Source organism: Magallana gigas, chromosome 9 (assembly GCF_963853765.1).
Source record: "Magallana gigas chromosome 9, xbMagGiga1.1, whole genome shotgun sequence".
NCBI classification, from domain to species: domain Eukaryota; kingdom Metazoa; phylum Mollusca; class Bivalvia; order Ostreida; family Ostreidae; genus Magallana; species Magallana gigas.
In genome coordinates, this window is record NC_088861.1 from 25,602,786 (window position 1) to 25,662,695 (window position 59,910).

The window sequence follows — 59,910 nt, forward strand, 5'->3', positions numbered from 1 at the left end:
TAATTTCAGTACACTCTGTTGAGTTGGAATAATCTAACTGCCTTCATCACAGTCAAAATGCCTCCATCGTCGGAACCCACGGGTTTTCTATCCGTTACACTGCAGTGTAACGGATAGAAAACCCGTGGGTTCTGACGATGAAATGCCTCCCATATACCCGTTAAGTAGCAGAAAATTGCTGAATCGCTCCAAAACGATTTTGGAGAAAATTATGTTGCATTGAATACAACAGTCAAATTGTTTACAAAAACCATTTTGAAGCTGTAAATACCTTTCCTCGAAAAGTTTAAATCTATAATTGCAGGATCCAACATATTTCAACAACGTTTTTTACACATCTTGTTGACATTCAAAACTCTCGGGATTTTTTCTAGTAAATGCACTGTCTTAAAGTTATCTCCCGTATTTTCTTTGATGAACATAAAAAAAAATTTCCAATGAAAATTAACACACATTTGTTTTATCGTTTCCAAGTTTATTCATGTAAATATGATATTGTGGAAACATAAAATAAAGAGCCTATAGTGATTTAGCGTGAATGTAATGCGCATGCGCAAGATTATAAAATCCAAAAAATTCAGATGATTTCCGGAATTTTTTGAGGAATTTTCGTTGATTATTCATTAAAGAAGCTTGATTGAGAAAAAATAAAAACAAATTGGTAATCTTCAAGCACCAATGATGTTTAAAATATATTAAAAAAAAGACAGCACTCTTCCGATTTATCGGTATTAAAGCTAAAAATGTCGAGTCTATTATTTTAATATAGTAGTATAGATATTATAATAGATAGCTTACTTTATCTTAAATTCCTTCAAGCTCGGAAAACAACTTTGGATATGTTTTCCGAGCTTGCCGGAAAGGCCCGAAAAGATACGATTGCTACAAAACATTACCAATGGTTCTTGAAAATGTTCATCTCGAAATTGAAATTACATTAACTACATAATGATTAAGGCAATAAGCTATGCCATTGCCGATGTGACGTCCACTCTAGATTCACAATTCTAAATTGAGACTCCACTCCAGCACAATTCCAGCACTACACCACTGTGCCTTCTTATTGTTAATTAATCGATTCGGAAATATAAACCAATGTTTTAGAAATCTGCTTCTGTGTTTTACGATGGCTACAGCGCTATCTCACCAATCTTTTTAAAAGATAAGCTTGTATTAACTTACCTTATCAGTGTAAAATTAATTAAGGTAGCTGTTTTACAGTAAAAATAAAACAAGACACTTAAACAACGTTCTTAGTTTTAATACACACCGCTATAAGATGTTCACCTGTTGTACAGGTATAAACACACGTCTCTCAGAGAAAAAAAAATGATGTCGGCACGTGGAGCTGTGCTTTAAATACCACTGACCACAGGTGTGTTTACGTCACACAGGTCATTTTTAACTTCTTTAATTGAGTAACGCCTCGCTGCACTCGGAGATAATGCTACATGATACCCTCGTAGAGCCGAAAGGCGATATGTAGTAGAATAAACAGTAAAGAATAAACAATTGATGCATAAAGATAGGCAATATTCTTTTTTTTTTATTTTAAAACAAAATATAACTCTTTTCCTTTACGCTGATTATGACGTTGAAGCAGCTTTGCGTTATTTTCCGTTGTTTTTTTCCCGCGGCGCACCTGCGATAACATGAAGAAAAAACCTAATTAATAAAATGCAGTGCGTGCGTCACGTGTTGCGTTGAAAAATAAGTCGTTTTTAAGAATATTGAATTCGTAGATTTTGTGACAGCGCAGAACTTGAATTTGGGGTTTTCCGGTTAATTACTGTCCATTAGAAAAGTTAATTTTAAGAGTTAATTTTATTAAAACATACATAATATTTCAGATACAGCATTTGTTTAACTGCGTATTTAACACCAACTATTTTTATTTAGTACCATGCATAAAGATTCCCTAGATAAATTGCTTGTATACGTTTATTGTAATCATTGTGTTTACATGGTTTTTTCTGTAAATCGAGTTGAAAAGAGTGAAACATATACATTTATAATCATTAAAATTGTATTGTTTTACAAAAAATTATTGGAATTCCAAACCACTTTTCTTCTCAAAGATTTCATATAATGTGAACAGTATTTTTTTTTTTTACTTATTTATCTTACATTCTTATCATTCAAATTGTAATAAACAATACTAATTCCGACTGCTTTAAAGTCAATTCGTTTCGATTGTTGACATAAAATAGGCGCGTTATATGAACCATCCGATGAAATCAAATACGCAAACTTTGATGACAAGTTTAGCCAGTTAGCCGATATCCGATGTAAGGTGTGATAATTGTACACAATCTTAACGTGTAAAAACTGCATGCTAATTACAATGTCACAGTGTCACTTACAGTTCTTTTATTTTCTATACAAGTCAACTGTATAATGATGCTGATGTATTGTATATTTGAATATTGTAACGGTACAGAAAAACCATATACATAATTTTTACTAGGCAGTCTCTGTTTAATACTGACTTTATTCTCTTTTTTTTGGTTGAAAAAGAGTACAATTTTAATAAAAGATAATACAATAAATATAGTTTTCTTTGAGTTAAAGGTTCGGAAGAATTCTCATGAAAAATTTCACACGGTTCTCGCACGCATTGCTTGTAACACTAAACAGTAAAATTACCGGGTAACGGAAATATGTATTAGATTATGATTGCGATTGCCTATGAAGAGGGTAAAAATCGCCTGACATCGTTATGGTCATTGTAAAATTCTCAAAAATAAAAAAAAAGAATGTTGATAAAGTAAAAAATTAATATCCTAATTTCATTATTATTAAAATATGTTGGCAATTTTTATTTATAAAAAAATTGATCACGTTTACAAATATCTTCGTCAAAGAAAAATAGCAATTAACCATGCATGAATTGCAGCGCTAGAATTACTTCCCCATTGTGATTTGGCGGGGAAAAATCTACATACTCAAACCTATCAAAGGAGTATCTAGAATATATACCCCATCAGACATCGTTTTTGGTCCATTGTACATCTGATACCTGAAAAAAATTCCATTGAAAATTCGATTTATAATCTATTTATGGTCCTAAACATATCGTAGTTCTACAGATTGTCGTATTTTTGTTGCAAAAAGTTATGGTGGTAAAGAGAAAATGTTTTAGAAAGGGTTTGCGTGGTTTTATTTTAAACAACGATTTCACCTAATCCTACCTCCGCAGAACTTACGGTAAACATAGAATTACCATTGGACAGCCTTATGAACGGTTCACAAGTTACAAAGTATTTTATGCTAAAGGCTTAATTGCACAAAGGTCAAATGAGCACCGTGTGCGTCTTTTACTCCAATGAACCTCAATGATTACAATAACACACAATCAATAGTGATGTTTTTGGACGATACATTATGTGTATAAAATTTAAAACAATAACTTGAAAGAACTTTATGCAGCCAAATCTCAACAATGATATTATCATTAAATTATATACTAGTAGTTAAGATTAAATTCTGACATTAATTTTGGCCTTTTTCATAAACCTATATATAATATGTATCATGAAATTCCATCAATCAAACGAAAATGCATGTATATCTAATGTTAATTGTTCAAAGTGCAAGTGAATTTCAATGATTTTTCAAAGATTTTTTTAATAAGTGTCTTATAAGAGCAAAAACGGTTATAGCTTTGTATAACAATAACAATAAAAACTAATATTGATTTATTTCAAGTACGTGCAATAGGTACCATTAGTTTACAGCTGTTCATTTTGAATAAAAATTCGCAAAATCCCTTTCCGCCCCTTATTTTCTCTAATTCTATATAGAACCGGTAAAACAAGAGCGTGGAGTCTCGGTGGAATGTCACTATATAGTTTTCTTTTCTAAACAAGCCGTAAAATATTGACCTTCTTTTCTCTTATTTGCCATGAAAAGCTCATATTCCCAAATCCCCCCTTCATTAAATTGCAGTTTGACACGTACTGCCCAGAGACCAAGCTCTTGTTAAAACGCCTCTTATTGCAAGATACTAATTCAATTATAAAGAGATTTTTTTAAATCAAAAACTACACAAAAACAATATAACGTTAAATTCAATACATATAACAATAATGATGTACATTATTCTAAATATTAATGTTAGAAAAAATACGTGTTCTCTGAAGGTACACAAACGACAAAAAAAAGTTCAATGTTTTCACATTGATATCGTACAGTAAACAATATTCAGAAAATTGATATAAGGGATACACAATTAAAATCACATACACCTTCTTGAGAAGCGGCAGTCGAGGCCCTTCGGAGATCTAACCATAATGAACAGTATTCAAGAAAATACAATTTTAAAATTATGAATCTAAAGGAAACAGAGAAGGAAAACACAAGGGAAAAGGTGAAAACGTTTATAAAGGAAAACGCGGGAGTCGCTCTAAACGACCAAGAAATCGTAGCAGCGCATAGAATTCCAGGGGAAAAAGGAAAAGGTAGACCGATTTTGGTTAAAGTGATCAACATCGATGTCAAGTCCAGGGTAATGAGAAAAAGGTCCGCGGTCAAAGATAACGGATTCCGACTGGTGGACGATGTCACAAAAGCAAACGTGAGTCTGATTAAGCGTCTCTCAGAGCACCAAAATATCGAAAGTGCCTGGTATTTTAATGGTTCGGTCTACGGAAAAGTCGGAGACAAGAGAATGAAGTTTGACATCACTGATGATATTGATAATAAAGTGAAAAAAGCAGCGCGATAAACCGTACAATGTTCTCCGGAAAAATATCTTCCATTTAAGTTCTATGTTTACTGTGATCAATCAAACTTCCGGTTTAGAGGCAGCATGTAAACCATCCCCATGGACTCCCATCCCTGCCCATAAACTGTGGTAAGACCAACACAGACTGTCATGAAGTCTAAAAACTTTTTAGTTACACTTTATTTTGTTAGTATGTGTGTGTGTATGAAAGAACTGTATGGATGTAAATATTTAGTTTACTTACAAAGCACAGGTGATGGCTGATGGTATTAAAATCGCAACGGTGAACTGTCAAGGGTTAGCAACTCTTTCAAAACGACAAGATGTCCTTAATTTTTACAAAACAAAAAATTATTCTATACTCTGTCTGCAAGATACACATTTTGTTTTAGATACTGAACCATATGTTGAAGCACAATGGGGTTACAAGTGTGTTTTTAATTCCTTTACTTCAAATTCAAGAGGAGTATGCATTCTTTTTAATAATAATTTTGAATTTAAGATTCTCAGAGAAAAAAAAGATAATGATGGAAACATGTTGGCTTTGGATCTTGTTATTGAGGAAAATAAAATAACTCTCATTAATGTCTATGGACCGAACACAGATACTCCTGGTTTTTATGAAAAAGTCCGAGAGACTTTTCTTGAATTTGATAATGATTACTTTGTTCTCTGTGGTGATTTGAACATTGCACTTAATGCTTCAATGGATACGTACAACTATTTACATGTTAACAATCCCAAAGCAAGGGACAAAGTGCTAGAAATTATGGAAGATTTACAAATGGTTGACTACTACAGAATCTTGTACCCAGAAAATAAAATTTATACTTGGAAGAAAAAAAATCCAGTGAGACTAGCTCGCCTTGACTACATACTAATTTCTGAAAGTTTATCAAATGTTATTAACAACATTTCTATAAAGCCAGGTTATAGATCAGATCACTCAGCTGTGATTATGGAAATAAAATTTAATTCGTTTACTAAAGGGCATGGTCTTTGGAAGTTTAATAATAGTTTACTACATGATGAAGTATATGTAGAAAAAGTAAAACAAACTATACAACTAGTAAAGGAAACTTTTCTTAAAAATCCAACAAATTATGCTGATAATCTTTATTACTTTGATACCATTGATGATAGCACATTCCTTGAAGTTCTTCTCATGGAAATAAGGGGAATAACTATCTCTTATGCATCTTACAAAAAAAAGGAAAGGGAAAAAGAAGAAAAATTATTATATGAAGAAATAGAACAGTTGGAATCGGAACAGCCTTTAAATACATCTACGCTTGAGGAAAAAAGGTTATCTTTAGAGAAAATAAGAAAAACAAAAATGCAAGGTCACATAATAAGATCACGTACAAGATGGGTGGAAGAAGGGGAGAAACCCACTAAATACTTTTGTAACCTAGAATCACGTAATTTTATTAATAAAACAATAAAAAGGGTTGATGTCGGGAACGATATGATTATATATGATCAATTTGAAATACTCAAGCAAATAAAATCCTTCTATGAGACTTTGTACACTGACTATGATACAGATCTGATTGATATTGACTTAAATGATATTATAGATAATACTTATGTAAAGAAATTAGATGACCATACTTCTAAACTACTTGAAAAAAAAATATCAGAAAGTGAAATTCTCGATGTGTTAAAAAACATGAAAAATAATAAGTCTCCCGGAAGCGACGGATTTACTGCTGAGTTTTTCAAATTTTTTTGGAATGACTTAAAGTGTTTTATTTTACAAGCAATCAACTGTATTTTTACAAAAAAACAATTACCTATTACCCAAAGACTTGGTATAATATCTTGTTTACCCAAAGGGGATAAACCTAGGCAGTTTCTAAAAAATTGGAGGCCAATTACATTATTAAATGTTTTCTATAAGCTTATATCTGGCTGTTTGAGTCATAGATTAAAACCTATACTTGATTTAATTATCTCTGACACACAGTCGGGATTCATGAAAGGTAGATATATTGGTGAAAACACAAGATTTGTTTATGACTTAATGGCATACACGGAATCAGAACATATACCTGGGTTATTAGTTTTAATCGACTTTGAGAAAGCTTTTGATTCAATTTCTTGGTCCTTTATATACAAGGTTTTAAATTACTTTGGTTTTGGGAAAAACTATATAGACTGGATTAAGATTTTAAATACAAAATTTAAAGCATCTGTTTTACAATGCGGACATCTGTCTGAACAAATCAATATACAAAGAGGTTGTAGACAGGGTGATCCTATTGCCCCATATCTTTTCCTGCTCTGCGCAGAAATTCTATCTATTCTAATTAAACAAAACAATAATATTAAAGGCATTATTGTTAATGACAAAGAACATAAAATTTCACAATATGCAGATGATACTTTGCTAACTCTTGATGGCTCACCAACTTCTTTATTTGCTGCTCTTGATAACCTAGATTTTTTCTCAAAATTTTCTGGTTTAAAGGTAAATTGTTCAAAAACTAAAATTATTTGGATTGGCTCTAAAAAATTCTCAAAAGAGGTCTTCCATCATACTAGATGGAAACTAGACTGGGGTTCAACAACTTTTGTTTTGCTTGGAATTCATTTTTCAGTTGATTTAGAAAACATCACTGAATTAAATTATAATATTACTTTACCAAAAATTAAATCACTGATACAACAATGGAATAGACGAATACTCACGCCAATTGGCCGAGTAACAATTGTTAAAACTCTTATTTTGCCAAAACTCAATCATTTATTTATTTCTCTTCCCTCACCAAAATGTGAAAAAATAACTTTACTTTGTAAAGATTTATTTGAATTTATATGGAAATCAAAATGTGATAAAGTAAAAAGAGTTGTTGTATCTCAAGATTACTTATCTGGGGGCTTAAAAATGGTTAATGTAGACTTTTTCATCAAGTCATTAAAATGTTCTTGGATTAAGAAATTAACCAAAAACAACAAGCCATGGTTAGATATATTCTTAACAATTAATGGTAGAGACATTGTAAATGAATTATTTGATTTTGGTGATGCATTTATCTCAGATATTTTGATACCTAAAAATAATGATTTTTGGAATGATGTTTTTACCTCATGGCTATATGTCATGAAGAATACTGAAAATGAAATGTATGCAAAAAACAATTTTTTAAATGTTCCAGTATGGTTTAATTCCAATATAAGGATTAATAACAACAGTGTTTTCTACAAAAAATGGTATCAAAATGGTGTTAAAAATGTTGGTGATTTTTTATCAAACGAAGGTAATTTTTTAACGAAAAACATGTTTCAGCAAAAGTTCAATATCTCAAGAATATGTATAATGCAATACAATAGTATTATTACTGCTATTTCCAGTTTTTTAAAATGTATGTCATTGAACAAAAATGTTGTTGAAAGTAGATATGGTCCATATCTACCTTTTTATTTTGAAAATATTTTACTAAATGAGAAATGTACAAAGGTGATTTATAATTGTATAAACAAGAACAATATTGTTCCCACTTCAATATACAAATGGAATGAAGAGTTGTCTCCACATGGACTTGAAAATATATGTATACAAGATGTGTTTAAAATTTGTTTTAAAATTACTATGGATTCCTCATTACAATGGTTACAATACAGAATCCTTCATAGGATTCTTCCTGTATGTTACTACCTTAAAAAAATCAAAATTAAAACCGATGACTGTTGTAGATTTTGTGGCAATGAAATAGAAACTATATTGCATATGTTTGTTATGTGTGAAAAAATATTACCTCTGTGGAGAAATTTTAGCATGCATATATACACAACAACCTCTAATAGAGTCGGTTTTAATATTACTAATATTATTTTAGGTGAGACTCCATTAAATGTAAATAACAAAGTAATAAATTTTATTATATTATGTTGCAAACAGTATATTTTTTCATGCTTGTTGCAAAGTAGAATTCCAAATATGTGTGGCCTTCTTAGTCATTTAAGAATGAAATATTACATTGAAAGGTGTGTAGCAATACACAATTCAAAATTATTAATTTTTGATAACCAGTGGTTGCTCTGGAAAAATATTTTTGAACAAAACTAGTTGTGTTATATTTTATATATATTTTTTTTAGTATCAAGAGCAGTAATTGATTAATTTATTTCATTTACCTGTGTAAATTTTAAAGCATATTACTTTACTTATGTGAATGTGTGTGCATGTATGAATGGGTGGTGAAAGGAAAAAAAAATTCATTGTAAAACCTGTATATATCTTAAAAGTGTTTATGAAAATACAATGAATAAATGTTAATTAAAAAAAAAAAAAATCACATACACCTCATATTAAAGAATATAAAGTCAGGGGAATCATTTTTTTTCATTTCATGATAAATTATGCAATACTAATATCAATGATATGTATGGTTTTTTTTTTAAATTAAAATTCTTTATAGAAACGATATATGTCGGATCTTTTTAAAAGCTACATGAAATTTATGTATTTTTAATTGATTTATTATCTCTTTGTTACCTTAATGATTTATGTTTTAATATCAAATGTCGATTATATTTATCAAAAGTATTTGTATAAAATGGGACAAGTCATTGTTTTTTTTCACGAAATTAAAACTTGTCACTTATCATAATGTAAGTAGAGAGGACCCCGTTTGATTGTATTTAAGTTTCTGTTTGCAAAAAAAAACGTGTTTCGGGTAGAATGGTATTAGCAAAGTTTAATTGATCATGCATTTGCCAAAAAATAAAAAATAAAGAGAGCGAACAAATCTTAACAAAAGACGTGTTCATATGAAGTGTCAGTGAATTACACTGTAATAATATGCCTTTTTTCAAACCTATTGCCAATTGTATTTTGCTTCATTTTTGTTATTGCTAAAACTCACCAAACACATGACACATAAAAGGAAAATACAGAAATTGGAGTTCAAAAAGGTTATCGACTTCTGCTAATTTTCTATTTACCTGAAGCAAAAATGTCTGTTTTTACATGTAAACTTCTTCCTTCTAAAATGTCATTAAGATACACGTTGCCTAAAAAACCTTATGCCGCGAACTATGTGTATGGTAATGATAAATGAATTCAACGGTTGTTCATATAAGTACGAAACCTGACGTATTTTGAATTTTTGTTTTTCATTTACGGTTTGGGAAAAATGCAGTCCAAAATCGTTTTACAACATTGAATTTTATAAAATAAATCAGTGGGTTTACGCTGTGAACTATAGCATTAACTACTACCAAAACACTATAAAGCATAAATATGTTTGTCATATCCAGATTAGCAAAAAAGTTACGCAAATTGGTAATTAAAGAACTCAAGAGGCTTAGGACATGTAATGCCAAAATAACGATTGTGACTACAGTCATGGGCAGTTTCGTATTTCTTGCTGCTGCAGATGTTTGTGCAGTCTTGAATCTGTGATAAAATAAGATCAGTAAAATGCTTGTCACAAGAATAAGTACTGATGCGTCGGCTATAACACCAATGATCACATATTGTGTTCCTTTGCTTATATAAGTAAAATAAGCTGTTATACATCCGTAGCCTACACTTATAAGAAAACAGAAAAAGAAACTTAAAAATACGCGTCTTTTGGTGAGGTATATACGACTTCTGAAGGGATGAACAAACAAAAGATACCTTACATATCCTAAGAGAAGCACTCCCAGTGCTGACAATAGGTTGCTAGATTGTTTAACTATCTCAAAAACGAAATAAAAAGTGAAATATTGACATTTTAAAACACTTAATTCATTCCGTGCCAGTTGCAAGAAGTAAGGGCTGCAAAATAAAGCAAGAGTATCTCCAACAGCAAGATTAATAATACAGTAGTAGAAAGGTTTTCGTAGTTTTCGTTTAAAAGGGATATACAAAATCGTTAGGATATTACCAAGGATACCAAATGTTATTATAATAAGTTGTGTGTCGTCTGCAGTATAGGAATCAAGTAAAGTAATCATAGTCGAATTTTCCATTTCCTCATTAGTTAAGTTCATGAATATCGGATTTGGTAGATGAGTATTATTGGTTTTGACATTTTTCTGGACAATGTCATCATTTTCCGGATTACATATGAGGTCACTGAGCTGATTATTGGTTAGATCCACGTGTGCTGTAAACACCTGGTGGTTAGTGAATTCTTTCCACCAATCATCGAAGTCCAATGAAACGTTTTTGGCTCCGATTTGGGAATAAAAACTTGCTTGCATTAAAATCTGTGCCAAAAGGAATGGAACCATTATATCTGTATAAAAAGGAGATAAAATGTTATTCATTAATTTCAATACATGTAGGTTTAAGATTCTATTCTTAAGAGTCAAACTTTTTTTTATAGTCTGACGATCAAATTAATTTACACAAAATACAAAGTAAATTTGTAAACTAAATAAGAAAAAAAAATCCTAAATTTTTGTAAACTTGCTGATGTTGAAAAATTTCATTTTTTTTTTTGCATCTCGAATTTACTAAGAACGACGTGATATAAAAACAAAACCCCTTTTCTGTTAGAACTGTGATGTTTACCTTACTTAAGGTGTCTAACTTACTTAAGTTTTGCACAATAGCGTGGCGGTCAAAGTCAGATTGACGAAAATATGCAATTTTGGATAATGAAATATGATTTTTTTTTAAAATTCAATATAATAGTAAATATAAACACAAACTCCTACAGCCGGATTGGAATAATCCGTAAAACATTTTTGTATCATTTTATCAGGAACTTTTAAATATAATTGAAAATGCTCCAAATTTGAAGGTAGTCCATCCATAACTACGGCAAATTTAACAATTTTGATTGATTTATACTACATCAAATTCGAACTTCGGAAAAAATAGTTGAAAAATTTGATGTTAAAATTATTTCATTTAATACAAACCTATACTTGAATTTATTTACTGTAAAAGACTTTCATATCTTGGCGACGTTTTTATTTTGTGACTGTTTTAGGGTGATATTTTATAGTAATTAAGTCATAATTTCATATTAATATACGTTTATGGTATTTACTCTAAAAGTTGTCAATATAAACAATTTTATGTAAAACCTAACAGTATGTAAATAGCTTCATTGTTATTCATATAGCATGACATCACAATGGTCATTATGGTCAGTGTTGAACCTGTTTTAGTTAATTATATTTCAGATGGTAAATTCTATTTTTGAATTCTCAATTTCATTGGTCCTTTAAATTCCCTCTCTTTGCTTTGTCCATTTTTATCTGATCTTCACACTGACCAGATGTATCTAACATAAGACCAGAAGATATCTATAAACTGTAAGTAATTCTTATATATTTTATGCTATTTATATTACTGCTTATTAATAAAGCATATTATATTTGCTAGATAAGTAAATGATATATAGTGAAATGTAAATCTATTTAAATGTAAATTATCGTGAGTGAAAACGCAGTGTTTGAGCAACACTTATTATAGTTATTTTAACAATCTTAAGCTAGTTAACCTAAACGTAGTTTTAAGAGAATTGATTATATGTATATAGTTTCCATACCTGACGAATATATAAGGATCATACAGATCAAGGCTTTGTGTCACACAGAGGTATGCATATATAATTATATAAATATCAGATTTGATACTTATTGCCTAAGTTGAGTTTAAAGGGTACCTGCAGCCAAGCCGATGTGAAACATGTGTCAAAGAGTTTAATTACCAAAATTTAATGCAAAAAACCGCTTCAAAGTGGCTATTTTTACCTGCTCTGGGAAATCTAATCAAGAGAAAACAGAATTAGGCGATAACGAGGCTTCAGCGGAAGTGACGTCACGAGGTCAACAGGAGGGAAATTTCTTTACAAAGATATACAAATTAAATTCGATTTTTCAGCCAAAATGATTGATATAGGTCTGATGTTTTGACGTATCTAGTTATTGTAAGTATTGTAGATTTAGAAATTTGTATCCGTAATTATTTTAATACAGTCAGATTTATTTTTAAAGGATTTTAAAATTTGCTATTCTCGTCGCCCTTTTACCGATGAATACGATATCTTAAAACGCTTGCATGGGCAGATTTATGTTCATTATTCATTCTTTGATTACATAATATCCTTTCACACATGAGTGATCCGAGACAATGACACTGGTAAACAGGTAAATTAACGAAGCCACTGCTCCAGACACACGTGTATCTGGGGTATGTATACACATGGTACACGAGTCTGTTGAACAAAGAGAGGGTTTCACACTTCTGAACTGGTAAATTGAATTGTGTATGATTAGCTACTCAATTGTTAAACAATAAAAAAGAAAAATAAATTAGACTCTGTGAATCAAGCATTCGTGAGCTAATACATGTATATAGTCAGTCAATCAGTGATTAACAGATTAAAGACTATCAAATGGTAAAACTAATGTTCGAAGTAAATGCCTTTATTGTTACTTATCTAATCACTGAAATAATGACCAAATTTACAATTCGGCAATTTAAACCTTTTTTATGTGATCAAGTAATTATTTCGGAAGTAATTACATTAACGTTGGTCTTAATTTCTTATTTAATCAAGTGCTTAGACTTTCTTTCGAGCGCTATGGTCAGCAATTTGATTGACGCTTTAACTCCACATTACTTAAATTGTTATACTGACAGCAAATCATTATGAAATCTGAATAAACTTGAACATTTTGACAAAGGATGTAAATAAATGTAAAATGAAATTCCATTATCGTATTTTTAAAAGAATACGAGACAGACTTAATCATGCAGCCATCTTGGACTTTCAACTTCATCCGTTTATAATCCCGTGTTTGTTTGTTAAATAATGCATACCATTTTGATTGTTATTAGTCCTATATCATTATTATTGAATAATCGGGCGAAATCATTTGTAATTTAATGCCTTATACAAGGAATAGACCCCGCGTTACCTTTTACGAAATATGTATTATCAATATTATTAATCAGTTATTAATGTTACGGAAAAATCTTTCGAAAGAATGACGATATTAACAAAATATGTTTCTTAAAACAAAAGTTTGATTAATTGCCATTTTGCTACATATGCTGTGCATTTATATGCAAAATGTGTTACACATTTGACTAAATTCATCAAGCAAACAATTTTTCGAATTCGGCATTTTTGTTCGATAAAAAACGGGTTTAAACTCAAACAACAGTATATTTAGTCATCCAGGGTTGATAAGGAAATAAAACAACAGAAAAAAATGTTCATATATCGATAAAACAATGCAAGAAAACGAACAGTTTTCATACGATATTCCTGTTTCTCATACAGTCGCGTTGACCCCGTGACGTCACAGTTCATCTCGCGCCAAATCGGCTTGATTCAAAACTCGTTCAGGTGTGAAATCGGGTTTCCCCCAAATATCTTGAAAACTATTTATGCGATCGCTGTAAAATTTTCAGGATGATGTTTTTGCACATAGATCTTTATCATATCAAAAATTGACCGGCACTGCAGGTACCCTTTAATATGTTTTAATTATTAAACACTGATAACTATCTAAATCATTAATTACATAGGATAAATATTATTGGACTCTTTAGATATCAGTTAGCACTGTGATAAGGGGAATAACTCTTGCTTGTAAACTGTGCTTGGCAAAATCATGAAATGGATGTTTTGATTCTTATACAATGCAATGATTTATGATGATGTGATATTGATAAATTACTTATTGTGATACATGTATTGTTAAATATTTCATAGCTTATGTAAAATAAAGTAATAGTCAAGGATCCTACGTTGGAGTTGTTGTCTTTATCTATCTACAATAACATCATCACTAAATGACCACACATTTTTATTTTGTGGGAACGATTTTTATTTTGTGGGAACGATTTTCATTTCCTAGGAACGACTTTTATTTCATGGCAACGAATTTTATTTAGTGGGGACGACTTTAATTTCGTAACCACTATTTTTTGCTATAGCAGCCACCGTAGCATATCATATTGTGAGAATCAAATTTAAATAAGTTCGCTGTCAACGTCCTCTTAAAGATCGATTTTGCTTATTTCGGATTTTCATATCAAAGAGGGGATTTTACTTGTAAACAAAGAACACAAATAATTTGTTTACAAATATTTAGTATTCTTTTTAAATCCTGCATTTAATAATAAACCATTATGAAATACGCCTAGGCTCTCTACTAAAATTGTTAACCTCAAGACCCCTTAGTAAGGAGTATGATCCCTTTTGTAGGTCGAGTACTATAGTGAAATAATAAAATATCAAAGTGAAAGTGTACAAAATGTTAACGATGTTTTCTTATGTATTTTCACAACCGTTGGAGGCAAACTGAATGCATTTCTAATATGTCCACAATGTCCTTTTACATTGTGAAATTTCTGTCCATGTTGCTGAGGTTCAGGCGTTTTAAAGAAGGGCGAGGGGAGGGTGGATGGCAAATATAGGTAAACAGTGAATATGCATTTTATTTTAAGGTTTCTTTCGTCATTTAAATATTGCATCCACCTCCAACCAACGAATTGATGTTTGGAAACAGTAAATGATAGAAACGGATTTGACAAACATAATATGAGGAGTCTCTGATAAGGTTTGGAATTAGATTGAGTAAAAACACGAGACTCCTTTACTCATTGAGTCTATTTAGAGTTTTGTTTCTCGGGTACGTCAAGGCTTATGGGTTCCTTTTTCTGTATTTCTTTCCCTAACACCGAAGAAAAATTAAAAATCAAATTCATTAAGATCAACCGTGATTGTCTTTCTTTAGGAACGCTTTTGAAAAGTCTTTGTGGGTTACAAGGTAAAAATAAATCCCGCCCAGGCAGTTTGTTGAATCTGCAAACATCTTTAAGTCAACATTCAAGAATTTGAACCTTTTTTTCATTTTTTTTCACATTTTGTTGTCGATTATTTCATTTTGGAAAAAATAATGCCATTTTTTCTATCGAATTTAAATGACCTTCTTAATAAAAAACAACAAAATATTTATATTTAAATGATCAATATTTCGTAATTTGTATAAAAAATTATTTATACAGAAATTGAAATTACAAAACGTATGCTTGAAGTTCCTTACCTCTTTTTATGATGTTCCTGTGGATATATTTATTCGAACAATTTTGATCCTATTTATACTTTTCGTTTTGTTCCATAAAATACTTCATTATATCTTATATCAATAAAATAATGCCCTCTAGTTTTGTATACAATTTCAAAAGAGAAAATTGAAATGGAGAAGTTTTATCTAGAATTAATTTCATCAATGATGTTGTATAATGTTACTTTGAAAGAAAAGAAAAAAAATATGTGCCGTTTGTTTATCAACTTCTCGGCATTATGATATTATATTTCTTTTCATGAAATAGAGAATATGATCAATGCTTAATTCAGCTAAATAATGTCTGTGTAAAGCAGAATAATGACCCCCGTTAAATGATGATTGGCGTCATTATTCGACCTAGATTTACAATTCCCGGTCGTTATTCTATGTAGAAAAATGATCCGTTTGCCTGAAGTGTCTTTTTCATAAAAAAAGAGTACACCCTACGTGAAGAATTTATTACCCCCGAAAAATAATGTCCCCCTCAAACATTTAAGTCTTCAGTATCATTCTCAGTTATATGTAAAATAGTATCATCACTATTGTCAATTAATTATTGCAATAAACAGAAAGCAATTTGAAAAAAAAATATATCCAAATAACCATAAAGAGGGGTATATTTAAGGAAATAAAAATCCTTTCGTTAATGCCTTCTTTGGTGATTCATGCAGGATATGAAGGGGGCGACTTCCCCGGAAATTCTACTCAACGGGGCTGGTGGGGACTTTAAAGAAATAATCACAGGCACACAAAGTCGTAATATATAGGTTAACGTAAAATGCTTTATCATATCCAAAATCAAACTTGACCTAGGTATTATTTAGATAAACCTGTATACCAAATATATTTTCAATATGTTCATCTTCTATGAAGAAAATGAACGGAAAACTGCAATTAACTGGAATTTTTCTACGTCAAAGGGCCATAACTGTCGAAAATTGCTCGAACGTACCCAGTATCGAATTCAATACTATCATGATAAATCTGTATACCAAATTTCATTTCAATATGTTCATCCTCTGCGAAGAAAATGAACGGAAACTGTTCGTGGACCGACCGACCGACAGACAATATCAAAGCAATATGGCTTTCCTTCTTCGAAGGGGGCATACATATACAGTTGTTTTTCTATGAGAAGAACTGCAGTTCTACGCATCACCATTCCCATTTTTTCGTACAGCGACAAGCTCAGTTCTGCTACAAATGCTGACAATATTAATGGCCACCTGGCCCCGAGGTTAAAACTATTCTTCATACTCGCATCCGTATTCGTATTCTGTACTACGAGTGTGTGAACCACTGAGTATGGCTTTAAAATACGATGTTATAAAGTTTTTGGAGTACGTTCTCCGCTAAGTGCTTTTTGGAGTATACGTCATAAAGTATAAAAATTAAAAATAAAAATAAAAAAAAAGATATATATATATATATATATATATATATATATATATATCTATATATATTTATATTATATATTTTATATATATCACAAGGCGAAAAACAATCTTAAAGCAAGTCCTTAAAGGTGGATTAAAGGATATACAAACAGCCACCTTTAAGTCACCTTTAAGCTGAGCTTATTGGTCCTTAATGTCCAAACTTCTTTTAGTCACCTTCAAACCATCTTTAAGCCACCTTTAAGCATCTTTAAGTGGCATTTACGCTCCCTTTAAGTTGTCTTTAAACCATTTTTAAGTTCCCTTTAAGTCAAGTTTGATCAATCTGAACAATAAAAACATATATCAAATGCAAAAGCTCTTTAATAGGGATGGGTGATCCAAGTGATGATACAATTTCCAAGGAAGGGGGGGGGGTGTTACAGGCGGACTTAATTGTCGCTCCATTAAACACAGATCGCTATCATCAACACCGCTCCGATGGACACAGATTGCCGTTATAAAATTCTTTTTTTGGTATCAAAATTATTGTAGGGGCGGGTGCAGTTTGAAATTATATTAAAGTATGTTTGTTTCCTATTATAAATTAATCGGTGAAATCACTTTCTCTCTCTCTCTCTCTCTCTCAGTTCATCCGGTTATTAAACAAAATAAAATAATGAACCAACAATGCATGATTTAATAATCGGTTTAAGTTAATTAGGGCCCCGCAAGAATTTGCGGGTGCCCTATAGTAATCACTCTGTCCGTCCGTCCTTCTGTCCGTCCGTCCGTCTGTCACTCTTCTGTCCACAAATTTCCTGTTTTTTTCTAATAACTTTTTTTACGGTCGCCCAATCAAGTTCAAATTTGGTATGGTAGTTCAGTAGGCAGAAATACATATTTTGATGCTAAGTTTGGTTCTCTATGTCTTCTGGGTTGGAGCTGGGGTGGTGGGGTAGATTCCTTAACTATGCATAAGAATGAATGAGCAAAGAGAGATAACTGCATAAGAATGAATGGGCAAACTTAAGAGAGATAACTTGTCATTTCTAAAAAAAAAAAATCTTATTGTAAAATTATTAATGACACTTTACAACCTGATCACTGCATGATTACCTGATAATAACATAGATCTGTAATTTTTTAAAATAAAATTGTATTATACTTTTTGAACTTAAATACATGTATAGTTTGAAAAGAATCTGATAAACAAACAAACAAAGCCCCCAAAAAAGAAAGATAGAAAGAAAACAAGAACCCCAACACATTGCCTTTTTTTTTAATGTTTTAAGTTTTCTTTTTAAAATCCCTCTCAGATTTAAAGTAGCAATATTTGTCCCATTTTTTATTTTATTTAATTAGGAAACTTAAAATTAAGAACAATTCTCAATGAATCAATGGGTCTTAAAAATGGTACCCCTGTGATTAATTATCATTTATCTTAAAGCATTCAACATCAGCATCAAAGGAAATGGAAAAGACACTTATTTGTCCCTGGGGATAAAGTGAATGGAGATTAAATGAATAAAGCAATTCAGTTTATTCAAAAATCTTTTTATAAAAAGGAATTTGTAAACCTTTCATTATCTTCCATATCTTCTGATGGATTATCAAAAAAGATTAAGTACTTAATATTGTGAATGAAATTATCAGATGATGTTTTTGTAAAAAAAAAAAAAAAAAAAAGCAGTTGAAGACATTTACTGAATGGTAAACCTACTTGACATGTTATGATTGTGTAAAACAGCTGCAAATGAAATAAATGGAAGACAACAGAAGAAACCAGATTGTGACGTGGTAAGTTTTTAAATATTTCATGTTTGTTAATTTTCTTTAACTGCATTTTAATATTTACTGATGTTGAGATATTTATCTGTACAATTATGTTTATTGAGGCTCCGTGCATTTTTTTTTTTTAGAAAACTAAGTAAGGAGACAAGTAATAGGCTACTTTCAAAATGGTCATACATGTAACACTAATTACAATTGATCTGACATTTCCAATAAGATATTATTCTGTAGCCTATAATTTGTACTTTGGGGAGTTCAAATAAATTAAATATTTCCCTTCAGATATGATCAATATCAACATGTATACAGCCTGACCAGCTGGAACCAAAAGGTAGAAGCTGATTTATTTAATTAATGTTCAATATTTCAGTGTGATTTTTCATGCTTCTATTGATGCAAGATTGATTTTTTTTTTCAAACTATTTGTAATTAATGCTAAGATGATACTGGAGGAAATCCGAATCTGTAAACTTCTAACATGAAAGAAAATGGGCCGGCACCATTTGCTGTTAATGTGATAAAGGTTGGGATGTAATTGAGAGAACCGGTAAAAACTTTGGAAGTCCTTGGTCATACTTAGCTCTTTTGACTTTTTTGTAGCTTCACATATGCCACATTTTGAATACAATATAAAGAAGAGGTACATACAGTGGTTGTGCAGCATATCATTGACAAATCATACAAGTGTTGCATGCACGTTTATTCTCACTGAATGATTTTGTAAAACAAATTTCATATCAAGTATATCAATAAAGAGTGCACCCACAAACTTTCATTTATATAAAACAAACTAAAAACAATAAATATTTTTTTGAGTCTACCTCCTTTAAAAATTATTTTGTGCATTATGTTACAAGCGTTTGGGCTCGTGCAAATGTGCAAAGGGGCATAACTCTAAAGTTAAAATGTAATATTTTGTATATTTGCTTTATTAATTTAGAGCTATTTTTATCCTTTGTACTATGAAATAATTCTGCTGAAAAGAAATGCAATATACCATGTGAATATCAGCCATAAGTTTTTTTTATTCTGCTTTATGGGAATTAAAAGGTACTGTGTATAAAAGCTAAAATATCTGTTTCAGGGGTAAAGATCAAGAAGCCGGAGAAGATGTTCAGAGACAGGAAAAACTTGCTATGACAATCTGTCCCAATTAAAGGTAAAAGTATATTGAATAATTAAAATGTTATTTATTTTGATTTTACTGACTATCACATTTATTTTTTTTTTTTCATATTATAGATGATGTCTGCACAACCACTTGGAGAATATTTTAAGGATCAGGAAGAACGTCGTCGGAGCCTCCATGTATTGAAAGCCAATATTCACCAAGGAGACCCAATTTTTCGTGAAAATGCGGGAAAACAGTGTACATGCAATTGTTTAATCTTTCTTATATTTGCTTATACCACTCATTTGCAAAATGTTAATGCAAGATCCTTGGATAACATACTTAAAGAGGGATCATCTTTATACAGTAAAACTTCAAAAATGCATGGGCAGGAGTACATAATGGTTAAAGAGCTTGAGGGGACATCATTATTCCAGAAGCAATATTACCAGACAACAATCCTCTCTGAACACACAGGACTGTGCGTTTCAAATGAAGAATTCAAAAATGCAATAGATATTGCATTTGGCATTTCTTCATATATATTTCTTTTATTTGGGGATGTTCACAGAGTATCATATACCAGTGCCATATATCATGCAGGAAATAACACAATTTATGCATTTGATCCACATTCAAGAAATCAGAAAGGCCTTCCCTCACCTAATGGAGCTGCAGTCCTTCTTCGTTATAACAATTACCATTCCCTTCATCAGTATTTATCTGACCTAGCCAAAGCAGTTGGTGCTAAATATTATGAGATTGTAGCAGTTAGCATTGACATCACCACTCTAAGTCATCACCGGAAATATTATTCCAAATGTGTTAAAAGGAAGCAAAGACAAAATCAGACAGAGAATGAGAAGAGTAAAGTACATGAAAAAGAGACCAGAAAAAGAAAGATGAGACAATTGTCATTAAGTGATCAAAATTATCATCTGTTGAAGAATAAAAAGGCAACAAACAAGAGAGAAAAAAGAAGAAAATTAGATGAAGATGCAATCAGAAAAGTCAGAGAAAAAGAGAAATGTAAGCAAAAGAAAAGGAGAGAGAAACTCAGTGTCTTGAAACAGAGTTTAATTAAACAAAAGGATACAACCTCCAGAAGAGATAAAAGGCAAACAATGAGTAAAGAAGATCTTGATAGAATCAAACAAAAGGAGACGAGCTCCAGAAGAGATAAAAGGCAAACAATGAGTAAAGAAGATCTTGATAGAATCAAACAAAAGGAGACGAGCTCCAGAAAAAAGATAAGGGAGGGATTGAACCAAAAAGATTCTGACCAAATTAGACAGAAAGAAACAAGGTCCAGAAGAGAGAAGCGACAAAAGTTGAGTGAAGAAGTTCGCACCAACATTAGAGAGAAAGACACAAGCTCTAGAAGAGAGAAGCTACAAGAGTTGAGTGAAGAAGTTCGTAACAACATTAGACAAAAAAACACAAGTTCCAGAAGAGAGAACCGGCAAAACTTAAGTGAAGAAGGTCGCAGCAACATAAGACAGAAAGAAACAAGCTTTAGAAGGGAGAAGCGGCAAGACTTAACTGAAGAATCTTTAAAGTCTCTTCGACCAAAAGATGCTGAAAGAAAAAAGAATGAACGTAGAGCAGCTGCATCAGACTTTGAACTCAAATTTAGAATGTCCATTAAGGAATTTCCTGAGTTTATTTGCTGCTCTTGTCATAAAATGTGTTACAGAAGTCTTGTACAGCTTTTGTCTGAAGAAAAGTATATAAATACTGAAAGTCAGCTACTGGATAAATGTCTAACAGAAAAGCACTCACTTGATGGGAAGAGGTATATTTGTAATGGATGTCATGCAGTATTGATGAAAGACAAAATGCCAGGCACTGCAGTTGCAAATAATTTAATCACAGAGGAAATTCCTGATGAATTGAAGGATTTAAGAGAGTTAGAGTGCATCCTTATTTCACAAAGGATCATTTTCTTCAAAATGATGAACCTTCCTAGAGGAGGACAGAAAGGCATGATTGGTTCTTTTGTAAATATTCCTGTTGATACTGAGAGTGTGTGTTCATCACTTCCTAGAACTCCTGAAGAATCTGGAATTATTCCTTTAAAACTGAAAAGGAAACTAGCATACAAAGGACACCACATACACCAAAACATACGTCCTGACTGTGTTATGAAGGCTCTTGTCTGGCTTATACAAAACAATCCCCTGTACAGAAACATTTGTATCACAGATGAATGGGTACAAGAGTGTCAGGAGGACAAAGACATGTGGAACAGTTTATTCACGGAAAATATAGGCAATGAAGAAGAACAGAATCATCAAGAAAGTCTTTGCAGCACTTTACCAAATTCTCACGATGAGGATGAAGAAAAACTGCATGAAGTTATTTCAGAAGACTCAGAATGTCCCAGAAATAATGATGATATAGAAGAGAATGGTTCAGACATTCAGGAGAGAGTCAGAGGAGTACAGTTTGATACTTGTTTACATCCAAGTAATTTTATGCATTCAGCAGAGAATGAATACTGTATTGCACCTGGTGAGGGAAAAAGTCCCTTGGATCCTTTTCTTGACACAAGATGTGAAGCCTTGGCCTTTCCACATTTATTTCCTACTGGGAAATCTACATTTTTTGAAGATGATAATGGAAATTCCAGAAATGTTGCACTAACTGCCAAGAAGTACTTCATACAAAGAATTATAAACACAGACAGTAGATTTGCATCTTCCATTCCATATCTGTTTTATGCTCTAAATGTCTGTGAAAAACAACAAGTACGGAATTCACTCAATATTGCATTGCGAAAAGCGAGACGAATTGACATATCTGTGTTTTGTAAAAAAAAAAAAAAAAAAAAAAAAAGCAGTTGAAGACATTTACTGAATGGTAAACCTACTTGACATGTTATGATTGTGTAAAACAGCTGCAAATGAAATAAATGGAAGACAACAGAAGAAACCAGATTGTGACGTGGTAAGTTTTTAAATATTTCATGTTTGTTAATTTTCTTTAACTGCATTTTAATATTTACTGATGTTGAGATATTTATCTGTACAATTATGTTTATTGAGGCTCCGTGCATTTTTTTTTTTTAGAAAACTAAGTAAGGAGACAAGTAATAGGCTACTTTCAAAATGGTCATACATGTAACACTAATTACAATTGATCTGACATTTCCAATAAGATATTATTCTGTAGCCTATAATTTGTACTTTGGGGAGTTCAAATAAATTAAATATTTCCCTTCAGATATGATCAATATCAACATGTATACAGCCTGACCAGCTGGAACCAAAAGGTAGAAGCTGATTTATTTAATTAATGTTCAATATTTCAGTGTGATTTTTCATGCTTCTATTGATGCAAGATTGATTTTTTTTTTCAAACTATTTGTAATTAATGCTAAGATGATACTGGAGGAAATCCGAATCTGTAAACTTCTAACATGAAAGAAAATGGGCCGGCACCATTTGCTGTTAATGTGATAAAGGTTGGGATGTAATTGAGAGAAAAAAAAATTTCCGGTAAAAACTTTGGAAGTCCTTGGTCATACTTAGCTCTTTTGACTTTTTTGTAGCTTCACATATGCCACATTTTGAATACAATATAAAGAAGAGGTACATACAGTGGTTGTGCAGCATATCATTGACAAATCATACAAGTGTTGCATGCACGTTTATTCTCACTGAATGATTTTGTAAAACAAATTTCATATCAAGTATATCAATAAAGAGTGCACCCACAAACTTTCATTTATATAAAACAAACTAAAAACAATAAATATTTTTTTGAGTCTACCTCCTTTAAAAATTATTTTGTGCATTATGTTACAAGCGTTTGGGCTCGTGCAAATGTGCAAAGGGGCATAACTCTAAAGTTAAAATGTAATATTTTGTATATTTGCTTTATTAATTTAGAGCTATTTTTATCCTTTGTACTATGAAATAATTCTGCTGAAAAGAAATGCAATATACCATGTGAATATCAGCCATAAGTTTTTTTTATTCTGCTTTATGGGAATTAAAAGGTACTGTGTATAAAAGCTAAAATATCTGTTTCAGGGGTAAAGATCAAGAAGCCGGAGAAGATGTTCAGAGACAGGAAAAACTTGCTATGACAATCTGTCCCAATTAAAGGTAAAAGTATATTGAATAATTAAAATGTTATTTATTTTGATTTTACTGACTATCACATTTATTTTTTTTTTTCATATTATAGATGATGTCTGCACAACCACTTGGAGAATATTTTAAGGATCAGGAAGAACGTCGTCGGAGCCTCCATGTATTGAAAGCCAATATTCACCAAGGAGACCCAATTTTTCGTGAAAATGCGGGAAAACAGTGTACATGCAATTGTTTAATCTTTCTTATATTTGCTTATACCACTCATTTGCAAAATGTTAATGCAAGATCCTTGGATAACATACTTAAAGAGGGATCATCTTTATACAGTAAAACTTCAAAAATGCATGGGCAGGAGTACATAATGGTTAAAGAGCTTGAGGGGACATCATTATTCCAGAAGCAATATTACCAGACAACAATCCTCTCTGAACACACAGGACTGTGCGTTTCAAATGAAGAATTCAAAAATGCAATAGATATTGCATTTGGCATTTCTTCATATATATTTCTTTTATTTGGGGATGTTCACAGAGTATCATATACCAGTGCCATATATCATGCAGGAAATAACACAATTTATGCATTTGATCCACATTCAAGAAATCAGAAAGGCCTTCCCTCACCTAATGGAGCTGCAGTCCTTCTTCGTTATAACAATTACCATTCCCTTCATCAGTATTTATCTGACCTAGCCAAAGCAGTTGGTGCTAAATATTATGAGATTGTAGCAGTTAGCATTGACATCACCACTCTAAGTCATCACCGGAAATATTATTCCAAATGTGTTAAAAGGAAGCAAAGACAAAATCAGACAGAGAATGAGAAGAGTAAAGTACATGAAAAAGAGACCAGAAAAAGAAAGATGAGACAATTGTCATTAAGTGATCAAAATTATCATCTGTTGAAGAATAAAAAGGCAACAAACAAGAGAGAAAAAAGAAGAAAATTAGATGAAGATGCAATCAGAAAAGTCAGAGAAAAAGAGAAATGTAAGCAAAAGAAAAGGAGAGAGAAACTCAGTGTCTTGAAACAGAGTTTAATTAAACAAAAGGATACAACCTCCAGAAGAGATAAAAGGCAAACAATGAGTAAAGAAGATCTTGATAGAATCAAACAAAAGGAGACGAGCTCCAGAAGAGATAAAAGGCAAACAATGAGTAAAGAAGATCTTGATAGAATCAAACAAAAGGAGACGAGCTCCAGAAAAAAGATAAGGGAGGGATTGAACCAAAAAGATTCTGACCAAATTAGACAGAAAGAAACAAGGTCCAGAAGAGAGAAGCGACAAAAGTTGAGTGAAGAAGTTCGCACCAACATTAGAGAGAAAGACACAAGCTCTAGAAGAGAGAAGCTACAAGAGTTGAGTGAAGAAGTTCGTAACAACATTAGACAAAAAAACACAAGTTCCAGAAGAGAGAACCGGCAAAACTTAAGTGAAGAAGGTCGCAGCAACATAAGACAGAAAGAAACAAGCTTTAGAAGGGAGAAGCGGCAAGACTTAACTGAAGAATCTTTAAAGTCTCTTCGACCAAAAGATGCTGAAAGAAAAAAGAATGAACGTAAAGCAGCTGCATCAGACTTTGAACTCAAATTTAGAATGTCCATTAAGGAATTTCCTGAGTTTATTTGCTGCTCTTGTCATAAAATGTGTTACAGAAGTCTTGTACAGCTTTTGTCTGAAGAAAAGTATATAAATACTGAAAGTCAGCTACTGGATAAATGTCTAACAGAAAAGCACTCACTTGATGGGAAGAGGTATATTTGTAATGGATGTCATGCAGTATTGATGAAAGACAAAATGCCAGGCACTGCAGTTGCAAATAATTTAATCACAGAGGAAATTCCTGATGAATTGAAGGATTTAAGAGAGTTAGAGTGCATCCTTATTTCACAAAGGATCATTTTCTTCAAAATGATGAACCTTCCTAGAGGAGGACAGAAAGGCATGATTGGTTCTTTTGTAAATATTCCTGTTGATACTGAGAGTGTGTGTTCATCACTTCCTAGAACTCCTGAAGAATCTGGAATTATTCCTTTAAAACTGAAAAGGAAACTAGCATACAAAGGACACCACATACACCAAAACATACGTCCTGACTGTGTTATGAAGGCTCTTGTCTGGCTTATACAAAACAATCCCCTGTACAGTAACATTTGTATCACAGATGAATGGGTACAAGAGTGTCAGGAGGACAAAGACATGTGGAACAGTTTATTCACGGAAAATATAGGCAATGAAGAAGAACAGAATCATCAAGAAAGTCTTTGCAGCACTTTACCAAATTCTCACGATGAGGATGAAGAAGAACTGCATGAAGTTATTTCAGAAGACTCAGAATGTCCCAGAAATAATGATGATATAGAAGAGAATGGTTCAGACATTCAGGAGAGAGTCAGAGGAGTACAGTTTGATACTTGTTTACATCCAAGTAATTTTATGCATTCAGCAGAGAATGAATACTGTATTGCACCTGGTGAGGGAAAAAGTCCCTTGGATCCTTTTCTTGACACAAGATGTGAAGCCTTGGCCTTTCCACATTTATTTCCTACTGGGAAATCTACATTTTTTGAAGATGATAATGGAAATTCCAGAAATGTTGCACTAACTGCCAAGAAGTACTTCATACAAAGAATAATAAACACAGACAGTAGATTTGCATCTTCCATTCCATATCTGTTTTATGCTCTAAATGTCTGTGAAAAACAACAAGTACGGAATTCACTCAATATTGCATTGCGAAAAGCGAGACGAATTGACATATCTGTTGGTGAGTTGAGGAATCCTGCAAGAATACATGAGATTTTTGTTAAGGACCAAGCTTTCCAGTTTCTTCAACAAGTACGAGGCTCACCATCATACTGGCAGCGTGCACAGTATGAACTTTTGGCAATGGTTCGTGCAAAGGGTGTCTTCACTTGGTTTCTAACATTGTCTTGTGCAGATCTACAGTGGCCAGAAACAATCCAAGCTATTGCTTTACAGCACGGGCACAAGTTTAGTGAAGAAGATATTGAAAATATGTCCTATGAGGAAAAGTGCAAATGGTTGCGACAAAACCCAGTTATGGCAGCTAGACAGTTTGACCACAGATTACAGTCATTTTTTCGAGATGTTATCCAGTCAACAGCAGCTCCACTTGGCAAAGTTACACACTTTTATCAAAGAACCGAGTTCCAGCTTCGTGGATCACCCCACTGTCATGCAGTCTTATGGGTGGAAAATGCCCCAGATTTGAAAACGTCTTCTGAAGATGAAATATGTAACTGGATTGACAGTTATATCACCTGTGAAATTCCCCCTCCAGATGATCCGTTACATGATGAGGTACTGAGTAAACAGCAGCACACTCATTCTGTTGCCTGCAGGAAACATGGCACTTCATGTAGATTTCATTATCCAAAGCCACCATGTGACAAAACTTTATTGTCCAATCCTGAAGCTGATGCCTCCATCATCCATGTTTCAGCTGCTGCTGCAAAAGAAGTATTATCAAAGGTCAATGACGTACTGACTGATGATACAGTAAATGTCTCAGATTTGTCTCTTCAACAAGTCCTGTGTATTGCTCAAGTATCAGAAGAAAATTATTATAATGCTCTCAAATACTCAAAAGCAGGAAAATCTGTTGTACTAAAAAGAAAACCAAGCAGTCTGAACATAAACTGTTATAACAGAGACATTCTACAAGTTTGGAAGGCAAACATGGACTTACAGTTTGTGTGTGATCCATATGCATGCATAACTTACATAGCATCTTATGTAACCAAAGATGAACGAGAACTGTCCCAGATGTTAAAAGAGGCTGCAAAAGAATTAAAAGACGCAGATATAAAGTCCAGATTACAAAACATTGGAAGTGTTTATCTCAGCAATCGGGAAATTAGTGCGCAAGAAGCCGCTTATAGGCTGCTGAGTATACCTTTAAAGAGATGCAGTTCAAAAATGGTATGGATACCAACAGATCTTCCCGATGAGAGAATTGGTATTTTAAAACCTCAGTCCTTGCTGGATGAACTTGACGATGATGACACAGATATATATGCCTTGCCTTAGGTATTGTAGAAAAATACAAAAAAAGACCAGATAGTCCACTCCTAAATGAACTCTGTCTTTGGGAATTTGCTGCCTGGTATGGTCCTTCATCTCAGTCAAAAAACAGTGATGTTGATTGTGTGCACGACATTAATACCCTTCCGAAAATAATCAAGCTCAAGGATGGTAGAGGCATCATGAAAAAATACCAGAAACCTGCTATTCCACGATATCATATGTTTTCCGTAAATAAGGAGAGTGAAACATTTTATCACCAGCAACTTATGCTGTTTATTCCATGGCGAGATGAAGCAACAGACTTCAGGGATAATGATGGTGAGTTTCCATTTGAGGCCATGTTTGAAATAAGAAGAGATGAAATACTTCAAACTAAAGCCCGTCTTGAGCATCACAGTGAACTGGTAGAAGATGCTTTAAGAAACTATAGTGCTAATGGACCTCCTCAACATGCTTGGGATTGTCTTGATCCTGAGGCAGAGCAATCCAGAGCTGATGAAGCAAGGCTTATGCAGGAAGAAGAAACAAGGAAAGCAAATGCAGTTGAAGTTGCTAGAAGACCTGTAACACTGGCTGTCACAACCAAACCTAATGCTCTCAAGGATGTGCAGCTGAGAGAGATCATCCACAGTCTAAACACAAAACAACGACAAGTGTTCACACAAATTATTAGCTGGTGTAAAGACACTGTTGCTGCAAAAAATAGAGAGAAAACACCTCCACCGTTTTATCTCTTTGTTACAGGAGGTGCTGGAACTGGAAAAAGTCAAGTCATTAAAGCTATATATCATCAAGCTTCTAGAATTTTGCAGCAACCTGGTGATAATCCTGATTACCCATCAATACTACTTACCAGCCCAACTGGAACAGCTTCTTACAATATTGGTGGCACTACCCTTCATGCAGCCCTCCACCTTCCTAAAGGAAGATATTATTCTCTGAGATCAAATCCCTCTATGTTAGCAACATTTCGACTCAGTATGTCGCAACTAAAAATTCTTGTAATTGATGAAGTATCTATGGTTGGAAGGTCCATGTTTGCTCACATTCATCGCAGATTACAGGAGGCCAAAGGAGTAGAAAACACAGGCGCTTTATTTGGAGATGTTAGCATTCTGGCAGTAGGAGACTTTTATCAACTCCCACCAGTCCACCAACATAAGATCTTTGATTTTGAGGCACTGAATCCCAACAGTATGGATCCAGAGGAGCTTGCTGTCATTTTGGCAGGACTTTGGGAGAGGAATTTTGCTATGATAAAGCTAGATGAGATCATGCGACAAAGAGAGGACCGGATGTTTGCAGAGATGCTGAATCGACTACGTACTGCTACACATACAGAAGAGGACATATGCACTCTCAAATCTCGAATCATTTCTCCTCTCAGCGAAATTTATCCTCATGATGCTCTACACATCTTTGCCACAAGAAATGATGTCGACCATCACAATGCACAAATGTTGAGCAAGCAAACTGAAGAAAAGATTGAGATTTCATCAATTAATAAGATTCCAAATGTTGTAAAAAATTTTGACATTTTACAAATGGTTGGAGGGTTGCCATATTCTCTTACATTATGTAAAAATGCCAGAATAATGCTTATTAAGAATCTTGATGTGTCTGATGGTTTAGTAAATGGAGCAACAGGCAAAATCTTGGACATAATACACAGTGAATCTTCATCATCTTTTCCCAAAGCTATTGTCATTCAGTTTGATAATAGAAAAATTGGCCGAATAGCTAGACAATCATCAAAAATATCACTACAAGGCTATGAATGTGGAGTCCCTATTCTTCCAGCTGAAGTAAAACAAAATGCAGGACGATCAGACTCATCCCCAGAAATAACAAGAATAAAATTCCCAGTTGTTCTTTGTTGGGCCTGTACAATACACAAAGTGCAAGGAGCTACTTTGGACAAAGTTGTCGCATCTTTCAAAAAACTTCGAACTAAAGGACAAGCATATGTCGCTGTTAGTCGTGCTACATCACTGCAAGGGCTTTTTTTTACTTGATTTTAAGCCAGAATTAATAAAAGCAGATGACATGGTTTTGAAGGAAATGAATAGGCTTGAAGAACATACTTCATCCACAACTGAAGCATATCAACAACTCTCTGGTCCATCACCCAATATTGTACGTGTGTGCTTTTTTAATGTACAGTCACTTTGGGCTACACACAGAAGAGATGTTGAAAATGACCCATACATCAACACAGCTTCCATCTTGGCAATGTCAGAAACTTGGCAGCCCAGCATTCAATGCAGTTTAAAGGGATATGGTTACAACATCAGCAGGGGAAGATCATCGGAAAATGGTGGAGGTGTTGCCTTATTTAGTAAAAATTACCCTTTAAAAGAACTGGACTTGCTGATTACAAACTGCAACATTGATGCCATAGCAGCTCACATCCCCTTAAGTAATGACAACAGCTATATAACAGTTTTACTTCTATACTGTCCGCCTCGCACCACTGTCCCTCTTATATGCTGTTGCATTAAAGACTTCATTCAAAGCCACAGAGGAGAGCAAATAATCATTGGAGGAGATTTTAACATCAATCTGAACAAGACTTCCAATTCAGTTGTAAAATTGTTACAAGAAGAAGGGTTTGTTCAAGTTTCTAATGGCCCCACCCACCAAAGTGGTTCCCACATAGACCATATTTGGACAAATTTGCATCCATTACCAACAACTTTTGGGATGTGGACATATTATAGTGACCATAAACAAACCTTTATTGACATTAAAAGATTCTAAATTTGTAAAAGTGTGTGTACATGGTTAATGAATGTATATGCATAATGTTTATATTCTAATTTGATCTTTAAATTGTACCTTTTTGGCTTCATTCATTATTTTATTGCTGTAGTAACATTTAAGAAAATGTTGATCACTGATGGCAGCTACATTCAATGCATATAAAGGTGAATATTTTAATGAATATTACTTGTATTTTATTTCATCCCATGTTAATCCCCTTTATCCTGTGTATATGACTCTTTGGATATTTTTTTGATATCCCACAGTTGTGACTTTAAAATGGGATTTGCGTAGGCATAATGAAGTAAAATTATGTGGAGTTTTATAAACAGTGTAAACATTGATTGTGGTGTATAAAACATGGGATAAATAGAATCTCATATGATTTGTAGTATAATATGATTTTTATCCAACTTGCGTGTTTTATCCCCTCACTAAGGCTCAAGAAAAAAACACTTTAATTGTTGGATGAAAATTATATCCAACTACAAATCATGAGATCCTATATATTGCAGTTCTATACATCTTATGCCGGGCATTTATTTTTCATCATTGTTAATATAAAGAGGATGGAATTCAAAGTTTTTTTCATTTCTCTATATTAATTAATTGTCATAGCGGGGCCCTTCCTGACTGGTCAGTTTTCTAGTTATTTCTAGGTCTAATTCTGGATCTGCTAGAAACATGTTAAAGAAAAAGACTCTCAACTGCCTTTGTTATATCGGGCAGGATTTTACTGCTTTGTTTGTCTAGTTTTGTTCGTTTGTGTATATCTAATTAGAATCTATTGTTTGTACAACTTAAGAAAACCCCTGGAACTAACACAGAATATACAAGATATACACAACAGTTGTGTCGTGTGCCCAGGTGCACGTTTGTGTATAATTATCTAATAAGAGTCAATTGTTTGTCCAACTTAAGAAAACCTCTGGAACCAACACAGAATATACAAGATATACAGAACAGGTGTGTCGTGTGCCCAGGTGCACGTCAGGGTTTCTAAAGGCGATGAAATATTAGTATGTATGTGTATACGATAAGACTAGTGAATAAAAGTTTATTTACATTTGTAATTCATTTTCAAAGTATTATTTCCTAACTCTGGGTTTTAAAAATGTTACATCTTCAAATTAAAGATACATGTATGCAAGACTAAAATCTAGAGGCTAATTAATTACTGTACCGGTGATCATAAATAAGGGTTAATTATTTAAATATAAGTATAAGGGTAAATATGTCACATACCCGGCCCGGTACATGATACAATTGTATGAACAAGTATATGTATACATCATTTGCAATTGCCACATGCAGTAAATACGTAACCAGTAATTCGTAATATTGTTTGTTATAGAATTGATAGTCTAAAAATCATGTATACAATGAAATACTGGAACGGCGCCGTGATCATGAAAACCGGGAAATTGCGTAGAACTAATACCCTAATAGTGCCAGTGCATTTAATAAAAGAAATGATTTTCTTGCATTTCATTTAGCTATGAATTAGATGAACGTATATCTGCTCGGTTTAAATTTATTAACTAAGTAGGCCTACTAGTAAGCCTAACGATTTCCATTTAGGTATAATCAATTTTTTTTCACTGAAAACCAAGTCCCGTATTTCATTCTAAATAGATGCATGCATGTATCTTATAAATTAGATATAATTGATTGTTACAATCTAAATGGAAGTCAAAATCTTTTCAAGTAAAAATACAGATTCAATACATTGATTCAATATCCACTGATATATAGGATATAAAAACCTCACAAAATTTTTAAGTTGCAGAGGAAGTGAGGTGATGCTGGTAAAAGAAGGTTCCCGGGTTCAATTCTCGTCTTGGGCGTTTTATTTATTTTTTTTTTTTATTTTCTAGAACAAAAACATTTTAATACCTTTTCTATCATGATCATATAGTTAATATATTTTGTTGGTAAATTAAGCACAATATTGAATTAAAAGATTTTTCAATGGTTAAATGGTGGCTTAAAGGTAGCTTAAAGAAGTTGGGACATTAAGGACCTATAAGTTGTCCTTAAAGGTGGCTTAAAGGTGGCTTAAAGATCGTCTTTAAGCTACCTTTAAGGAGAACTTAAAGATGGTCATTCATCCTGTGTATAAAATAATGATAATAATAATAATATAATAATAATAATAAATAAATTATAATATAATAATTATAATAATAATATATAAAAAAATAAAAATAAAAATAAAAATCTCAAGTCTTTGGAGAAAGAGAATGTTCCTTAACTAGTGTAAACAATCCTGACATGACTGCAATACACAACAAGCAAGATTCGGGAAAAAATTGGTCTGACAAATGTTATGCATTCTCTCTTCCTGTCACAAAACATGGAAATGACTGAGTTAATGGGAGCTGAGGCTGTGAAAGCTTTTAAAAAATGGACCGAAAATAAGCTTTATTAATTTAATACGAAGTCGAAAGAGAGAGGAAGTTATTTGGGGACAGAAAAGGGTCGAGGGGGGGGGGGGGGTAGTAAAACGGGCGGAGATTTGCAGTGATAATATGATTTCTCTCTCTCTCCCTCTCGTATTTTTTTTTAAATATGTAGGTAGTCGGTCAAACGGAAAAAGTACGCCATTATGCTTATGATTGTACAATGTATTATGATTTGAAATAGTGTAATGCAAGCTTGTTTTTTTTTTTCATCGTTTTCGTGTTTGAATACTGCATGCATAAGCCTAATTTTAAAATTTACATTCTTCAGACAGTTTAGCACAGTTCAGAGAGAACCAGAAGAAATTAAGAAAAAGCATTTCAATCTTAAGCAGAGAGGTAAATAATAGTTCCATCGAGTTAAAATATATTTTTAAAAAAATATCTGAATGAACCTTTTTGAAATAATTTACAGTGTCAGATTTTTATTTTTATTTTTTTTTTGAGCAAAAGAAAAGATTGATGCCATCAAAAGTTCTGTTATGAAAACGGGAGGAGGCCCACCATGAAGGTTACCCCTTACACCCAATGATGAGGCCCTGATGAAGTCAGTGTAGGGTAGACCAATCTCCAGTCGTGGCATTCCTAAATTGTGGCTTCCTTCTCAATTGAACCATTAAATGTTATGAATCGAAGATTTAATTTTGTACATTTATGTAAAAATAATGATAATGTAGACATGCTCTCAAATTTTGGCTTGATAAAAATATGATTGTTGTCTGAAATACCACAAAGTAAGCTGCTGACAATTATTTTTTTTTATAAAAAAAGGAGGCAGTCTCAAGTATTGTCTCTAAGGGCTCACAGATGCAGGAAGCTACTCAAGCTAATATACATTAGCTCCTGGATGTGACATTGCATTGTTACCAGTGGATTTTTTTGTACATGTAATCATTATTTATATTTTTGATCGCTACTGAGATGGCTAACTGTATTCCGCGCGTCCGCGCGCTCGCGCAACATATTTTGTTTGTAAATTAGATTATCGATTATACGATTTTATTTCATCGGGCACGATGTTTCACTCTGCCAGGAGGAGTAGAGAACAAAGATGGTAATTGATGCAAAAAGTAATAAATAATCCTGATATCAATGAGTTTGATTTAAATTAGGCACTTGGTGTCTTTTTCAATAGAAATCTATTCGAAAAAGTAAGTATATGAAAATGTAGAGATGAGAAATGAATGAGAGAAAAATCTAAAAATGTTTTACAGTCTATCATACTGTGAATTCTGTTTGTTTGATGTGTTCGTTATAAAACAATTTTACGGTTTTTTTTGTCATCAAGCTTCATGTTATTTTCATATAATGCTAAATACCACTAGAAATCAGATTTATTTTTTTCTCGAGAGCACTGGGGAGAAGGAAGCACAAGCAGCTGGATGATGTTAAAGGAAGCACGTCAAGCAGCTGGATGATGTTAAAGATACTTCTTGCGATACTGAGATAATTCTCTTTACTATAATAATTATTATTGTAGTAAAGAAAATTAACATATTTCTTAAATAAATATTACAATGTCAGACGTCTGTGCCGTAGACCACCATCCACGCGGTGAAATCGTACCCTGGATAAGTATTAATTGATCATGTAATAAAGTACGGGTTCAAAGCTGAGAGGAAACATTATTTGCAATTGGTTATCCTGTGCGCATATGTATAGTAGTACCTTTTATTATTATTAGTCCCCTACCGGTTTTCACCGGAGGGGACAATAGCTTTCCTCTTCGTCCATCAGTCCGTCTGTCTGTCCGTCAGTCTGTCCGTCAGTCTGTCCCACTTCAGTTTTCCACACTTTTTTTCTTTATGCGTTCGAGGAATACTATGAAATTTGCTGAACAGCTTCAAAATGTCAAACTACAGATCACGTTTACACTTTTGTAGCTTCTGGTTGACATATTTTTGAGAAAATTAATGTTTTATATTCCAATTTTTTAATGTTCGGGTTCAATATTCTGCAAAAGAGTGCATAGTCTGGTACCCTTCCCACAATTCCGTTCGCGCACTCTCTACATTGAGGTCAGGCACCGGTTAATTTGAACACATGTAATTGCGCAATTCAAAATGGCGGACAAAGTAAGTGTGCGACTCGCATAAAGAACGTGTCTCCTCTCTCTAGTGAAATGGTTTTAGTATTATTTATTTGCCTTATTGTATTCCTATGTTGATTCTATTATGTTTCCTTTTATTATTTTGCCATGTCACGCATTTAGAATCGCCAAAACACCTAGAATTTATAATGTAAACAAATGGAGTGTACCAACGGTGGTAAACTTTGGCAGTTATTATTCTTTAACACAGAGACCGACATCTAAATTGTGGTACAGCATCAGTTACAAGAGGGATCAAACTTTTCGTTGACGCATGGGTCATTTATTGTCGCGTTGTTTTTAATCCATTAATTTGCTCTGATTGTAGGTAATCATTCCTTTACTGTATGCATCGCTTTTTTCTTTATAAAAATACATTTTAATCCCTTAAAAATATGAATGTAAATGTAAAAACGTAGTGTCACTCAATTCTTTGAATCTGTTTTACTCAGGAGACTTGTGGGATCGAATCCCACACTGCTTAGATATAATTTAAAGCAGTTATAATGGTTTAGTCTCCTTTTCTTCCCTCAGCTCTCACAATGTCACATCAGACAATATTTTTGTTCACTTAGCAGTATTAAATGATAATTTGTGATAGAGTGTTTAATAGGCCCAGTACTGCCATGTTCCTGACTACAGATAAATGTATGATGGACTCGAGTTCGAATCCTAGTCTGGTTATTTTTAGTGATTTATTCCACACTGTTCCATTATGTACCATGTTTTGATAGCCAGGACCAGATAGCTCTGCCAGTAGAGCACCTAAATAGTAATTCAGGGGGTTCACGTTCAAATCCTGGTTTGGCCAATCATTAAATCTCCCATCTTGTTCCTTCATACTAAATGCTATGTTGGTTATTTAATAAGCCGTCTTTTAATTTCATGTGTCCTCTTTATTTTGATTTTGATTTACATGCGTCTTTTTTATTTATGACTGAGTTATCATGTGTCCTCTCTGGGTTTTCATGTGTCTTTTTGATTTTTAATTGGTTTTTCATTTGTCTTTTTCATTTTTCTCTCTTTATAGATATTGAGGATATACTGCATTCTGCTCTAACCAATGTATTTAGCACCACAAACTCGTACAAATTGTGTAGATTAAATTTAAATATATTTCTATAAACATGTCAAGAGTCACAACTTCTAATTAATTTTGCATTTTGTTTTGTATTTGATAATGAATTGTTTCATTTTACTGGAAGAGCTCTTGAACTTAAATGCTAAATATTGTTGCAGGAATATCCTTCCTTTATATTCTTTCACAACTATTCATTGTGCAAGTCCCCAGTGAGAACACGCCAGTCAAAAAGACCCAGAGGTACCCCTACAGGAGCAACTCCACTGCAGCCCCATAAGGTTTTTCAGAAATAAAATCTTTATCTTACAATCTAATTCATTTAAAATAATACACTTGATTTGAGCTGCAATTATATGAACTAATCAACTTTGCATTAACTGTTATACATGTATATGAATAATTCTATTAATTTATGACAGTTTGCCAAGGAAAATGCACGGAATCAACAGTGGACTCAGGAAGAAAGAGGCACTCTAAGGACTTATGTAACTAAGAACTGTGGAGTGCCTCTTTCTAACTCTGAGGAGTTCTGGCAGAACTGTGCCATACACCTCTCTGAAGTGCATGGTTGGTTAAGAACCGGTATGTTGTTCAGAATTATTGACATATAAGATTACAGTGTATGTGTCAACTCCTTTTTTTCCACAGGCACTGGTGTACTTATTGAATATAACTGTAATTTAATGCAAAAATGCTATTGAAAAAGGATAAATATCTTTTGACATCTTTCTGAACATGATACACTGTTTATCAAATTTGTATTTGATTTTTTTGCGTCAAGTTATGAAAAATAATGTTTTCAATATTCATAAATTTTATATTCTGCTTAATTCAAAGGAGACTCATGTAGACAACAATACAAGAGGAACAAGTCCTTGTTTTTGGAGCTATCAGATCCACCTTCTATAACATATGTTTTCACACAGACACCACCTATTTGTAGCCACAGCAAATCAACTTTTACAGAACCTGACTTTCCATTTGTGATGTATTTAATTCAATATCTGATTTTCTATTATATATACTTATGCATATCATAATACATTTGTTAGTATCATATTATCACATAAATGATCATACTGAGTAGGATGTATATATTGCCTCTGATTGATGAAACTAATTATTTGACCAACCCCATATCTATTATAAAAAAGAGGGTGAAATTACATTTTGAAAAATATAATTTTTGATAAATTTGACACTTATATAGGAGTTCAACATATACCATACAACAAGCAGACCGAAGCATATGCCTTCAAGACAGAGCAGATCTTTTAAGCACAGTTACTCATGGTAATGCCAATGACATTGCAGCGAAAGTTATGGCAATCAAACAAACGCGAAAGGAAGTAGAAAAATTCGTCAAAGATGTTATCAATTCAGACGCTGCCTTAATTACAAATAATAAGTCTGTTTTGTATAACAAGTCTTTTGAAGATTTGCAGTCGTTTCAGTGGGCTGATGTTGTTGGTGAAATGGTTGTTTGCCAGCCTACTTTAGCAAATATATTGCTTACTGTTATGTCAAGAAATAAGGGGACGACAGACAGTCTCTCAGAAAACTTGGTGCCAAAACTTGGACTGATCTACAGCATATTAATGCAGGAACGGTACCATAAGCTGAGTTTGGTTCAGAGAGTTCTGGCTATTGTGCTGAAAGATGACCAGACTCATGAAAAGGTAAAAAGCCTAGTCATAATTGCTAGTTATGAATGTCATGGTGCTATATTGTTAGCTCTGATAATTTCTTAAATGTGCTGGTACATTTTTAACTATGGGTTAACAGCAAACAATATTACTTGAAAATCATTAAATATACCCTGACATTTTTGTATTTTCATCATTATGCATGTTCTTGTTGGTAAATCAGAATATGTGATCTGACCTAGATATTAGAACTTCCATCTAAACTTACTCTGCACTTTAAATACTCAGTACCTACCCTTCCCTTGTTGTCTGTGTTGCAATATCTCTTGTATGTAATAAATTGCATGTGCTACTTGATATAGATGTATGTCTGCTTTACTGTGAACATCAACTAACAGTCTTATGGACACTTGTGGGTTCAAATCCCACCACTGCTTATTTGAATGATTAAAAGTAGTGTATATTACTTCGCAAAGTCTCCATTCTTTATTTAATCTCTTTCTTATTCCTTTTCTTTTTTATAATTTTTTACTCTCTTAAAACTTATTCTTTTTGTATTTTGTTTCATTTTATCATTATTATTTTTGCATTTCATAGATTATCTTGACATCTAATGACTCTCGTATGATTTTAATTGAGTTTGTTTTGTTTTTCAATAGCTTCTTAAGTTGGTGTCTTCCTGGAGCATAACAAGTAAATCAATGACAATACAGTGACATTTATTGAATAAACGTCAATTTTTATGAATGGTCCTTTTAAGTTTGAATGCCTGTCTTTCAAATATTGCCTTATATGATCATACATCTATATATTTATTCATTCAAAAAAACAACTTAACATTATACATATGCTTTTTAGTAAATGATAATAATTTTTTCAAAAATTATTTAAGGTATTTGATCGATTGGAACCCATCGGCATAACAAGCTCATACTCCACATTACTGATGGTCATAGAGGAAGTTGGTGATAGCTGTTATGAAAACATTCTTAACGAACTAAAGAATGGAAAAAAAGTACCGTCTCATAGGTGACAATGTGAATTTTCGTGTTGGAAAAAAGTTTCAACGTAGCAATGAAAAGCAAAGTCAACAGTACCACTGGTTTGCATCGTGTGCTATTATTCAAAATTGTGAATTTTCTCAATACTCTGATGTCCCTCAAGGACCAGTTAGAGGTCTTGATCTGACACATATATTACCATCTGAATCTGATATTGCTGCTCTGAAGACTAATTATACCTGTCACATTGCCAAAGTAGCTAAAGAACTTATTCCAGCATTGTCCTTTCTTGCTACAACTGATATTAGGCCTGAATACCCAGACATTATTCAAAAGAAAAATGGATCCATTCGCCTTCCTGTCCAACCTTTAAATGAGCAATGCTACAGCGATGTAGTCAAAATTTTGGACTCTTATCAGGAATTTGTTACAGAAATAAATGAAAAATCAGAAACCAGTTTCCACTCTATCCAAATTGGTGGTGATCAGTTAACACAGGAAAGATTTTCAGGTGCAAAAACTCTTAGAGGTGGTGCATACACAGCCAAGGAAAGATTTGAGAATCTATATCCCATCAGTTTTGAACTATTCCATACATCAATGTACTTTCTTGAATTGATGTTTAAAGTACTTTTTAAGAAGAAAACATTTGATAAAGGGACATTAAATGGAGAAAAAGTCAAGCTAAACAGATCCTCTGTACATGAAGATGTAAAACATCATTATGATGATGACAAGGACTTTGTTGTGAGTTTTGTAAAATCCTACATAGCTGCCGCTCTAATGGAGTTTTTTGGCATTAAAGACAGGGCTTCAACTTTGACCAAAAACAAACCTCCATCCGACCTGTCAGAACTGAAAAAATGGCAGGAAGAAGTCCTTGAAACTTTACTTGATGAATATATATTCAAGAGAGATCAGCAAATTACCTGCACACACAAAACTTTAAATTTGATGTTACCAGATGGGACACAGATTCAGATTCAGATCCCATTATCAAATCCCCAAAATCCAAGTACTACAAATCAAAATACAAAAGATGATGTATGTAAGTATGGAGTGTTAGTGATGGAATTGGGATTAATGTTCCTAGAATTTCAGGATGTTTGCAAATCCCCAGATAGAGCTAGACTGATGACTGTTATGAAATGTATGATGATGATGTTTAAAACGGTGAACAATAACTCAAAATATGCTTTGGAAATTTTGCGTTTCCTTTGCTTTCACCAGGCATTATATAGCCTTCAGACTTCATATCAGTCAATTCATGGTCTGTTTGTGAATACACAGGGGAAACTAGACTCATCTATCCCTGCAGATCTGCATATGGAGCATATGGTCAAAAAGACCAAAAGTATGCTTAAAAGCCTAGGATCAAACAAAACACCTGAAATTATTGTTAAAAGATCAAAAGCGTTAGCTGGAATGGATGCCATCTCTCATCATTATGACACAGACACTAATGTAATTTTGAGATTTCATCACCACAAATTGAAAAATGCAAATGACGATGAAATAAAAATGATACAAGATATAATGGAAGTCAATCCATTTGTCTATACACCAGGAAGGAGTTTTGAATTTTTCAAAGGACTAACTAGTCCTTTTCTGTTCTCTATCAATGACAATAAATACAAGGCCTGGGTGGAACATCATAAAAGTATACTGGACTATGACTCTGGAAAGTAGGCTGCATGAAACATATGTAAGTACATGTTCTTTATACATGTATAGACAGATTTACACCTTATATATACATGCATATACTTGTAAATGGGTTAAATATAGCAGTCATCATATTATACCTCCTTTCATTTGCTGTTTAAGTACAGGCAAATGGGTTTTGAAGTTAAATATATATAGATTCTGAAGCTTCTGTCAAAATACAACAATCTGTGAATTTACAGTTGATTTTACTATTATGAATATAACTTGCCAATTGAAAAAAAATGCTAAGGATAGAATTCTTCATTAATAAGTCCTTAAATATGAATTTCAATGTGACAGTCATCATAATTTGCTCATATACTAATCATACTTATTATTCTAGTTTAGTATATCCTGGTTTCATTAATATTCATGCATATTAAGCAAGAATCACAGTTTAAAGGATACATATAAACATTTGTGGCAAATCAATGTGTTCTTAGAAATTGGAATTGCAAAATGAAGAAAGAAAATAAGTATAACTGACATAAAGCAATATAAACAGACATAATGTATCAATTCATTTACAGCATGTACCGTACAGTGTTCAGTCATTTTGAAATGATGATAAGATAGCAAAAAGTGAACTAGAAACTGACTCAGGAACACTTGAATTTAGCAATTTAGAAAGATATGATTCATCTTTAATGAATTCATAACAATCAACAATAATCTGGACTTTTTCTTCAGACATAATAAATCCTAACTCTAATGAAGGGTCGGCATTTATGTATGTCTGAAGAGAGAGTCTAACATAATGCCTTTGTTCCAGCGAAGGAACCTTAAAACCAATAACATTTGCTCCTTCCTTACAACAAACATCGCAACAGTTATCCACACTTTCATAGGGTGTATCAAAATATGCAGATAGATGCTGTCTCCTGCATGACTTTGATCTAATGAACTCTATCATACTGTTATCAATAGGCTTTTCTGCTTGATCAGAGTTATTGAAATATAACTTGGCTTCTGCTGCCTGGCCATCTCTTCCAGCTCGTCCAACCTCTTGTACATAGACTGTTCAAAAATAGAGTGAACATGGTAAAGGTATTAATCATTGAAATACTGTTATTTAATGAATCAGAAGGTTATGCAAACTAGGACCTGATTTGATTAACTCTTCTTCTTAAGATTACCTTCTGGACTGGTTGGTGGGCCAGCATGAATTACATGCTTCACATTTCGAAGGTCGGCACCCATTCCCAGAGCAACAGTGGCCAACACAACTTTAACCTTCTTGTTGCTTTTTAAGTCCTCAATAATTTGTGAATTTACCTATTAGGTATTGATAATAATTCAACAAAATTCTTACTCAAGGCCAACAAATTGTTGTACATAATTTTGATTATGTAGAGGTAGACTATTTATTAAGGTATTCATTGATATAATATCTAGTTCTGAAGACAATTAAGACACAAATAAGGATAGATATCTAAGCATGCATTGGGTAAATTTTCATCAAAGTACTTTGTAAATTATTTAAATATTTCTTGGTCCTGAATTTTTAGCTTAATGTACCAGTACACGTACAAGATGCATGAAGGTACCTAGTACATTACCGGTACACAATTGACTGATTATGCATGTATAATTTCAAGTAGCAACCAGCAATTCATGTTGCACAGCTCCCTAGCTTGTTAAGCTGAGATTTTGGAATATCAATAAGTGTGACATAGCTCGATAATCTACCTCTCTATATTCATCAAGTGTTTATTGTTGGAAACTATGAATTAAAATTACAATTTTTTCCTCATTTTGTTATACACAGAAATAAAGCACACTGGTAATTACATCATAAAGAAATTGTAAATCTTAGAGTAAAACATACATTTTCGGGTTGCGTTGAGTGATACTGTACGACACGGCTGTTTTCTGGACAAGGAGTACCATTATACATCTCCTCTTTCAGTATGCGTTTTGCTAGATCATACCCATAAGCACACCATTTAAGCTTGGAATAGATTATTGTCAGAGGGAAAGAATTCATATTCATAAGAAGATTAATAAATACAGGTTTGAAAATGTAGTCATATGCAGACTGGACTCTGTTATTTCCACCAGTTGAAGAAGGACGCTCTTGAATAGTCATCTTAATGTTGCTGTTAAGAACAGGTAATGATCTGAGAAAAACTGGCTTCTTCATGGTGAGATGTGAAGCTATAGATTTCTGAACTTTAACGGAAGCAGTGGCCGTAAGGGCTAAGATAGATGTAAGATGTGAGTTAATGGACTTCAAATTGCAGATGTTTTTAAACATTGGTCTGAATTCTTCCCCCCACTGAGGCACCAAGTGAGCTTCGTCCACAACAATGAATATCCGTCGGTAAGTCGAGAAACTTCTTCTAAAATAGATGGCTGTGTGATATCTTCTGGATGGCCAACAATGTACAATATTGGTGTCAAGTCTTTACTCTTATAAAGGAGGTCTGATGCTCTTATGGACTTGGCCCCAAGTTTTGCAATTTCTTGCTCAATGATAACATTCAATGGGCATATCAACAGAACTAAACACTGTCGATCATAGAATGAAAAGTCCACAAAGGGAAGAATTTCAAATATCAGTGATTTCCCATATCCAGTTGGTAACACTGATATGCAATCATTTTTATGGCTTGCTTTATCGTTACAACTTGCTTCGGTTTCAGATAGTTAATGTCTGTACCACAATGTAAATTCAGTAACTGCAATCCTCTTTTAAACTTAATGTTCTCCTCGATGATGCAAATACCTGCCTAAAGAAAGATGGAGAAAAGATGACCTTTATTGAGCATCTTTGTTCATGCTGTTTAAGACAGGATAGTTCAATATTGATGAGAAGCAAGAAGAATAAGAGAAATTTATAAAGAATGAAAAAGACAAATGAAAAACCAATTAAAAATCAAAAAGACACATGAAAACCCAGAGAGGACACATGATAACTCAGTCATAAATAAAAAAGACGCATGTAAATCAAAATCAAAATAAAGAGGACACATGAAATTAAAAGACGGCTTATTAAATAACCAACATAGCATTTAGTATGAAGGAACAAAATGGGAGATTTAATGATTGGCCAAACCAGGATTTGAACGTGAACCCCCTGAATTACTATTTAGGTGCTCTACTGACAGAGCTATCTGGTCCTGGCTATCAAAACATGGTACATAATGGAACAGCGTAGAATAAATCACTAAAAAGAACCAGACTAGGATTCGAACCCGAGTCCATTATACATTTATCTGTAGTCAGGAACATGGCAGTACTGGGCCTATTAAACACTCTATCACAAATTATCATTTAATACTGCTACGTGAACAAAAATATTGTCTGATGTGACATTGTGAGAGCTGAGGGAAGAAAAGGAGACTAAACCATTATAACTGCTTTAAATTATATCTAAGCAGTGTGGGATTCGAACCCACAAGTCTCCTGAGTAAAACAGATTCAAAGAATTGAGTGACACTACGTTTTTACATTTACATTCATATTTTCAAGGGATTAAAATGTATTTTTATAAAGAAAAAAGCGATGCATACAGTAAAGGAATGATTACCTACAATCAGAGCAAATTAATGGAATAAAAACAACGCGACAATAAATGACCCATGCGTCAACGAAAAGTTTGATCCCTCTTGTAACTGATGCTGTACCACAATTTACATGTCGGTCTCTGGGTTAAAGAATAATAACTGCCAAAGTTTACCACCGTTGGTACACTCCATTTGTTTACATTATGAATTCTAGGTGTTTTGGCGATTCTAAATGCGTGACATGGCAAAAAAATAAAAGGAAACATAATAGAATCAACATAGGAATACAATAAGGCAAATAAATAATACTAACACCATTTCACTAGAGAGAGGAGACACGTTCTTTATGCGAGTCGCACACTTACTTTGTCCGCCATTTTGAATTGCGCAATTACATGTGTTCAAATTAACCGGTGCCTGACCTCAATGTAGAGAGTGCGGGAACGGAATTGTGGGAAGGGTACCAGACTAAACAGTGCATTGTTTTCACAATTTCCACAAACCGGTAGGGGACGTGTATTGCTTATGCAATATTCTCAGAATGCTTGTTTAAATTGGCAAGAAGTTCTCACTTGATAAAATAATAACAATATATCGGGAATAGGTCCGGGAGAAAAATTCAAGTTATAGAAAATGTGTGTACAAGCCATGGGCCTTCTTGTCTTTAACCTTACGATATTATTCATCAGACGACGATTAGCCGTGTGTAAACATATATTTGATATCATTCACACAAAAGACAGTATGCACAATTCTTGCAATTAAATCACTTAGTACCTATACATGTAAATTTACATACTGGACGACCCCATACCCGGTTTAAAATGTTTAGGCCAGTTGGGCTATTGACTCAACAAGGGTAATTTCTAGACAATTATATATTCTAAGTTGGTATTAATAAATACGGACAGTAAGTGTTCGTAAAACACAGATACCCTGTTGGCATCAGAGACATAAAAAACATTTGTGTTTATGTTGTTTGTCTCGGTTGGCATTTAATGCCAAGATTAGTCTTACAAGAGTAGACTGGACTCCAGAATCAATGTCATATTGAAGATTAAAAAAATGTTAGCTGGTGTCCATAGGAAATAAAAGCAAAATCTCTAACCGCTCAAAGTTATAGCAAAATAGACAATATCCATTATCAAATCATGAGTTAAAAATTAAATGCAAAGAACTTTGGTTTGTGTCACTAAAGAATAAATCTGCGATTTATAAAAGCTCTACCGCCTACCGTTATAAAAGTGAATCAAAACTATTTGTCAAGGTAATGACTATCGGGGTCGAAATTTCTCGACATGAATGTAAGTGATAATGCTTTAAAATAAAGAAAAATCGACGTCATTTGAGTGTTTTACTACGGGTAGATTTTACTTGGAATAAAAGATATGAGATAGACGCGCGGGCGCCCCGACGCGCTGAATACAGTTAGCCGCTGAAATTATATGATGTATTCATATATTAACACTTTTTACAGAGCAACTCTAATTACAATTTTAAACAAATAATATGCTATAAAACTATATATTGAATATAATTAGACAACCGGCAAAGCCACAAAGCCTTTCTCCCATGTCAACCTCAAATTGATAATATTGAATATATACAACCTGAGGAGTGTGGGAATGTAAGAACATAAATGAAAAAGAAAAAGGAAACACACAGACTTTTAACTAGAGAAGAAACAACAATTTTTTATCTTAAAAGCACATTAATAAAATATTAAGCATTGCATAGTTTTATTAGCAGGATTTGATACTTAAGTTTGATTCCATCTACATGGAAGCAAACCATTCATATATGGCCTAGAATATGTCCAGTTCAAATTATAATTCGATTAAAAATATTTACATAAAATCAAGTTGATTTTGTGCATAATAATGAGGAAAACTACATCACCCGTATGAATGAACTCTTAATTTCTTAATTAATTGACAAGGCTTTTTGTCATTGACATATAGGTTTAGTTGGGCAGGTGTGGATTCAAAGCATCATATCTGTTTTCGTCATTAATTCATTGTTAAAAAAGGTTATTCCATTTCAGAGCCAAAAAAAAAACCCAATCACATTTGGATGGAAAACAAGAGGCCAATGGGCTACATCGCTCACCTGAGCAACAATAGGCATGATAAAATCAGCTTTATGAAGTCATACTGATAATCCAAAATATCTGGACAATGTAGTATAATACAACATGTAGAACCTATACAAAAAAATCTGGTTCCTCCTGGAAATTCTTATATTCAATTTATAATCGAGTCGTTTTTCTAACATGATGATATTAAAGTCATCACATTCAGCATTGCAGTTCTCAAAAAGTCCCTTAACAATTGTTCATATACATGATATAAACCTACATCGAACTTTGAACCCCTTGTAAGGCCCAAATAATCGTCCAGGGGCCAAAGTTTAAACAATTTTCAAGAATCAGCAATATATAAAAATGCTTGCATATAAGTAAAAGCATATATAATAACATTTCTGTTTTTGTGAATAATTATAATGTTTTCTTTTCTATAACTGCATCCCCAATGCGGCCTCACACTACTCCTAAAGATTGTGATTTGGACAAATTTGCATCTAGTACACTATCTGATTTCATTTCACTAAAGTTACAGCTTTTCTAGTAGTCAAATCCGATTTAGTCGAAAAAAAACCTGTTAACGGCAAATAATTATTATTTGGTCCAGCATGGTTTTTAAACATAATTAAAGTGTGCTGATTCCAAAAAAATTTGCTGGCCTTCATGAAAATGGCGTTAAGTAACTCAAAATGGCGATTCAAAATGGCGGACAACCAAATTTTATATTTTTTACTTAAAGTTTTCAAACAATAATGAAATGATCCAGCTTAGTGTTTTATGATATCTAAAGTGTTCTAAGTTTGAAAAAATTTCCTGGCCTTCCCCGAAAAGCGTTAATTAGGTAACATGGAGATACAAAATGGCAGATACCCAGATTTTATAAATTTTTTTCTTAAAAAAAAATAATTTAGGAAAATGCATAAAAAACAATAATAATTCAGTCCAGCAAAGTTATTTTTGCAAAATAGTTAAGGCGTGCTTAGTCTGAAAAATATGCTTGCTATGACAAAAATGGCGCTAATTAGGTCAAAATGGCGGTCAAATTGGTCGACAGGCAAATTCTATAATTCTCTTAAGTCTTAAAAATTGAGGTAGCAAACAATAATTATAAATTGGTTCAGCATAGCATTTTATCATAACTAAGGTGTGCTGAGTCCAACAAAATATGTTGATCGCGATAAAAAGTTAAAAATGGTGGACAGCCAGATTTCATCATTTTTCGTCTCACAACTTTGAATCTACACTACCTAAGGATACTTCCACAAAAGTCTCAGCTTCCCTCGCCAAATGGTTTTTAAGAAAAAAGATTTTTGAAAACTAATCGAAAATTGTCAATAACTCCTTATTTTCTCCTTTTGCAAAAGGGCGTGATCCTTAATTTTCACAACTTTAAATAAATCCCCTTAGCCCTAATTATGCTTTGTGCCAAGTTTGGTAGAAATTGGCCCAGTTGTTCTGGAGAAGATGTTGAAATGTGAAAAAGTTACAGACGGACATTTGTATTTCGCATCAATCATATTTAAACCGTAGGTAACAACAAGTTTTAGCGCTGAATCTAATGTATTTAAAAAGCACGAAGCTTTACAACCTAATGAGATTTAGTATAGTAAATTGAGGACCGGCATTCATTTCAAAGCTTTCGTTGTATACAAACTGGAGGAAAAGACAATAGACGCGTGGTACATTTAGAAAACATTCGTGAAAATAATAAGTTTGTAGAACATTATGCTGTTACTGAAATAAATGAAAATGTATAATAATTTCAAGGATTTCCCTTTTCCCAAGCAAGAGCTATTACCTGCGTAAACCGATGAACATGTTGAACTTACATATGGAATAAATTATTTTAAATAGTCACATTGGTTCTGTTAAGGTAGACGTTTGTCAAATGTGCTAAGTGAAAAACACTGACAAGTTTTAAATCGTTTTCCATCGATTTTGTATAGTCAGGAATGTTTGCTTGATCACAATGGTCATATGCAACTTCAAAGTTTTATTTTAAGATTTTTTTTTCCAGACATAAAATAACGCATGGAAAAGAACTCATCAAACGCGCCAATCGATCCATCAACAGAATAGTCTTCTCTGATTTAAAAATACACACTATTCAAATAGGCTCGGTACTGAGTTGGATTATCAAAGGCATTTAAAAAACACTCAGTTGTTTCAAATGTATGCTAACTTTAGTGAAGTTAAGCGTGCGCCTAAATCATAAGGTGTCATCCAGACTTAAATATTACTAATTAAAAAAAACACAATTCGTTGATATTTTTCACATTAAGGTACCTCACTAAACCTACATTTATACTTTTTCAGGCACTACGCCACAAGATGGCGATTTAATTGTTTTGTTATCAGAACTGTTTATATCGTTCGATTGGGTTGTATATCGTCGTAGCTCAGTGGTTAAAGTGTTGGACTTCTGAAGAGCAGATCATGAGTTCGAATACGCCTGGAGCTTTTGTTCATGTTTACTGAATTAAATTTTTGAAAATGTAATTTTTCATCCAAAATTCCACATTTTTTTTTTGCCTATTAGACTTATTTACTTCTTATCCATTGTGATTTCTATCGTAATCATGTAATTTTCTGCTGATTTGAGAAAATATTTCACGGTGTAGTGAGCCACCTTAAAACGGCATTGAACAAGGGCCCATTCTCCTTAGCTTAAGTGCACTCGTTCTTTGCACTGTTTTCCGCGTGCTAATATGAGAGGCAACTTTCTGCGGTATTTTTGTATTATAATAGTAACATGTTGTAAAACGGTAGTACGACCAATGAGGAAAGAACTAGGGCCTTGGAAGTGTGGTGTCAAGATCGGTACGACAGGATTTATACTAACTTTAAATATGTTATTTATTTCCTCTTCAACGTTATTTATCATTTTAAGCAATCCGAAAAAATGTTACTTTAACATGATTTCCTCTCCTATAGAGGTATCATAATTTGCATCGACTACCTAACACAATTCTTAAGCAAAAATCAATTAAACCAAAAATGTTTGAGATATCTAGAAAATCGTTTTAAAATACTTGAAATTCATGCTGCATTTGCATGCTGCCTTAGGTATCCATATTAGCCGATGTTCAATGAATCGGGATGCATTACAGATATGTATGGGCTTAAAATTCAGTATACTTGGACATACTTTTCATGTTGAAGTATCAGTATGCAAGAGTGGAATGTGTCGTAATAATTGACTTTTTGAGTCCCCCCCCCCCTTGTTTTTTTTTTTTGCTTTTAATCTATAATCTATAAAATTCAATTCTAAAACATCTAAACGGTATAAAATTTGTTTTAAATAGTTTTCTTAATATTCCTAATGATTAAATGCATCTTTCCAATTAGAAGTTATTGCTACTCTTAGTATTTACATTTTTATTTTTAAAAATATGCATGTCCCCATAGACCTTAATGCAATCTTCATGAATTAATTACTTGTTAGCTAATGATATATTTGAAAATTTCTCTTGGTAATTTTTAATGCCCCCCCCCCCTCCTTCGAAGAAGGGGTAGCATATTGCTTTGCTGCTGTCTGTCGGTCGGTCCACCAACAGTTTCCGTTCATTTTCTTTGCAGAGAAAGCACATATTGAAATGAATTTTGGTATACAGGTTTATCATAATAATATCGAGGTCAAGTTTGTTTTGGGTATGATCGAGCAATTTTCGACAGAGTTATGTCCCTCGGACGTAGACAAATTCCAATTATTTGCAGTTTCCGTTAATTTTTTTTCGCAGAAAATGCACATATTGAAATGAAATTTGGTATACATGTACATGATTATCATGATAATATCTAAGTCATGTTTAATTTTGGGTATGATCAAGCACTTTTTGATAGAGTTATACCCCATGGACTTATAAAAGTTTCAATTATTGCAGTTTTCGTTAAGTTTCTTCGCAGATGTTTCCAAGGGAGTGTGGCATAAGTGTTTTACAAACATCTCTTGTTCTACTCTAAAATGTTCTTAATCAATATAAGAGTATTTATACATGATTGATGTTCAAGGTTGGAATAATTAGGTCCTAATATGGCTAGGATACCTTAATTGTGACTTTACATTTTTATAATATGAATTCTCGGACTTTTCCGACAAGAATTTTGAGAAAACCCCCGTATGAATCGTACTGTGCAATGATTAGAGATAGAATTGATTCCATCAAACTATGTATAAGTAATCGAAATAATCAAAAAATTGTATGAATCCAAGCAATAATGAACTCTAGTCTCGTTCAACCAGATGCTCGACTGTTTCCGTTAATCTCCAACAAGCAAGAGAATATGTATACCAGGTCACGTGATAGCTTGATGACGCAACCTCTAAATATAGAATGACCGTCTGCTTGTCGGAGATTTACGGAGACGGCCGATTGTTGAACGAGACTTTATTGAACTCTGGCGTATGAATACATACGACTGCAAAAAAATATCTAAATTGTTCGTACTATTTAACATCTGACTATTTTTAAGGTATTCATAAATAAGTTTCTTAAAAACCAATGCTTTAAGATACATTACATCGAATTTATTGATTATTTTCAAGAACCAAATCTTGTCAGCGGTGATGATTTGTGCTTAGGTCCAAGTACAGTTTCACTTTCGGTTTGCCAGAGTAACTGCATAGGAGAGTTGATTAAAATCAACTCCCAAAAATGACTCACGTTCTTGTACGGCCTTTTATGGATGAAAAAGATAATTATGTCTTTACTTTTTGTGTTTGGAAGTTGTCAATCAAATAACATTGTAAAAATGAACAAAAAAAATCTTTCAAAGAACATCATTTACTTGAATGATCTCCTTTGATAATGTTTCTTCAGTGATTTTCATTTTACGATTCAAAAAAAAAATCTGGTGCATATTTTTAAAGTATCTTCAGAATGCTGAAAGAATTGAAAATAGGAAGACCTTGAGAAAGTGCAAGTCATTTCACTTAGTGATCGAATATGCTGTCGAAGATTTATCAAAATCTCTTTTAACTTCTTTGATCACATAAATTGCAATTAAATAATTGATATTAAAAAAAAGATCATTCCTTCAATAGCACGGTTTTAATACGAGGATAAAAACATATGTACATGATAGCATTTTAGGAAATAAGCTCTTGATTTTTGATAGAAAATAACAATCATGTCATTAAATCTTTTGAAAGGTGAAGTGCACCATATTTTCTCGTTTTTACAGTATCAAAGGACAGGGTTGGGTTTGATCAATACAGATGAACTGCATATATGCGTAAATATACTAGCGGAAAAAAGAAACTGTGCATTATAAATATTAGTATAATTTTTCTATATTTATTGTTTGCATTTATAAAATTTAAAAAATCGATAATGGTATTGTTTTTGACAATATCGGATGGTAACCGTCCGGGTGCACGGACTTTTTCATGGTTAGTGAGCACCTGTTGTTTATTGAAGAATTTGTACGCACGAGTTTTACGGGCCAATACTGGAATAAGAACTGTAAAGGATTTGTTTAAACTTTTTTTGTTAAGGAAATCCCTTTAGTTTCAACAAAATTTACCCCTATGTCATGCCACGACTCAACGAAAACCAACGTAATCGTGCTTGTGGGATGCTGCAAGCTGGAATGGCACAAAATATTGTAGCAAGACACTCTGGAGTTCATCAGAACACCATCCAGTCATTATGGAGACGTTTTCATTAATCTGGCAACACCCAGGATCGACCGCGCTCTGGGCGACCTCGTCTGGGATGAAATGGAAAGACATTTACCAAATCAGCCAGTGACATTCGCTGATTTAGGCCATGCTTTAACCAACATCTGTAACAACAACCCTCAAGCATTTCTGAACACTTTAGTGGCATCAATGAGGCGTCGCTGTCAAGTATACGTGAACGCAAATGGTGGTCACACGCGTTATTAATTTTGTTAATTCAATTAAGAAATAAATTACGAGTTTTCGTGAACCTCCGAGGTCGAGAAATGTTGTTTTGAAATATAAAAGCCGAAGCGTTAGCCGAGGCTTTTATATTTCAAACAACATTTCGAGATGTTTATATCTTTAAATTATATATTTGTGAATTTTAAAATTTTTTTTTTTTAAAAATATTTAATAGGAATGATTCATACTGGAATTGGCCCAGCCCAGATTAATGGCCTTTTAACAACTTTGAACATCCCTGCCATAAGTTCAAAGACCATTCAGAAAAGACAGATGGAGACAGGGTCAGCCATCGAAAAAGTTGCAGAAGACACTATTCAAAATGTTTTACAAGATGAAATCCAAGCAACAGCTGAGTATGTATTAAATTATTTAAATGAATTTAATTGAACTTCCAGTTTATATAATAATGCAGTGCAACATTTACAGGAAATATATTAAAGACCTAACAGAGATAACAGGTGTGGTCGTAAGGAATGGAAAACTCTACCACCTACAGAAAGAAGTGAATGCTATTTCACTGATGGCTGCTTTGGATTCTTTTCTGAAATTTCTTGAAAAGTACAATAGTGTCATCTTAGTTGGTCACAACATTAAGAGTTTTGATTGTCCAGTGCTTTTTAGAGCTCTTGAATCCTGTTCTTTGTTGTCAAAGTTTTCAAGAAAGGTGAACGGATTCTTAGATACCGAGCTGTTATTTCGGATATTACATCCAAACTTAAGCTCATAGTCAGCAGAGTCTTGTAGCAAGACTTCTTGGTTGTACATATGGAGCGCACGATGCTCTAGAAGATATTTTAGCATTGCAAAAGTTGGTAGACAACGTAGATCTATCTGATGTAAAATACAAGAATGCTACATTTTCAATGTGTTACGCATTAAATGCTTTGTTGTACCAAAAGGAAGTAGATAAAAATTTTCCTTCCCCACAGATTCTTGTTGAGAAAAAAGTGTTGAGTCTTAGTATGGCGAAAAAAATAGCTGGAAGTGCGTTGAATTTTGATAGTTTGAAACTAGCTCACTCAAGAGACAATAATGGTATTTCGAGTATTGTTTACTGAAGTGTGCAGCAATGATTCTGTTAGGGTGACTAAGTCTAACAAAGTTATTGAAGCAGTGAGCTCATTTTTTTTATCAATAAATGAGAGTTAGTTTTTGTAGTTTTTGTGTATTGTTTAATTAGTGCCTTGTCAGAAGTAAAATGGATTCAATTTCATATTTTATATTATTTAATGTGTTTATAAACAAATTAGTTTATATCATAGGTCTTGTCTATGTCACAGTAAGACATTAAACGTCATCAACATTTACCAATGACATATCGTAGACATTTGATATTCTAGATAAATACATGCATATTTTGATGTTTGTATTATTGTTAGAAAAGGATTGAAACTGATTTTAATCTATAAGAGGCAGTTTAGTAATTTTGCATTTTCCATATGTGAATTTAATTGTCCACTAAAATGTTTTCTTCCATGTAATGTTTAGTGTACAACCTGAGTAGCTTATGATAATACGGCGTAATCATGTATTAGAGCATAAATATTGATATTTATAAGATGTACTATAATTGTTGTAACTTTTGTAGAGGTCTGTGTTACATGTTGCTCTGCTCCTGTTTGTATTTTTTCATTGGACTTTTGATTTTGAATCCTGTTAACTTTATTGTTATCACCACATTTCATGTAAACTTTTCACGATTTTATTATCAGATTATAAGAATCAGCATCTTGTTAAATTTGATTTAGAAATCGACCTGTTCTTATTCTTATGCCATGCAGATGTACATGTTATGATGTTATGATGTACATTTTTGCATAGAAGATATACTGAATTTATTATATCATTAACAGTATACTTTTTTAAATTAAATAACACATTGTTGATAAATTCATTCATGAAATATGATAAATATAAACATTTCAAAATATTTTGAAAGCTAAATATTACATATCAGAATGTTGATGCATATTGTACTACTTGTAAATGAAGTTATGACAGAGGAAATTCTGATTGATTTTTTTTGTCCCCCGCCGCAACGCGGAGCGGGGACATAGAAATGCCGGGCGTCCGTCCATGTGTCCGTGCGTCCGTGTTTCCGTCCGTCACACTTTTTTGTAAGCGCTCTCATGCCTACAAATTTTGACGGATTTTCGTTAAATTTATACCAAATGTTTATACCACTATTACCTTGGTCAATTTCGAAAATCAGCATTGGTTGATACTTTTTGTTGGAGTTATGGGACTTTGTGACCTTGTAAGCGCTCTCTTGCCTACAAATTTTGACGGATTTTCAATAAATTTATACCACAATGTTTATACCACTAATACTTTGGTCAAGTTAGAAAATCAGCATTGGTCGATACTTTTTGTTGGAGTTATGGGACTTGACCACAATAATGATTCTGTTTTATCCAAAAATTGACCTTGTATAAGCGCTCTCATGCCTACAAATTTTGACGGATTTATCACACTTTTTTGTAAGCGCTCTCATGCCTACAAATTTTGACGAATTTTCATTAAATTTATACCAACTATTTATACAACTATAACCTTGGTCAAGTTCGAAAATCAGCATTGGTCGATACTTTTTGTTGGAGTTATGGGACTATGTGACCTTGTAAGCGCTCTCATGCCCACAAATTTTGACTGATTTTCATTAAATTTATACCAAATGTTTATACCACTAATACTTTGGTCAAGTTCTTTTAGATTGTAGTATTTTGGATATATTTGCGACAGGAAAAATAGAAAAAATGGGTGGTGGGGGTAAAAAAAATGTTCCTCCCAACCTCCCCACACATTTAATTCTGGAACAGCCCTGAATGTTTGAAAATATTGCAATTTCATATACAGTATACTAGTATACTGCTTGACCGGCGGGGGACCCAGGGATTCTATTGTTTATTTTTGGAGTTAAAGCTACGAATTTTTAGTAATAATATTTTTACCAAAGTTGTGTTTATCTACTTCTTGATGTATTTAAAAGATTTTATTTAAAAACCTGATTTGATATCCTAATTTATCATTTTGAATTCAGATGTAAAGAATCAGCAAATGTGAAAAGTTGGCTACAAAATTGCACTCTTTCAAGTCAAAATTTCTCAAAAATTTGATCACTGACCCCATATACAAATTATATCAATAGAATGAAGTGGATTTCAACCTTATTACCCTTCAATTTTTATATGGTTCTTATTAGTAGATATTATTTAATTGTTGGATGGAAAATGGTGGAATTTCAAAACTGACAGAGGAAATTCGAACTTAAATAATTTTTGATTTTGATTTGAAGAACATATTCAAGACCTGAAAGCAACCTGAACCGGGATATGTTGATGTTTTGTTGGAAAAAACACAAATTTTAATTTAGGGTCATGATTTGTCTTTGCTCTCATGAGAATCAACATGTCATCTAACGTGAATTAAATGACTTCCAAATCTTCCCTAGGACTAGTTATGCTACAATAAGAAAATAACTAGTTTACGAAACCTTTTATTCCTCAAATAACGCAAAAGATTTGGAATGTAGAGACAGTCTTTGACAGTGATAAAAAGGAAGGGAAGCCATCCATAATATATTTCCAAAAGCCACACAAAACATCTGAAAAGCGGCAATAATTTAATGGATAAGATAGAAAGTTTCAGAGAAGGTAGTGTTGTATTGTTTTTTTCTTGTAACAGACTTAGTTTGCTGATAACTCTAGTTCGTCACACATTCTTTATATACATAAACGATAAAATACAATGAATATATTTAAAGAGTACGGTACAATAATAGCGGCGCAGAAACAGTTTGTCCAATAGGGCAGCAGGTACGTATCGATGCGATTGAAAAGTATCGTATAAATACTCACTGTTATGAAAGTCCCAGCAACAGATCCAGGATTCTCCACACTATAAATCATGTGGTTGGATGATGATCGACTTCAACTGCTGCTTAAATTTGTAATAATTATAGTAAAATCAGAAACCTCATTGTCACAATATTTTCAGGCAAAGTTGGAGTTTGACAACTTGCTATCGGAACGCACCCCTGCAGCCAACGTTTCTTCGGAATCAATTTTGAGATGTGCCATTTTCTGTGAGAAAGGATGCGAGTGTTTCAGCTTCAACCTAATAACAGGGGTCTGTCTTCTTTATGATTCATGTTATCCGTTTGGAATGACGGTTAATGAAACAGGTTGGCGTTTGTACGTTAATCTTTCTAATCAAAGTAAGTGAAATTTTTTGGACAATTTATTGTTAGTTAAGAAGGCTCGATGGCCATGGCCATTTTAAGACCCTATTAATCTCCTTAGAAGGAGAACTCTATATAAAAATATAGAAAAGAACCAAAATTCAATAGATAAAATATATAGATATTTTCTTTACTAAATCATGGTTTGTAGCTAAACAAATCATATCTCAAGTTTTAAGGCAGCTCTAATGGTTAGTAATAGTAGCACGTGAATATGGTCCGTTAATTCTGCGTTATTCATAATTTATTGAAAAAATTATTATTTCAATATGCATCATGACTTTTAAATAAATATTGGTTTTGTTTTCTGATTGAGTCAAATAATACATTTTTTTTAAGACTTTGAGACAAAATAGTAATTGACATAAGCAGTACATTTTATTTTAAATGAATAACTGTCTTGCTGCAGATAGAGTTTAATCAATCTTTTTAAAATGGTTCATGATTATGTTAGAAAAAACCCCGAGAAAACGCACGTACATCCGTTTCATTAATATTTAACAGTCTTAATATGTGAGAAAAATTTGGCCTTTAATTTTCCAAATAATAATACTAACATTAAGAACATCGTTGAATAACCTCTGTATCATGTTTTATTGTATGTTTTCTTTCTTATGATTCCTTTTTAGCGTGTTACGAATGGGGTTCGTATGGGGAACACCGATACTGCTTTTCAAGTAGACTAAATGAATGGGAGGGTGCAAAGGTATGTTATAAGATGTAAGCGTGATCTTCATATATACTCACGCATGTACATTTACTGGTTATAAAAACGGCTTGTTTCTTATTTTCTTTTTCCACTTTTAATACCTTTTAGCGAATGATTGATAAAACTATCATCTTCCCCATTATTCTTATGTCCAATTCTCAATAAATCTCACCACAATACTTTATTAGAGTTCTTAGATCAGTTATATTTTGAATATGTTTACAATGCTTTCCGATCAAATTCACACGACATTCATCTTTTAGTCATGACGTCATCAATGTGTATATCTACGTAACACAAACTAATTTCTGGAAAAAAATTGTCTTAAGTATTTTTTATTTGTTTTTGATCTACGTTTTGTTTCTTAGATATTTGAATATGTACATAATAACTAAGATTTGTGATTTCACGGAATTACATGCAACTCAGATTCCATATGCTTCCTTAACACCTCCGCGCATTGATATCTCGAATACTTGGATATCTCTAAGTTTTTAACCTGTCTTATCTAGTTCGAGATTATGAAATTTCACTCCCAACCCTAACTTAAAGCTTTATTTGCTAAAATAAACTATACTCTATCTGTATTAAACCCCTTCAAACCCTTTCTTCTCTCCTCTCAATCAACTGTCTTCTGCTTAACTTACATCCTCTAGTTATATACTGACAAAAAGTAAACATTTGGACAAAAGCGGAAAATGGATTAAACATTAACAAAGCACTTTGAGCTGACAAAAACGGACAAACATTAACATTACTAGGACATTAATCAAACCTATAAAAACATAAACATAAACACCAAATAAACATGAAATTGTGATATACATGTATTCACAACAATTTAATCCATAAAATGAAACTACAAAATACACATTGTTTAGCAAAGTTTTAGAAATCCTGTAAGCAGCGTATTTACTTAGCAACGAAGTCGGGAAAGATTTCTGTAGAAGATATCCATTATGATTATACTCTATTAAGATTAGTAATTTGTTCATATATTTACATAATACATGTGTTAAATAATAAAAAAAAAATTGGCGTTGAAGAATGCCTGTAACATGATGAATGCCTACCTTGTGGAGATAGAGAGCCGTGAGGAGCACGACTGGATCAAGTCCAAAGGTAATGCATGCATGCAAACTGCTTTAAGAGGGCTGGATGGCTGTGGCCAGTTTTTTTAATTTTATTAACCTTCTTTATACGAAGAGCTCTGTAAAAAGATTAAGGAAAATGTCCTATTTTAAAGCGAAAATATTAATTTTTTTCTATTAAATAAGTGTATGGCCTTGAATATCATACCATAAACTTGGTTTAAGTCAAGTTTCCTTCTTAAACTTCTGTTTTAATTATAAAAAACTAACTTCACGACCGTTTCGTACTTGGGTTACCTTTAACGTTAACGATTCTGGAAACAACATATATTTTGATTTCAATAATAGTTACAGAAGGAAGCTCAAGACAGTGGATAGGACTAACTGACGAAACTTCAGAGGGAAAGTTTTACTGGGAACATTCCCGTAGTGCACCCAACTTCACCTTTTGGGCATCGGGAGAACCCTTTGAAGGGGAAACTGACAACTGTGGAGTCATTAAACGTACCACAGATCGCTGGTTTATCATTTCCTGTACTAAGACGTATTCCTTTATTTGTGAAGGATGAACTGCAAATTGGAGTTGAAATTTCATTAAAATACATATTTCAAATTATTTTGGATTCTTACGATTATTTTTTTCAATTGCATACGAGTTATTAAGGTTTATTAAGGATTATACAACTGGTCGGCTTTAGCCTGTGATTAGATAGTAACGAGATACGGATGTTTGCCAATGCCACACAATGAATGAGAATAAAAATATCATTAGTACATGTAGTTTATTTTACTGGACAGATGAGATCTTGTAAAATAGTATGCAATACAACCAAATCTTTTGTTAGCATACATTTGAAAGTTTTATACATATACGAGGGTTTTCATGTTTTGTCGCAGATAATAAGTCATTCCATAAAATATAAGTCATGTAACAAATGAACACATTTACTTACGTACTTTAGATTGATCTATTATTTGATATACAAAGCGACTTTTAGCTTGATATAAATAAACCGTGATATTTGAAAAATTATAACAAGATATGTGGTATTCAATATACAACAACATCACACTCGTCACAATGTCAACCAGTTCATTACAATGTACTGGACACTTTAATGACAATTGTTCTATCAGGACTCCACTCTGCAGGTGACTAAAAGTGATCAGTCTGTCAAAGACCACTTGTCCAGAGCATATCTTTTTCATTTGCCCAATAAAATTCATACTTCACTCACAGAGTGTCTTTAGGTAAATGTTTTCCGTTGACCTTAAACCAAGTTTCTAGCTCGAAGATAAAGGTCTTATACTTGTATGAAGCAGAATTATCTATACTTTTTGCAAATAAAGTAAAAAATGCCTGCACCAGAGTAACTGCATATTCCATTTGTTTTTGAACACTTGTAAGCTATAACTGAAT

General features: G+C 32.9%; 2 protein-coding genes across 2 annotated transcripts; one reads left to right on the plus strand and one right to left on the minus strand.

The window, feature by feature from the left end:
- Positions 1–41,696: 41,696 nt before the first annotated feature.
- Positions 41,697–44,833, minus strand: LOC136271870 (ATP-dependent DNA helicase RecQ-like). Its single transcript, XM_066072436.1, has 7 exons — positions 44,822–44,833; positions 43,676–43,679; positions 43,460–43,580; positions 43,079–43,316; positions 42,084–42,222; positions 41,863–41,964; positions 41,697–41,728 (listed from the first exon to the last, which is right to left on the minus strand). Exons 1-7 carry the CDS (start codon positions 44,831–44,833, stop codon positions 41,697–41,699), a joined length of 648 nt encoding a protein of 215 aa, XP_065928508.1.
- An 11,405-nt stretch (positions 44,834–56,238) lies between these two features.
- LOC105345403 (snaclec botrocetin subunit beta-like) lies at positions 56,239–59,191 on the plus strand. The gene is made up of 4 exons (XM_011453538.4): positions 56,239–56,666; positions 57,320–57,396; positions 58,446–58,521; positions 58,839–59,191. Exons 1-4 carry the CDS (start codon positions 56,357–56,359, stop codon positions 59,057–59,059), a joined length of 684 nt encoding a protein of 227 aa, XP_011451840.3. The 5' UTR covers positions 56,239–56,356; the 3' UTR covers positions 59,060–59,191.
- Positions 59,192–59,910: the final 719 nt, after the last annotated feature.

Coding starts and splice junctions, on each gene's coding strand:
- LOC136271870 (XM_066072436.1), bottom strand. Junction 43,317..43,459: donor TTTTCATTCTATGATCGACA/GTGTTTAGTTCT, acceptor TTGGCCATCCAG/AAGATATCACACAGCCATCT. Junction 42,223..43,078: donor ATCTCACCATGAAGAAGCCA/GTTTTTCTCAGA, acceptor AATACCTAATAG/GTAAATTCACAAATTATTGA.
- LOC105345403 (XM_011453538.4), top strand. CDS start 56,357: ATGTGGTTGGATGATGATCGACTTCAACTGCTGCTTAAATTTGTAATA. Junction 57,397..58,445: donor ATGAATGGGAGGGTGCAAAG/GTATGTTATAAG, acceptor TTGGCGTTGAAG/AATGCCTGTAACATGATGAA. Junction 58,522..58,838: donor CGACTGGATCAAGTCCAAAG/GTAATGCATGCA, acceptor TTTCAATAATAG/TTACAGAAGGAAGCTCAAGA.